General features: G+C 36.9%; 1 protein-coding gene and 3 pseudogenes across 1 annotated transcript; all 4 read right to left on the bottom strand.

The window, feature by feature from the left end:
* Nucleotides 1-15104: 15104 nt before the first annotated feature.
* LOC106847280 (olfactory receptor 2T27-like) lies at nucleotides 15105-16043 on the bottom strand (annotated as a pseudogene).
* A 16294-nt stretch (nucleotides 16044-32337) lies between these two features.
* LOC106847281 (olfactory receptor 2T1-like) lies at nucleotides 32338-33155 on the bottom strand (annotated as a pseudogene).
* A 9036-nt stretch (nucleotides 33156-42191) lies between these two features.
* Nucleotides 42192-43151, bottom strand: OR2T6 (olfactory receptor family 2 subfamily T member 6). Its single transcript, XM_014866488.3, has one exon. It carries the CDS (start codon nucleotides 43149-43151, stop codon nucleotides 42192-42194), a length of 960 nt encoding a protein of 319 aa, XP_014721974.1.
* Nucleotides 43152-70342: 27191 nt separating this feature from the next.
* LOC106847283 (olfactory receptor 2T4-like) lies at nucleotides 70343-71300 on the bottom strand (annotated as a pseudogene).
* Nucleotides 71301-72089: the final 789 nt, after the last annotated feature.

The raw sequence follows: 72089 nt of genomic DNA, 5'->3' as shown, positions 1-72089 counted from the left end.
ACTCAAGAACTCTATCCCATTCACAATCGCAACGAAAAGAATAAAATACCTTGGGATAAACTTAACCAAGGAAGTGAAGGATCTATACAATGAAAACTACAAGACTTTCTTGAAAGAAATGGGCGATGACATAAAGAGATGGAAAAACATTCCTTGCACATGGATTGGAAGAATAAACATAGTTAAAATGTCCATACTACCTAAAGCAATATACAGATTCAATGCTATCCCAATCAGAATCCCAAGAACATTCTTCACAGAAATTGAACAAACAATCCTAAAATTCATATGGGGGAACAAAAGACCGTGAATTGCTAAAGCAATCCTGAGCAAGAAAAACAAAGCCGGCGGAATCACAATCCCCGATTTCAAAACATACTACAAAGCTACAGTGATCAAAACAGCATGGTACTGGTACAAAAACAGGTCCACAGATCAATGGAACAGAATTGAAAGCCCAGAGATAAAACCACACATCTATGGACAGCTAATCTTCGACAAAGGAGCAGAGGGCCTACAATGGAGAAAAGAAAGTCTCTTCAACAAATGGTGCTGGGAAAACTGGACAGCCACATGCAAAAGATTGAAAATTGACCATTCTTTTTCACCACACACCAAAATAAACTCAAAAGGGATCAAAGACCTAAAGATTAGGCCTGAGACAATAAGTCTTTTGGAAGAGAATATAGGCAGTACACTCTTTGACATCAGTTCCAAAAGAATCTTTTCGGACACTGTAACTCCTCAGTTGAGGGAAACAATAGAAAGAATAAACAAATGGGACTTCATCAGACTAAAGAGCTTCTTCAAGACAAGGGAAAACAGAATTGAAACAAAAAAACAGCTCACTAATTGGGAAAAAAATATTTACAAGCCACTTATCCGACAAAGGGTTAATCTCCATAATATACAAAGAACTCACACTGCTTAACAACAAAAAAACAATCAACCAGATCAAAAAATGGGCAGAGGACATGAACAGACATTTCTCAAAAGAAGATATGAATATGGCCAATAGACACATGAAAAGATGTTCATCATCACTAATCATCAGGGAAATGCAAATCAAAACTACACTAAGATATCACCTTACCCCCGTTAGATTGGCAAAAACATCCAAAACCAAGAACGACAAATGTCGGAGAGGTTGTGGAGAAAGAGGAACCCTCATACACTGTTGGTGGGAATGCAAACTGGTACAGCCACTATGGAAAACAGTATGGAGATTTCTCAAAAAGTTAAAAATAGAAATACCCTATGACCCAGCCATCCCATTACTGGGTATCTATCCTAAGAACCTGATATCAGATATCTCAAGAGTCCGTTGCACCCCTATGTTCATCGCAGCATTATTTACAATAGCCAAGACGTGGAACCAGCCTACATGCCCAGAAACTGATGATTGGATAAAGAAGATGTGGTATATATACACAATGGAATACTACTCAGCCAAAAAAAAGGACGAAATTGGCCCATTCACAACAACATGGATGGACCTCGAGGGCATTATGTTAAGCGAAATAAGTCAGTCAGAGAAAGACGAACTCTATATGACTCCACTCATAGGTGGAAATTAGTATATTGAGAAGGAGATCTGATTGGTGGTTACCAGGGAAAAGGGGGGGTGGGGGGAGGGTACGGAGGGGGAAGTGGTGTACCCACAACATGACTAACAAAAATGTACAACTGAAATTTCACAAGGTTGTAATCTATCATAACATTAATAAACAAAAAATAAAAAAATAAAGGGATGTGGCTAACTTTAAAAAAAAAAAAAAAGTTAAAATTTCTAAAAGGAGCCTTGTCAAACTAAAAGTTCCTCCCTTCCATGTCATTGGTCTATATTACTTGGGAAAATTATGTTAAAATATGCATTTGACACAGAAGTTAAATTTTTTTCAGAATTATTCATCTACTGAGTAGTATAGAAGGAATTAAGATTCAGGATGAAATAGAGGAGACATGATAAAGAGAGAAGAGAAAGCAGAAAAGGAGAGGAAAGAAAATAAGAAAGCAAGGATGGAGGGGGAAAGGGGATGAAAGGAAGAAAGAAATGAGTCATGAAATAAAGCAGAAGTCATGTATTCTCCAAAGATTATTTGCATAATATATTAAGATGTTTAAGCATGAGATAAATTGAACTTTCTAAAACTTGTTCCTTTTATTCCTCTAGAGAGGTAAAAAGAAAAGGAAATGGGCACATTTGGGGAGGTGAACAACTTAAATAATAATAGTAACAATGATGATAATAGTAATAAATACTATGAATGCTTCTCATGCACTAGGCATGGTGATGGGCACCATCACATTACTTACATGATTTCTAATCATCACAGATCCACTAAACATGGACCTTAGACTTCATACTCTCTATATTACAGATGAAAAGACACATTTTCAGCTGTTTAGGATGCTATTCAATAAATAATTCTTGAAGAATATGTTATGTATTTAATAAATATAAGATTTGTTCAAGTGGATATCAAATTGACTTGAATAGAATTTTCCCTCCATTGTGATGTGGCTCACTACAGAGCCATGAATGAGTTACAACTAGATACTGACCTTCTCAGCCCTTGATTGGTCTGTAGTGCCTGAGCTGACTACAGCCAGCACGCAGTTGATTTTGCTGTCAACAGCCATCTCAGTTTACCCCAGTGTACCATTTTGGTATCCACGTCATGAAAATTGGTTGAGAAGTGCTACTATAACAGTTCAGTCAAGCTTTTATTGTTATTATCAAGTTTGCTAAGGAAAATAGCACAGCCTGTGAGCAACACAATTTTTCATCTATTGTTGAAATGTATCATATAAAAATACAGGAGTCCAAATTATTTATACATAACAGATATTTTGTGACTTCTCAGTCTTTCTTTTCATGTGTCTTGCTCATATTTCTCTTTTAGCTCTTCTCCTCCTTCTATGGTGAAGCCCGTTCCGTTCTTTCCAGTAACATTCCTTAAGTAAAGGTGGAAATAGACATGGATCCTACATTCCACAACAATAATTCCCAAAATCTGGATGTTTACATTCCCAGTGCTTGCTTTGATTTCAAATAATTCTCTCTACCGACACCCTGCCCAAGTACTACCTGGCAATTAGAGTTAGTCTTCTTTGGGTAAAACCCTGATGTTTATCATCATAAGACCTAAATTAATTTTTTAAAATGTTCTTTCTAAATTTCTAAGGATTTTACTTCTCTGTTCATGTCCCTGGAAGACAGAGATGCATATCAGAGGTTTCCTAGCTGGAGATTCAGACATGGACAAATAAAGCATGGAGACAGTGGGAGAGCAGGGAGTAGGAAAATGTACAGCTGGCAGAATATTGGATCTAAACAGTGACTCAGAAATCATATAACTCTATCATGTTCTTTGACAAATGATTAAATTAAAAGACTCAGAGGAAATGCTAAAGATCCCTGGACTTGGGGTAAGGATACCTGGGCTGCAGCTACAGTTCTGCCACTTCCTGTGAGTTCTTGGGCAAGGAGTTCCATTCTTAGAGGTTATTTTTCCATCTTTTAAGTGAAAAGCTTTGATGCAATCATCTCCAAGTTTTCTCCAAGCTCCATTCTTCTATGATGCAGAATTTAAACAATATTTCATAATTTTCTGTTTTAATCCTTATTGCTTTATCATATTTAGTTCATCTCCAAGAAGCTTATCATTATTACCAAAGTGGGCTTAATATATTTATTCCATACAAATAACTAGGTGAAGAAAATTACATTTAGAGCATTTCTTTTGAGATTATTGAAGGTTCTCTGGGATATCTAGAAACAAAGACTGGGGATCAGTAAAATTAAAGTCTACATTCTAAGGCAAAAGATGTTGATATAAGCAACCAAGGAGAAGTCATAAGCAAATAACAGCACCTAACCAGAGCATGCATGAAGGACCAGTCACTCAAAGCAGAGAGAACGCATAGAATCATGTGTCTGCCCAGAGGAGGGAACACACTTCTCTATGCTTAATCAGCTCACTATGAAACAGTAGATTCTGAATTTTAGGAGAATTCCATCTATTTCAGGCCAAAAAATGTTTATATCAATACATCAGAACAGGGGCTGGCCTGGTGGTGCATCAGTTAAATTTGACATTCCGCTTCTCAGTGGCCCCAGGTTCGCCGCTTCAGATCCTGTGTGTGGACATGGCACCACTTGGCAAAAGCTATGCTGTGGTAGATGTCCCACGTATAAAAAAGAAGAGGAAGATGGGGATGGATGTGAGCTCAGGACCACTCTTCCTCAACAAAAAGAGGAGGTTTGGCAGTAGTTAGCTCAGGTCTAATCTTCCTAAAGAAAAGAAAAAGAAAATACATCAGAACCAAATAGGCAAGTCATATACACTATAAAAGGAGCTGATACAGATTTGCCTACATTTTCTATTATGCAAAGCCTTCTTCTTGCTACAGCTAATTCTATCTGACTGAGATAAACACATCTGTATTAAATGTTTCCATTACACGTCTCTCTTCATTAGCCACATCTCCTTCCCTGTCATATCACTGCCAATACACTTCAGAAACCCATTTGAAAACATTCTGAAATGCCCATGTACCTGCATATCTTGCTAATCTAGGATAATTAAAACCCTACGCACCACTGGGGAGTAGCTGCATCACTGCAGGTAGCAGTGGACGTTGGAGCAAAGTCAAAATAGCAGAAAATGATGGGAAGGGGCAAAGTGCAAGAGAAAGGGAGAGAAAAAAAGAGAAAAGGGTTTTGGAGGTAGGTATTGTTAGTCACGTATGGAAAAAGAAGGGGTACAAATTAGGGAAGAGAAAAAGGAGAGGTGGGAGGGGAAAAGGGCTTAAATTTGGGAAAGGCAGAGACCAATAATGGAAATAAGTCATAGATTTGATAACACTCCTCTAGAGGGGAGAGAATGAGCTGATGTTAAAAAGAAATGTATTATACAACATGTGACATTTATTTTATTTGTTCAGCTTATATTATTTGAGTGCCAACTATATGACTAAAACTGAGCTAGAAAATAAATAAGAAAGCAAATATATATGAGAAATGTGTCTGGAGGCATGTAGCCCCTTTTGATTCACTGGGATAGGAAACAACTGGTCAGCCCCATGCATTTGGCAAGGTAGTTTTCTTTTAAGAAGTTCTGTTTATGTTAAGGTATTTTTTGTCTGTTTTCTTTGGTTTCTGAAATTGGGTGGAAATCAGTGTGAAATGACCTTATGATATCCAGCCCCTCATGATACACAAGAGACAATGTCTATTATTTTATGACAAGGATGTGATAGGTCAGTCAGACTAACACTGGCCCTTGAAATATTTTATATATGTTTTATAAAATGTCTTTTGTTGAAATTAGAAGACGTTGATCACCTCTGTAGCCTCATCTGTGCAAGAAATAATTCTTCTTGAAGTGCAATGCCAAGACCACTCCCGAAAGAAGTGGATGAAAGAAGCAGGTTTCACTGGCCCTTCTCTGTGGTGATAAGTTAGTTTTAATACCTTATGGTATATAGCACCTTCCAAAGATAAAGTTGCTTTTTACCAGTTATCATATTCTCCTAAAATTATCCCTCCAAGGTAAGAAGTAGGCTAGAATATCCTAATTTAATACATTGATAAAGAAGAGTTAAAAACATTGAATTTTCTTTGTTGAACTAAAAAAATGTTTTTCTTCAACCTGACATAGTAAACTTATCAGCAAGAGTTATAATAGCAAAGCTTCTCTATAATGAGAATGCACTTTTCCTAATCTCATTATTTCTTTCTGATCCAGAATCCATTTATAAAACATATTCACTGTTTATAAATCAGAAAATGGACAAAACTTCTAATCCTGGTCTAAGTAATTCTCATGATGACACAGATGTCAGAAAATAAATTTCAAAGAGAATAAAGGGCTAGGAAGATGGCTGCATGAAGGGACTCTGACCTCATCTCCTCCCATAGACACCACAGACTTACAGACACTCTTTGAAAAATTATCCCTGAGAGAGAACTGGAAACTGGATAAAAAGAACCCCCACAACCAGGGACAGTGCTGACTGAGGTAGAAGACTCAGAAACTCCTTTCTCAAGAGGAGCAAGCCGTATTTTAGCCATGGCTCTTTGGCTTGCAGACGTCTTAAGGTCTGAAGCTTTTCCTGGAGGAGTGCGGGATCTGAGCAGGAGAGTCTTGCCACAATAAGCAGCTGTTGTACTCAGCACAACTGAGACGAATGTCATAATATCTGGTTTCCCTGGCTGTTAACAACAGTGAGGAATACCCCTACAAAAGCTGTCAGACATAAGAGGAAAGAAAAGCCTACTATTAAAGGGCCCATGCACAAATTCACCTATTTCAGAAAGCAATTTTAAATAACCAGAAAGAAGGATGCACAGTCCTCTGGTGAGAAAAGACTTGATAGGCTCTGGGCACATCTTGGCAAGAATTGAGACCTCCACACACTGGGTCCCCCCACCCAGGTCTGAGACATTGGTAGCAGCTATTATTGTGACCGAGGGCAGATGTGCTGACACAGATGCTGGCAGATGCCATTGGAGTTCTTCTTCTGACCTGTTAGCACAGGAGGCAGCCCCATACACTAGAACACTGATTTAATCCAGCTCAGCCATGGAAGGCAGCCCACTCTAGGGACTGGCCCCACTCAACAGAAAGCCCTTGGGTAACTTGTGGGCCTGCATAAGTGTGGTGGGCGGGAACTCTGAAGGGGTGTGAGTGGATTATTCACCTCTATGAGGAAGGGAATGTGTACGAGGTAGGCCTGCATTGGCGGAATGTGTGAGGCCTCTGCAATGGGGAAAATGGGTCCACTTCAGTGAGTTGGGGGGTATACATGGGGCAGACTGTGTTGATGGTGTGGGTGGCCCTGTGGGAGGTGGAGCTTGTGAGCTACAGCAGACTTGTGCTTCTCAAACGGCCACGTAGGGGGTGAGCCCAAACTTACAACCTCTGGAACAAGTGTGTGCTACCCTGATTGGGGCAGGCCCCACCCAGCTTTAGTCCTGGAAGAGCTGACAACAGCTTAACAGGCTGGAGGCCTTTGGCAATTTTAAGCTCTTAAGCCTAGCAATCAGCCATGATGGGGACCTACTCACTTAACAGAAAAACTGCAGCAGGAATGTGCTATTATACCTTGCAGTCAATTGTGCTGGGGCTCCTGACATCCAGTAAAGTGACTGAAGGGACCATAGCAGCTGTACACAGCTGAGCGTTACAACCAGCCTGCCAGGGGGAAAGCTTAGCTTCCCCATGCACCTGCAGCAAGAGCAACCCTGCCACAACAGAAGGACACAGGTAGCCCACACAGGGGACACTCCTGGAACATTTGGAACTGATGATGAGAGGGAAGCACACTGCTGGGCCTCATAAGGCGTCTCTTACAAAAGGTCACTTTTCCAAGATCAGGAGGTATAACTGATCTACCTAATACATAGTTATAAGTACAGAGAAAAGAGGCAAAATGAGGAGATAAAGAAATGCTTTACAAATAAGGAAACAGGACAAATCCTCAGAAAAAAAAAAACTAAATGAAGCAGAGATAAACATTCTACCTCATAAAGGGTACAAACTAATAGACATAATGATGCTCAATGATCTTGGGAGAAGGATGGATGAACTCAGTGAGAACATCAACAAATAATTAAAAAATATAAAAAAAGACTGAATTAGAAATGAAGAATACAGTACTGGAAATGAAAAATTCACTAGAGGGACTCAATAACAGAGTTGATAATACAGAAGAATGGACCAATGAGCTGGACAAAAGAATATAGGGAATCACATATGGCTGAACAGATAAAGGGAAAAAGAATTAAAAAGAATAAGAACAGACTAAGGGACCTCTCTGACAACATCAAGCACACTAATGTCCATATTATAGGAGTCCCAGAAAGAGATGACAGAACCAAAGAGGCAGAGAATCTATTTGGAGAAATAATAGCTGAAAACTTTCTTAACCAATGCAAAGAAAGAGACCGCCAAGTACAGAAGCGCAGAAGAAAACCACACAAGATTAACCCAAAAAGGCCCACAACATGACACATTATAATTAAACTCTCAAGAGTTCAAGATAAAGAGAGAATCCTAAAAAGTGCAAGAGAAGGGAAATGAGTGACACACAAAGGAAACCTCATAAGGCTATCAGCTGATTTCTCAGCAGAAACCTTACAGCTAGGGGTGGTGGCACAATGTATTTAAAGTGCTGAAAGGAAAAGACCTACAGTGAAGAATACTCTCCCCAGCAAGGTTAACATTCAGAATGGAAGGAAAGATAAAGAGTTTTCGGGACAAGCAAAAACTAAAGGAGTTTATCACCAATAAACCAGCCTTATGAGAAATGCTAAAGGGATTTTTGTAAGTGTAAAAGAGAAGACCACAAATAGGAATAAGAAAATTACCCCAAAACAGTAATAAAATCACTGGTAAAGGCAAATACACCGTAAAGGTAGCAGATCAAATACCTATGAAGCTAATACGAAGGTCAAAAGACAAAAGTACTACAATTATCTATTCCCATGATAAGAGGGTAACCGATACACGTGCACAAAAAAGAGGTTAAGTATGATATAAAAAACATAAAATGTGTGGCAAGAGGAATAAAAGAATAGAGCTTTTAGCAAAAGGTCAAGTTTAAGAGACCATCAACTTAATATAGATTGCTACATATGTAGGTTATTATATATGAACCTCATTATAATCACAAATCAGAAACCTATAATAAATACACAAAACTTAAGAGAAAGGAACCAAAACATAATACTAAAGAAAGCCATCGACACACAAGGGAAGAAAGTAAGAGAAGAAGAAAGGAACAGAGAAGAGCTACTGAAACATCCAAACAAAAATGTAAAAAAATGATGATAAGTGCATATGTATTGATATCTACTTTAAATGACAATGGACTAAATGCTCCAATCAAAAGATATAGGTGGAGGGCTGGACCCATGGCCTAGTGGTAAAGTTGGGTGCACTCTGCTTCAGTGGCCTGCATTCAGTTCCCAGGAATGGACATACACCACTCATCAGCCATGCTGTGGTGGCAACCCACATACAAAATAGAGGAAGATTGGCAGAGATGTCAGCTCATGGTGAGTCTTCCTCAAGCAAAATGAGGAGGATTGTCAACAGATGTTATGTCATGGCAAATCTTCCTCAGCAAAAAAAAATAAATAAATAAAATAAAAGATAAAGACATAGAGTGGCTGATTGGATAAAAAACCATATTTACTACATAGAAGATACACACTTCAGACCTACAGACACAAACTGAACATGAAAGGATGGAAAAAGGTACTCCATGCAAATAAAAATTAAAAGAAAGCTATGGTAGCAATATTTATATCAGGCAAAAAAACTTTAAAACTAAAAACTGTATCAAAAGACAAAGAAGGGCTCTACATAATGATAAAGGGAAGAATCCAACATGAGGTTATAACCCTTATAGATGTCTGTGCACCCAACATAGGAGCACCTAAATATGCAAATTAATTATTAACACCCATAAAAGGAAAAATAGACAGTAACACAGTAATAGTAGGGGACTTTAACACTCCACTTACACCAATAGATAGGTCATCCAAACAGAAGATCATAAAGGAAACATTGTCCTTGCACAACACTTTAGACCAGATGGACTTAGTAGATACATACAGAACAATTCCATCCAAAATTGCAGAATACACATTATATTCAAATGCACATGGAACATTATCCAGGATTGATAACATATTAGGCCACAAAACAAGTCTCAATAAATTTAAGAAGGTTGAAATACTACCAAGCATCTTTTCTGATCAACACTGTTTGAAAATAGAAACCAGCTAAAGGAAGAAAATTGGAAAACCTACAAATATGCGGAAATTAAACAAGACAATACAGAACAATGATTGGGTCAGTGAAGAAATCAAAGAATGAATTCAAAAATACCTGGAGACAAATGAAAATGAAAATATGACATGCCGAAATTTATGGAATGCAGCAAAAGTGGCTCTAAGAGGGATGTTTATAGCAATACAGGTCTACCTAAATTAACAAGAAAAATCTCAAGTAAACAATCTAACAGTGCACCTAAAGGAGCTAGGAAAAGAAGAACAAACAAAGCCCAAAGTCAGCAGAAGGAAGGAAATAAAAATCATCACAGAAACAGATGAAACAGACTAAAAGAACAAAATAAAAAATCAGTGAAAGGAAGAGCCCTTTGTTTGGGAAGATAAACAAAATTGGTAAACCTTCAGCTTAGATTCATCCAGAAAAAAAGAGAAAAGGCTCAAATAAATAAAGCCAGAAATGAAAGTAGAGAAATTACAACGGAAATCTCAGAAATACAAAGATTATGAGATACTACTATGAAAAGCTGTACACCAAAACTTGGATACTCTAGAAGAAATGGATAAATTCATAGAATCATACAACCTTCCAATAAACTGAATCAAGAAGAAATAGAGAATTTGATTAGACTAATCACCAGTAAGGAGATTGAAACAGCAATCAAAAGCATCCCCAAAAGTGAAAGTCCAGGACTAGACAGCTTTCTGGTGAATTCTACGGAACATTCAAGGATGATTAACAGATATCTTTCTCAAAATCTTCCAAAAATTCAAGAGGAGGAGAAGCTTTGTAACTCATCCTATGAGGCCAACATTACCCTGATAACAAAACCAGATGAGGACAATAAAAAAAAAAAAGTAAAATACAGGCCAATATTACTGATGAACATCGATGCAAAAATTCTCAAGAAAATGCTAGCAAATCAAAGACAACAATACGTTAAAAATATCTTATATCATGATCCACTGGGATTTATTCCAGGGGTGCAGGTATGGTTGAATATATACAAATTAATCAGTGTGATACACCACATTAACAAAATGAAGAATAAAAATCACATGATCAGGTCGGCCTGGTGGTGCAGTGGTTAAGTGTGCACATTCCGCCTCGGCAGCCTGGGGTTCACCAGTTTGGATCCCAGGTGTGGACATGGCACTGCTTGGTAAGCCATGATGTGGTAGTTGTCCTACATAGAAAGTAGAGGAAGAATGGCATCAATGTTAGCTCAACGCCAGTCTTCCTCAGCAAAAAGAGGAGGATTGCAGCAGTTAGCTCAGTGCTAATCTTCCTCAAAAAAAAATCACATGATCATCTAAATAGATGCAGAGAAAGCATTTAACAGACATAGCATCCATTCATGATAAAAATTCTGAGTAAAATGGGTAAAGAAGGAATATACCTCAAAATAATGAAGTCCAAATATGACAAACCCACAGCTAATATAATACTCATTGGAGAAAAACTGAAAGCTATCCCTCTAAAAACAGGAAACACACAAGTATGTCCACCTTCACTACTCTCATTTAACATATTATTGGAAGTCCTGACCAGAGCAACTGGGCACAAAAAAAGAAACAAAAGGGGTCCAAATTGGAAAGGAAGAAGTGAGATTGTTGTTATTTCAGATGATTTTATAAAGATAGCTCTAAGGAATCCTCAAAAAACTTTTAGAAATAGTTAATGAATACAGTAAAGTTTCCTGATTCAAAATCAACATACAAAAATCAGTTGTGTTTCTATACACTATTAACGAAGTAGCAGAAAGAGAAATTAAAAGTACAATCTCACTTACAATTGCAAAAAAAAATACCTCGGATTAATCTTAACCAAAGAGGTGAAAGAACAGTACACTGAAAATTACAAAACATTGTTCAAAGACATTGAAAAACAGACACAAACAAATGGAAACATTTCCTGTGTTCTTGGATTGGAAGAATTAACATAGTTAAAATGTGACAATTCATAAAGCTACCTACAGATTCAATACAATCCCTATCAAATATCCAATGACCTTTTTCACAGAGATAGAAAAAGGAACCTAAAATTTATATGGAATAAAAAGGTCCTGAATAGCCAATGGAATCTCAAGCAAAAAGAACAAAGCTGGATGTATCACACTCCCTGATTTCAAAATATATTACAAAGCTTTCGCAACCAAAACAGCATGGTACTGGCACAAATATAGATACACATATCAGCAGAACAAAATCGAATCCAGAAATACGCCCACACATCTATGGACAGCTACTTTTCCACAGCAGAACGAACAACATACAATGGAGAAACGAAAATCTCTTCAATAAATAATGTTCAGCAAACTGGACAGCCACATGTAAAAGAATGGAAATAGACCATTATCTTACATATTACACAAAAATAAACTCAAAATGGATTAAAGACTTGAATGTAAATCCCAGAACAATTAAACCTGTAGAAGAAGACATAGACAGTATGTTCTTGGACATTGCTTTTAGCAGCATATTTTCAAGTACCATGACTGATCAGGCAAGGGAAACAATAGAAAAAATAAACAAATGAGACTGTATCAAACTAAAAAGCTTCTGCACAGCAATGGAAACCATCAACAAAATGAAAAGAGAATCTAATAATTGGGAGAAGATATTTGCAAACCATATATCTGATAAGGAGTGAATGTCTGAAATATATAAAGAACTCATACATCTCAACAACAAAATAATTAACAACTCAAATAAAAAATGGGCAAAAGATCTGAACATTTCTCCAAAGACAATATACAGATGGCCAGCAGGCACATGAAAAGATGATCAACATCACTAATTATTAGGGAAATGCAAATCAAAACTACAATGAAATATCACCCCACTCCCTTCAGAATGACTATACTTTTAACAAGACAGGAAACAATAAGTGTTGGAGAGGATGTGGAGAAAAGGGAACTCTCATACACTGTGGGTGGGAATGCAAACTACTGCAGCCACTATGGAAAACAGTACAGAGACTCCTCAAAATTGTGAGCATAGAATCCAGCTTTTCCACTGCTCAATATTTATCCAAAGGACATGAAAACATGAATGCACAAAGATACATGCACCCCTATGTCCATTGTGGCATTATTCACAATAGCCAAGACTTGGAAGCAAACTAGGTGCCCATCAAGAGATGAATGGATAAAGAAGATATGGTATGTATACACAGAGGAATACTATTCGGCCATTAAAAAGATGAAATCTTGCCATTTATGACAACATGGATGGACCCTGATAGTATTATGGTCAGTGAGATAAGTCAGAGGGAGAAACTCAAATACCATATGATCTCACTCATAACTAGAAGGTAAAAACAACAACAAATGCACACCTAGAGACAGAAATCAGATTTCTGGTAACCAGAGGGAAAGGGAGGAGGGAGGAGGACAAAAGGGGTGATTACACATGTATGTACAGTGATGCATGATAATTAGTCTTTGGGTTGTGAACATGATGTCATCTACACAGAAATTCAAATATAATGATGTAAACCTGAAATTTATATGATGTCATAAGCCCATTTTACCTCAATAAACAACAACAAAGAAACAAAGAGAGTAAAGGACTGAGTTGAGGAATCCTAGGAGTTCACAACCCAGTGGTGAAGTCTAAAAGTTGACTCCAAATTTGATTCCACTATGAGTTTAACTGAGGTGCCTACATTTAGAGACAAAAGTTTCACCCATCTCTCCTCTTTGAAAATGCAAGACATTAAAATATGGTGCCTTTGAAAGCTTTGTAATGAGATGTTTCTACTTTTCTTTTCCAGAGTATGGAAACATTTGATTTTCTAAAACACATGTCAAATGCCAGCTGACTTGTCTATATGTATTTAAACCACCATCATACTTTATAATTTAAAAATGCTTATGTTGGGTCAGGCCCCGTGGTGTAGTGGTTAAGTTTGGTGTGTTCTGCTTTGGCATCCTGGGTTTAAGGGTTTGAATCCTGGGCAGAGACCTATACCACTCATCAGCCACAATGTGGTGGTGACCCACACGTAAAGTAGAGGGAGACTTGCACAGATGTTAGCTCAGGGTTAATCTTCATCAGAAAAAAAAAAAAGTTTATACAAATTACACTTTGTTCTTTGTAATGAAAAATATTTCCTTCTTGGATAATGAAATACAAGATAAGTAAACTCCAAGATATAAAAGGAGGAAGATAGAAAGGCTGAGGATTTAAAATAGAATGAGTTTAGCCAAGTGGGGAAAAGCATGGAAAAAAGGAGATAAAAATAATTTTTTCTATCTCAGAAAAATAGTTATTATACAAGTATTCAAATGATTAAATAAATTAAGCTAAATTAAAGTACTATTTTAAAAAGTAGAACAAATTCAAGAGCTTCTATTGAATTCCAAAAGAATAAAAGAAGATTTAACTCTCAAAAAAGTGCCATTCTTTTGCATGAGAATCTTTGAAATGAAATATACAATGCCATCAGACAATTTAAATACAGTGAAAAAGATGTGATTTAAAACTGGCCTGATTGCTTCTATTGAAGTATATCATTAGGAGGTTCCAACAATGAGAAGTAGAAAAGTAAGGAGCCATCCATGTTTACCAATACCTCAGAGCCGCATATTTTTAAATTGAATGCATCCTTCTGGAATGATTTTAGCAAAACCCAACAGGGCAAAAATGAATGTGCTGGTCTCCTTCAAAATTTGATGTACATTCTTGTGTCTAAAAGCCATGTTGATAGAATTCAGTTGAGACTAATTACTTAGAGTCAAGCCAATTTTCTTCAAATAATTATGATGCTAATACTGGCTTGATTGAATTAAACACTTTGGAAGGCCAAAAACAACATTTGAAGGAAAAAATAATTAGATATTAAAATGACATTTGAAATAAAGTCAAAATAATATTTGACAAGTTGATGTCGTTGAAGTGATCATTTTTTAGAGTGTCTAAAGACAGTGCTGAAAAGTTGGAGGGGTAGCTGGAGATGATCATTTATTTGTCATGACACCTTAGCAAGAAACCGGCAATGGCATAGTCTCCAGTAGAATGCATGCTTTGTAGAAAGCAGGCAGGTGACTACTGAACCTCCAACTTTACACCCACTCCATCCAAAATCATCCATTGTTCAGAACTCTCATAGCTTTCAAAAAAGGATCATATCCTCAAAGTCCTACAGTCAGCTTTCAAAAATCCCAAAAATGCCTCACAGTAGCTGGCATATGGGTGACATATTAATTTTCCAGGTGGAGAATATTTAAGTCCAAAAGTGATGACAAAGTCCTGTATCTTTTTCATCAAGTCTCCAGCAGCAAATGCAGTCTGTTTAGAAGGTCATTACGCTTCCTGAGCAAAAGCACGTCCCGAGAGCCTTCTGTAGGGCCCCTGTGACATCCTTGTTCCCAAGGCTGTAAATGAGTGGGTTGAGCAAGGAAATGAGGATAGTGTAAAAGGCAGACACAGCTTTGTCCTGCTCTGTGGTATAGTAAGAGTGAGGCAGCACCTAGATGTACATGGTGGCCCCGTAGAAGAGACTGACAACCACCATGTGTGAGGAACAAGTGGCCCCTGCCTTTTGCCTTTCCTCTGCCTCAGTCATCCTACACAGTGATGAGAATCCTTGTGTAAGAGGCTGAGATAATAGAGAAAGTCATGGGGATCATCATGACTCAGCACATACATGGCTGTCTCATATGCTGATGTGTCCATACAGCAGAGCTTCAGAAGGGCAGGGACCTCCCAGAAGTGGTTGATTTACTGAGAGGCACAGAGGGGGAACTACATGTGACTTGAGTGAGTGGAAAGCCATCCATGGACCCTGCTAGCCTAGCTGCCATCATAAGCAACAGACTTTGCTTCTCATGAGGACAGGACAGCACAGTGGGTTGCAGGTGGCAATGTACTGGTCATAGGACATGAGTCCTGGAAGGAAAAAATCAGCTCCTGCCAAGGTCAAGTAGAGGAAGTGCTGGGCAGTGCATCCTGAAAAGGAAATGGCCCTCTGGCCACCATCTGGTCAACCAGCATCTTGGGCACCATGGTGGAAATGTACAGGGTGTCCTTAAGAGAGCTGGCTGAGCAGGATGTACATGGTCATGTTGAAGCTGGGGTCCATGTGGATGCCAATGATCATGATAGTGTTGCTGGCTTTGGAGATGTCAAAGACCAGGAGGATGAGGGCAAGGAGAAGCCAGCAGAAATAGATGTTGCTGAGCAAGCCAAGGAGGACAAAGTCTGTATATGTGGAATAATTGCCCCACTGCATAGCTCTGTAGGTTACACAAAAGAGAGATGGATATGATGGGTGAAGCTGAGCACAAAAGGGAAATATTTGGTATGATTAAAACCTTATGATGTGGCCAACCACAAATCAATGCAAATTAATCACATCTCATTGTGTAATTTCCTCCTCTTTTCTTATAATTCCTGGGGTTGATTCCAGTTAATGAGTTGCTTTGAGAAATTAGCCCTTACCTTTGGGTTCTAAGTATGACTGACAGCCATTCATGAATCTCAGAACTTTTAATTTGCCTGAACAGTCTAAGCAGGACTGTATTGAGTCAAACCATTCATCCAAGGATGATATGCTTGATTTGCTATTACTTGTTAACTTAGAGGTCATGATGAAACAACTTTATGTCCTTTTGATCAAGAACACTAATTAATTACTTTTTTTTATTTTTCTCAAACACAATCTTATACTGAGAGAGATACACATAAAACAGATAAAACTGGAATCTGTCTGACTGAATAGGGATAGATGGATGGGTCAGGAAGACAGGGAATCCTCACCATATTCTTCTCTCCTTACACTGGGCTCTAGTTCTCACAATTGAAATTAAGTTTGAAAACCATTATCAGGGTACACATTTTGCCTAAGAAAAGATAACAACCTTGACTGATTTTACCTAATGCACAATATTCTAGATTCATTTGTACATTGTAAACTTGGAGTGCTTAGCTTATATTTATTAGGTATCGGATATTTGAAAATAGTGATTTCATGTTGAAGAATAAAACACAAAAACTGTGATCTCTGAGAAGCAATCCAAGAATTAGGAGAAAGAAGAAAATCAAGGGAAAAATATTTCTGGTCAAATGGTGGTTATTTTCCTTCTTTTATCAGAAAACCACTGATTGATAACATATACCTTATTAATATGATTAGTGAGTTGCAATCAATAATTAATAAATAACAATTTTATTGAGGTTGTAATAGTTTATAGCATTGTGAAATTTCAATTGTACATCATTATTTGTCAGGCACCATATAACTGTGTCCCTTCACCGTTTGTGCCCAACTCCCTTTCTCCTTCCCCCTGGTAACCACAAAACTGTTCTCTTTGTCCTTGTGTTTATCTTCCACAAATAAGCAAAATCATATGGTGATCATCTTTCTCTGTCTGGCTTATTTCACTTAACATAATACCCTCAAGGTCCAGCCATGCTGTGTGAATACCATTATTTTGCCATTTTCTATGGCTGAGTGGTATTCCATCGTGTATATATATGTGTGTGTGTGTGTGTGTGTGCGTGTGTGTATATATATATATTCCCAGCAGCAACGTATGAGGTTTCCGTTTTCTACACAACCTCTCCAACATTTGCTACTTTTGGCCTTGGTGATTACAGACATTCTAATGGGTATAAGGTGAGAGTTTAACGTAGTTTTGATTTTCATTTCCCTGATTATTAGTGATGTTGCCTATTGGGCATCTGTGTATCTTCTTTGGAAAAATGTTCATATTCTCTGCCCCTTTTTTCATTGGGTTGTTTTTTTGTTGTTTACTTGTGTGAGTTCTCTATATATTATGGAGATTAACTGTTTGTCAGATATATGATTTTGCAAATATTTTCTCCCAGTTGGTGGGTTGTCTTTTCATTTGGATCCTAGATTCCTTTCCTTTGCAGAAGCTCTTTGGTTGATTAAGTCCCACTTTTTTATTTTTCCTTTGTTTCCCTTGCCCGAGGAGACATAGTATATGAAAAGATCCTTCTAAGACCTGTGTCAAAGTGTGTATTGCCTATATTTTGTTCTGGGAGTTTTAAGGTTTCAGGTCTTACCTTCCAGTCTTTGATCCATGTTGAGTTATTTTTCTGGGTGTGAGAAAAATAATGGTCTACTTCCATTCTTTTCCATGTGGCTGTCCAGTTTTCCCAACATCATTTATTGAAGAAACTTTCCTTTCTCCATTGTGTGTTCTTGGCACTTTCCTTTAAGATTAACTGTCCATAGATGTGTGGTTTTAATTCTGGTCTTTCAGTTCTGTTCCATTGATCTGTGTGTCTGTTTTCAAGCCAGTACTAATGCTGTTTTGATTATTGTAGCTTTGTAGTATGTTTTGAAGTCAGGGATTGTGGTGGCTCCAGCTTTGTTCTTTTTTCTCTTGATTGCTTTAGCAATTTGGGGTCTTTTGTTGCCCCATATGAATTTTTAGGATTTTTTCTTCTATTTCTATGAAGAATGTCATTGGGATTCTGATTGTGATTGCATTGAATCTGTAGAATGCTTTAAGCAGTATGGACATTTTAACTATGATTATTCCTGAAACCCATGTGCATGCAATATGCTTGCATTTCTTTATGTCATCGTCGATTTCTTTCAGTAATGTTTTCATTGTATAGGTCTTTCACCTCCTTAGTTAAATTTATTCCTAGATATTTTATTCCTTTCATTGTGATTGTAAATGAGATTGTGTTCTTGAGTTGTCTTTCCATCAGTTTGTTACTAGAATATAGAAATATAACTCATTTTTGTAAGTTGATTTTGCACCCTGCAACTTTGCTGTAGTTGTTGATTATTTCTAATAGTTTTCCAATGCATTCTTTATGGATTTCTGTATTAGAAATCATGCCATCTTGCAAACACACAGAGTTTCAGTTCTTTTTTGCCAATTTGGATAACATTTGTTTGTTTTACTTGTTAATTGCTCTGGCCAAAACCTCCAGTATTATGTTGAATAAGAGGGGTGGGAGTGGGTACCCTTGCCTTGTTCCTGTTCTCAGTGGAATGACTTTGTTTTCCCACACTGAGTATGATGTTGGTTGTGGGTTTTTCATAAATGGACTTTATGATGCTTAGGTAATTTCCTTCTATATCCATTTTATTGAGGGTTTTTATCACAAATGGATGTTGGATCTTGTCAAATGTTTTCTTTGCCTCTATTAAGATGATGATGTGGGTTTTATTCCTCATTTTGTTAATTTGGTGTATCACATTGATTTATTTACATATGTTGAACCATCCCTGTGTCCCTGGTATAAATCCCACTTGATCATGGTATGATTTTCTTAATGTATTGCTGTATTTGGTTTATCAATATTCTGGTGACAATTTCTGCATCTATGTTAATCAGAGATATTGGCCTACAATTTTCCATCTTTGTCTTTTCCTTGTCTGGCTTTGGGATCAGAGTGATGTTGGCCTTGTAGAATATGTTAGGAAATATTTCATCTTCCTCAATTCTTTGGAAGAGTTTGAGAAGGATAGGTATTATGTCTTCTTTGAATGTTTGGCAGAATTCTCCACAGAAGCCAGCTGGTCATGAATTTTATTTTGGGGGAAGTTTTGGATTATTGTTTCAATCTCTTTACTTGTGATTGGTCTATTCAGATTCTCTATTTCTTCTTGATTCAGTTTTGGAAGGTTGTATGAGTCTAAGAATTTATCCATTTATTCTAGATTGCCCAATTTGTTGGCATATAGTTTTTCATAGTATTCTCTTATAATCTTTTGAATTTCTGAGGTATCGATTGTAATTTTCCTCTTTCATTTCTAATTTTATTTATTTGAGTCTTCTGTCTTTTTTTCTTAGTGAGATTGGCTAAGTGTATGTCAATTTTGTTTACTTCTCAAAGAACCAGCTCTTTGTTTCATTGATCCTTTCTACTGTATTTTTGGTTAAATTTCATTTAATTCTTCTCTAATTTTTATTATTTCCCTCCTTCTGCTGACTTTGGGATTTGTTTGTTCTTTTTCTAATTCTGGTAGAGTAGTTTTAGATTGAATATTTGAGATATTTCTTCTTCATTAAGATGGGCCTGTATTGCTATGATTTTACCTCTTAGGACTGCTTTTGCTGCATCCCATATTAGTTGGTATGCTGTCTTTTCCTTTGCATTTTTTTTCCAAATAATTTTTGGTATCTCTTTAATTTCTTCAATGATCCATTTGTTGTTCAGTAGCATATTGTTTAGTCTCCACATCTTTGTCCCTTTCCCAGCTTTTTTCTTGCAGTTGATATCCCGTTTCATGGCATCATGTTTGGAAAAGATGCTAGATGTGATTTCAATCTTAAATTTATTGAGGTTTGCCTTGTTTCCCAATACATAGTCTATCCTTGAGAACATTCCTTGTGCATTTGAGCAGAATGTGTATTCTGCTGTTTTTGGATAGAGTGCTCTCTCTATATATCTGTAAAACCCATCTGGTCTAGCTTTTCATTTAAATCCACTATTTCCTTGTGAACATTCTGTCTGGATCATCTGCCCATTGATGTACTTGGAGTATTGAGGTCCCCCATGATTATTGTTGTGTTGTTAATATTTCCTTTCAGGTTTGTTAATAGTTTCTTTATGTACCTTGGTGATCCTGTGTTGGGTGTATATATGTATATATATATATATATATATATCTGAGTGTATGTCTTCTTGGAGGATTGTCCCTATTATTATATACTGCACCTCTTTGTCTCTCAATACGTGTTTTATCTTGAAGCATACTTTGTCAGATATAAATGTGGCAATACCTGCTCTCTTTTGTTTGCCATTAGCTGGAAGTGTTGTCTTCCATTCCTTCTCTCTGAGCCTGTGTTTCTCTTTGAAGCTGAGGTGTGTTTCTGGGAGGCAGAATATTGTTGGGTCTTGTCTTTAAGTCATCCTGCCACTCTCTATCTTTCAATTGGAGAATTCAATCCATTTACATTTAAAGTGGCTATCGAGATATAAGGGTTTAATGATGCCATTTTATCTCTTGTTTCTCAGTTCTTCTGCATTTCCTTTGTTTCTCGTCCTATGTATTTTGGACTACAAATTCAGTTAGGTAGATTTCTATGATGACTTTGTTAGTTTTCTCTTTATTTATCATTTGTTTCTCTGTTCTGTTTATCTGTCTAGTAGTAACCATGAGGTTTGTGTAAAAAATATCATAGATGAGATAGTCCATTTTCTTTTAAAGATCTTATTTTTTTCCTTTTTCTCCCCAAAGCCCCCCAGTACATAGTTGTATATTCTTCATTGTGGGTCCTTCTAGTTGTGGCATGTGGGACGCAGCCTCAGCGTGGTTTGATGAACAGTGCCATGTCTGCACCCAGTATTTGAACCAACGAAACACTGGGCAGCCTGCAGCAGAGTGAGCGAACTTAACCACTAGGCCACTGGGCTAGCCCTGAGATAGTCCATTTTTGATACTTTCTTGTTTCCTTAGACTAAGTCAATTCCATCTCTTTCCTCTTCCTCTCCTAAGTTATTATGTCATGAATTATTCCATCTTGTGTTGTGAGTTTGTGATTAAAATGATGAGATTATATGTATTTTGAGTGTTTTCCCTCCTTTATCTTTAATGTTATAAGTAAGTTTTGCTAACCTGTTCAGGTAGAGAAATGCAATTTTCTGATTTTATCTACCAATTTATCTCCTTTCTTAAGGCTTTGTAACCCCTCCCTTTGTTTCAGGTATGAGTGCCTTCTTGAGCATTTCTTGTAGTGGGAGTCTTGTGGCCAGGAAGTTCCTTAGCTTTTGTTTATCTGGGAAATTTTTGTTTCTCTATCATATCTGAAGGAAATTTTTTACTGGATAGAGTGCTCTTGGGTGAAAGTTTTTGTCTTTCAGAATTTTAAATATATCATTCCACTCTCTCCTACCCTGTAAAGTTTCTACTAAGAAATCTGCTGAAACCTGATAGTAGTCCTTTTGTAAGTTACTTTCTTCTGTATTGTTGACCTTAATATTTTTTTATTTCTCATTTACGTATATCAGCTTTACTATTATATGCCTTTGATAAGATCTTTTTACATTCATATAGTTAGGAGATCTCTTAACTTCTTTCACTTGTATTTCCAGCTCCTTCCCCAGGTTTGGGAAGTTCTCAGCTTTATTTCTTTGAACAAGCTTTCTGCTAAATTCTCCTTCTCTTCTCCCTCTTCAATATCTATAATCCTTATGTTGGATTTCCTAATTGAGTCAGCAATTTCTCAGTTAACTTCTTCCTTTCTTTTTAGTCTTAGTTCTCTCTCTCCTCCTCCATCTGAAGCACTTCCATATTTCTCTCCTCAAGACTGCTCATTTGCTTCTCCATAATGTCAGCACTATTGTTTAGGGAGTCCAAATTTTTATCCCATTCATTCTTATTTTCATCTCCAACATTTTTTATTGGTTCTCCTTTATAGTTTAATCTCTTTCGTGAAGAAATTACTGATTTCATTGAACTGTGCATCTGTATTTTCTGGTAACTCATTGAGTATTTTATGATAGCTATTTTGAATTCTCTGTCAATTAGAATATAATTTTCTGTGACTTCAGGATTGATTTCTGGGCACTTGTTATTTTCCTTCTGGTCTGGAGATTTAATATATTTTTCATATGGCTTGAGGGTATGGATTTGTACCTCCACATAGTGATAGCATCTGGCTACAGCTTTCACCTGTGTCCACTGGGTGGGTATTAAGACCTCTGTATTCTGAACCTGCTGTTATTTGTGGCTTGTCCTCTCCAGCTGCTGACTGCTTTTCTATCTGTGTGGTGATCTGGATGACTGACTTAACTGGAGTGCCAGGTGAGGGCAGGAGTGCTTTCTTTCACCTGTGTGATCCTGAGGGTATTCTAACTGTGCCCTCACTATCTGTTCTCCTTGGGTGGTGGATTTATGAAGCCACCACAACAGCTTAGTCACCTCTGTGTGGGACTTTCTCACAGGCTGTGAAGAAAGTTGGAGAGTGAGGATGTTCCTGCACAGGGTTGTCCCTCCCACTTCTCTCAAAGCTACATGGTCTGGAGCCAAGGGTCACTGCATTTGGGGGAAGAAGAGGAGATCTCCTTACCTCATTCCCTTTCCTCTGATGATTTCCAGCATGTCCACCTTCCAATGTATGGCTGAGTGTGTCTCTCAGACATCATTTGTCTTGTGTGAATGTCTTCTGTTGGTATATGAATGTCCTTTTCATTGTATCTTAGAGGGGAGTGCTCATTCCACCATGATGCTGATGTCACTCCACTGAATAACTTTTTAATGGAAAAATGAGTGAGAAAACCTGATTTAAATAATACCTGAGGGGATCGTCTTCCAAACAAGGGATGTTTATGCTTAAACCTGAAGTTTAATTATGCATATGTAGCTCTTTAGTTAAATAATCTTTCACCACACTTATAAACTAGTAGGTTATTTGGGAAAAGAGACTATATCAGCATCATATAGTTCTGCACTGTCAGGTATGGTAGCCACAAGTCACATGAGGTTTTTGAGGCTCTGAAATATGCCTGTTCTGTAGGGAGATTTCCTGTAAGTACAAATTACATTAAGAATCAAAGACAGTGTAAATAAGGTATGCAATATATTTCATTATAATTTTATATTGACTACATGCTAAAATTATAATATTTTGTATATATTTGGTTAAATAACATAGATTACAATCACTTTTATCTTCTCCTTTTTACACATTTAATGTGGCTACTAGGGAATTTAAAATTACTTTTGTGGTGTCCATCAGATTTGTACTGCACATCAGTAGTCTTGAAGCTTCCCCTTTCCTGAATATGGTAGCTCCACAAAGTTCCATCTAACCAAGTCTCCTAGAATTTAATACAATCCAATTTACAAAGAACTGAGCAAAAAATTCAGGTGTAATAGCAAACTAGGAAAAATGACAGTGCTACCTCTATATGCATTCATTGGCAAATAGTAGTAAGAACACATGAATAACAGAGTGCTTAGTGGTACATAAATCTTAATTGATTTACTTTCCCCAACAACCTTATGAAACACTACGCAATTACTTTATCCATTCAACGGATAGAAAACGAGATTTAAACAGATCAAGAGACTGTCTCAGAGTCACATGACTCTAGTTAACAAGTGGCAGTGTAATCACTCTACACTGTTTTTAAAATAATCCTAAGTAGATATCAATTCATTCACTCCACATATATTTCCTGGGGAACACTATGTGAATCAATCTTTTCAGTTATGAAAGGACCTAAAGGAATGTATAAGATATGGTCTCTGCCTTCAGGGAACCTAGTATTGAGGCAAATAAGAGCACTTATAATACGTTTTGCCACAGGTGCACTTTGCAAGTGGATTTGATTAGAATCTCTGGAGTTTTCACCCAGCAAGTACATAATGGAGAATATGGAATTGGAATAACCAGCAGAGAAGAGTTCAGTGGAAGTGAGGGAACCTGAAGCCCTTTGGCTAGTTCACGAGAAATTCATCTATAACTATAAAAACATATTACCAGCCAGCTTTTTATTGATGAGACCCACATCACATCCTTATACACTTTTCAGCTTCTTCATTCTTGAAGTATTGCTAGTTTCACATCAGGGCTTTTATTAGCTGTTTTCCTGATGGATATCTGTGTTCTGTTTCTCTTCTTTTCCTCCTCACTGTGTTAAACCCCTGGGGAAATTAAAAGCAAGCATTCAGTAGCAGTCCCGCTAATGATGACAGAGGGAAATGGCCACTCAGCCCTTCCCATCAGAAGTGTACTAAGAGCAAGCTCCTTGGAGGGCGCTGTTCATTCTTTTCACTATAAATTCAGAGGATGCTATATGGTTACTGGAGTCCAAGCACAGTAACTGCCTTGGTCCACAGGGAATGGTAAAGCCCACAAGGCACAAATGGGCCCAAAAATCTCTCTTTCAGGGCACAAATAACCTTAGCTTTCATCTTCATGAATAGTCCTGGCACTGAAACTCACTAATGAGGTCCTAGCCATCTCCCAGCATTCTTCACAAAGGGAAAGGGAGATTTCAGCAGTTCCATAATTCCTCAGATTTTAAAAGCATTTTCCTCCCATTCTGTCAGTGTTGACTCATGCCCTGCATTTAAAAAATTAAAGGAGGGCCAGGCTGGTGACATAGTGGTTAAGTTCGTATAGACTGCTTTGGTGGCCTGGGGTTTGCTGGTTCAGTTCATGGGAGCAGACATATGCACCACTTATCAAGCCATGCTGTGACAGATGTCCCATATACAAGTAGAAGAAGATGGGCACAGATGTTAGCTCAGGGCCAATCTTCCTAAGCAAAAAGAGGAGTATTGACAGTGGATGTTAGCTCAGGGCTAATCTTCCTCAGAAAACATAAATGAATAAAAAAATAAAAAGTTACAAAGCAGTATAGCAACATCAAAGAATATTTGGAAAATAAGAAAATAGAAAGGAATCAACTTGAATATTCCATGCCCTAATGTAATAACTCTTTCTATGTCTATACATTATTCTGTATATAAGTATGCTTTCAAATTTTTAATATATATACTATGAAATACCATTAAGTATATCTTTTTCATGTAGGTATGCCGTCTTTACAAAGAATATTGTTAAGGTTAAGTGATTTAACATGCACTTACTTATTCCTCAATTGGTTGACATTCAAGTTGCTTCCAAGTTTTCTTATAATGTAAAATAGGGTGCGGTTAATTTTATGGGATAGGTCATGGAAGATGGATTATTCAGTCTGAAATCTGATGTGCATCACCAAATTTTTACACAAAATCCTTGGTGACCAGTGATACTGAAAGAACAATACAGCCTACTTGTGGCGTGATGCTCACTCCAGTGCTTAGCAATAATACCCAAACTGACTTTAAAATGACTTTCTTTGATTATTGAGAAATTTAAACATATTATTACATGTATGTTTTGTCTTTCTATTACATACTGTGGGATTTCATTTTTCTTGACCCTTGCTCTTTTCTATATTGAGGATTTCTCAAAATTAGCATTCTTCTTTATACAATAAGGACATTCTTTGTGTATAATGTTTATTGCAACAATTTTACTGAAACTACTACTTGCAATTACAACATTTTTTTATTTTTAGGCCAAAAATGTTTTAAATATTTACTTAATTGAGACATTTATTTTCCCTTTTGAACTATGAGTTTGGTGTGGAAAGTTACTCCTCATACAGGTCTGTGATTAATATGTAATTCTACTTTAATCTAGTTATCAAAATTTTTAAAATCTCTAATATTTTAATAAATATAGAATCTATTTTGCTCTTTGTTGAAAATTTTAGGATCATAGTTTTCTCTATAAGGCCAAACATATAATAAATTTGTCCTTTCAGATCATGCCATGGTGTTCTCTTTCTATTTACTCAAATAAGCAAAAGAGTTCAGGTGCAAGTGAAAAACAGCCTCAATGAGGTCTGCCACTTCTCTGTGTTGATAAGGGCAACACATTATCACAGATGAAGTCAATTTTCACCTATCTTGCATGTGTAAATGCTGGCATAAAATATGGATACTAAAAATAGATGGGCCTTAAGTTAGTCTTACTCAAAATTGTAAAAGCAACATTTAAATTTTGGAATCTTGACCTGTGCTTTCCAAATCTTTCTCTCCAATAATGGAAGATCCAATAGCAGATAGCTAGTTTTCTTTTTCTTTTTCCTTTTTCACATTGTCACTGTCCTGTCAATCTCTGCTCTGTGTCAAAGATTGGCAGGATCCTAACTAACCTTCTAATTCAGATCACATTTCAGAGTGCTAAAAGTCTAAACCAGACAAGATATGATGACAATAGGCATAAATGGGGGCTGACTTAGGCAAATGAGGATAAAAGGTGACATTTACTAGAAGACGTTTAGTCTTACATATAATCTAATCCATTTTGTTTCCTCCCCAGTAGTGTTTTCATATGAAGCTTCACCTCTAATTGTGAAATAAAAAAATCTTTTTTTAAAGTAAAGTTATTTGGGGAATCTTCAGAACAGTAGAGAAAGTTTCACTAAAGCAAAGGAACATCCTTCATTCTGAAAGCAGACTAATGACCTAATAACTTTCTCAGCTAAATCTCAAGAAAAATTAAACCTAGGTCTGCCTCTGTCTATTTCCACCCATGAAACTTATTTTCCTTGGCACTTGGTATGTAGTATTGTAAGTGGTAAAGAATATTTGGGATCAGAAACCTATTTTCCCAGCCTATCTTTATCATTTATGAGTTCCATGATATCTGGCAAGCCATTTCTATGTTTTTATCTTATCTTCCTTCAGTAGTTTATAAGTATAAAATAAGAAAGTATGGTGATACATTCTAAGAGCAGCGTATTAAGATTTTTCTAACTAAATTGTCTTTCAAGAAATTAATAACTTATCTGAGGATATGGAATAGTGAAACTATATTAGAGAAACTCCTGTCCCTATAAATACTTCAAATTTATATAAGTGAATATACTTTTTCAACATGAGAACTTTCTTGAAGCTTGATGAATAAATGAAAAGCAAAAAGAAAAGTTAATATATTGTGGTATATGAGGAACTCATTTGCTTTAAAACTAATTTGGCCTGACATTCTTTTTCCAGAATGGACTGACTTAGCCTGCCAAGCATGAATTGCACATCTACTTTAAAACATTTACAATGTCCCAAATCCAAGAATGATGCTTTAAAAAAGGAGATGTATGCCTCCCCGACATCAGTATTTCTTTAAAGATAAGCATTTATTCCCAGAAACTAAGAATTAGTAACCACTTGTCCTAAAAGCAGCCAGGAGAAAAGAGAAGAAAAGAGAAGGAAGTGTATGTAGTAGGGAGTTGCCATGGATTGAAAAATGAATGAAAAGGTAAAGTGGCTTGAGCACTTATGTTGTTGGCATAAGGTTAAGACTCATTCCATAACCAGTGTAAGATGCTTTGAAATAGGCAAGGAGAGGCAAATAGATTGAGAAAGTAGAGATGGATAAGCCTGAGTCCTTAAATGCTGAACAAAGATGGTGCAAGGAAAATGGGTACCAGCTACATTATGTAGGCTGTTAAAAACAAAGAGAAAAGCAACTTAAATAAGAGTGGTTGAATCATCATGGTAGATGAGTACTCTCATTCGAAAGAGTAATTGACATCAGATCAGTCCCTGGGGCACTTTTTCCCTAGCCCACCATTATGCAGTTTATATAAGTGCAATGAGCTCTTTCACAGTAGTTTTTAAAATTAATAAAAATGTAGCCTTTCAAATTACAAAGAATTGCAATAATAAACTGCCCTCAAATGAGTCAGGCTGTGGGACTCTGCACTCAAGGTAAATTAATTACTTTTTTTTACTTTTTCCATGGCTTTATTTTGGAAAATTCTCTTTTTACATTTCTAATCTTTTTTCTTTTTGAGAAAGATTAGCCCTGAGCTAACATCTGCTACCAAACCTCCTCTTTGTGGCTGAGGAAGACTGGCCCTGAGCTAACATCCATGCCCATCTTCCTCTATATGTGGGACACTTACCACAGCATGGCCTGACAAGCAATGCCATGTCCGCACCCAGGGTCTGAACCGGCAAATTGTGTTAACCTAATGGCTGTGCCACCTGGCCGGGCCCTACATTTCTAATTTTTGTTCATTCGTCTCTTTAAAGGTTAATGAAAGATACAACCCTCCTAAGGAAGTATTGTCTTGCTGAAAATACTATGTTTTAGGCCCACTCTGTTACTAAAGTACTCTCTTGGTATGTAACCATCTTGCCTTTCTTATAAATTGCATTACTGAACCAGGACCGTTTTGTCCACTGCATAGTATGGCAATCACTGAGATGATGAGTCTCAGAGCAGAGAAAGGGTTTATTCACAAGGCAACCAGGAGAGGAGATAGGAGAACAAGTCTCAAATCTACCTCTCTGAAAATGGGAATTAGGGATATTTATGGGATAAAGAGACAGAGTGGTGATAAGTGTGGGGATAGATAATTGGAGGTAAGGAAAATTGAGGTAATTGATAATCCACACAAATGTAATCAAGCGCCATGGCTCTTCATAGGACACATCTTCACAAAATGGTGGTGTTAGCATGATCTGAGGATAGAGTTTCTGCCCCCCCCCCCCCCGATGTGATAGGGTCATGTATTGAACATTCACACAGGCCCTGTTGATGGGTCGGTGGTCTCAATCAGCCTGAACCGGATGAGTCGTCCATTCTCAGTTCCTGAAAAACAACATAAGCAACTGTTGCCGTGGTGACCCAAGCATCAGAGGCATTACCTATTAGGAGCCTAGTGGGAGTCTGGTAATACATTGCTTATCTACAGGACTTTTAAGAATAACCATTAACGTCTATCTGGCCACCAATTTCACTTGTAACAAGTTATAAGAAAACTTTCATCATTGCAAAGCATTCAAAATATAAAGCAAAACAACTAAAAGCAACAAAAAAAGGAAGTCTCTGAGTACTTAGAGAACAATAAGATCCCCTTTCCCCTCTTTTCCAATATTGTCAAATTTATAATTGGTGGGATTTAAAATTTTTAATGTGCATCTACTTAAATTAATCTCATAGACTAAACCAGTTTAAACAGTTAAATGAAATGGTCAATTATTTCAAACAAAAACTTAGCTCTAGTAGATAGCATCTGCACAACCACAGCAATCCATCTGTTAAGCATATGTTAAAACAATCAAGAAATAGTCAGGTGGCTTCAAAACAGTGAGGGATTAGGTGACAGAAATAATGAAAATGAGGCAACATATTTGAAGATATTCTATTTTCTTGTATCCCAACTTATTGCATTTATCCTTTATTTATTTTTCATGAGGAAGTGTTTCTGCTCCCCTCCAAAGTACAGACTTCCAATGGGATTCCATAACCCTTGCACCCGATTCATAGGTCTTCTTCTCGAAACATCCCTCTCTTTCTAGAATCACTGATTCCTCATTCAACATCAGACTTTTCTTGTTGAAATCCAAATAAGTGTTAATATTATCCATATTGAAAAAAATAAAAATCTTCCTTTAACCACACATAACTCTCCATATATGAGTTCATCTTTCTTCTGATATTCAGAGAAAATTCCTGTAGTTTTCTCCAATTCATAAAACTCTTTCTGTCTTTAATCTACTTCATAGGGTGTTCTTCTCCATCACTTCATTGAAACTCCTCTGTGGAGAACAAAATGGACTATTAGCATGCCTACTCAGGTGATCAACTTTCTGTTTCACAATATTTAACTATGCCCAGTATTTCACATTGTGGACACCTCTCTTGTGTTAGAAATACTGTTTTTTATAGATTTCTATTGCACCATCATCCTTTGAGTTTTCTAGATCTTTTCCATCCTTTTATTGCCATCTCTTAATTTCCCTTGACCCAGTTCTTCAGTTCTTTTCTTCTCTATCTACACAGTTCCTTCCTAGTTGATCTCTTTAATCTAATCCCCTGTATTTACATCCAGGTGCATCCCAATGACTCCTAAAACCTATCTTCACACCTAACAACTCAAAAGTTATCCAGACAAAAATATCTAGCTTCTTATCTGACATTTTCACTTAGATATTCAATAGACATTTCCAACTTAACATGCTCAAAAAAACCTTAATTCTGTGCACAAACCTTGCTTTACTATCGTTTAACAAAAATATCTACCATCCACTTAATTGCTTAGCCCCAACAAGTGGGGCCTCTTCTTGATTCTCCTATTTTTCTCACACCCCACATTCTACTCATCATCAACTTCTATTATCCATGCCTTAATAGTATATCCTCAGTTATAGTACTTCTTATCATTTTTACTCCTAAAACTCTAACATATGCCAGGAGCCTCTCTCCTCAGAACCCATGAAAAGCCTCCAAAGAGGTCTTCTTACTTTAATGCTTTTACCTACACTCCATTTGCTATAAAGCAGCCAGAGTAACATCCTCAGCAAATTAGTCATGATCTGGCTTTCCTTTACTTGAAATTCATCAATGGCTTTTTACTGCAATGTAAGTAAAGTACCAACTTTACTTTAGTCATTGCTGCTACACACATTGTAGTTGTAATATAAGTTTTTTGATTGCTTATTTGTTCTTTTTCTTTTCATTGTCATTGTCTTTCCCCCATTGGAATATAAACTTCTTACGTGCAGGTGGTTTGACTGTCTAGCTCACAGCTATGATGAATGAATGAGGAAGCTGTATCCGAAAGATGCAGTGCTCTTTTAAACACATTCCTTGAAATCCTGTGATCTAGGGCACTAATTAAAATGTTTACCTTACAGAAGTCCCTTATGTCCCTGACCTCCACTGTTCTCATCTGTATAAATTAAAACTCAGAATAAGTGCTTCATTTTTTTATGAGGTTGTTAGTGGATGATAAACCTGATAGGGCATGCAAATATTAAGTTTTAGACAGATTGATCTATATGATTATAATTATAATCATTAATAATTTAATAAAGTCACCCCTTTGGTCCTTGAGTGAACTCCTTATATAATCAAATAGGACATGAAACATTATTTACCACATCCTTTTTGTCAATTCCAGGATCACTGGGGATCATGGATTTGAACCATGAGCTAATTTCTATTACCCGGCATATATGCTTAACTTTGATGACTGTGATATATTTGAAAAGTAATTTTAGTATCCTCCCAACTCATATCCCTGTGTGTTTCTTGAACATCTGAGAAACCCTCTCAGGCATTCAGTGCTCTCCCGTTGTCTTGTCTGGGGCAACATCCTTCAGTCTCATCCATCAATTTTATCTTACCTGTAGATTTTTCACAAGTGTGTTACAAACAAACAAAAGTTAAATACTGCATTTCTTCATATTTAAAAAAAAAAAACACCTAATGATTCTAGTAAGTACAATGGCTTTTTGAGGAAATCATGTTCAGTGTCTCTGCCTACCACCAGACAAATTAGAACACATAGGTAGTTACCCAACCATCTTCCTAAAAGACTGTGTCAGAGTATTATTCTAACATATACAAAAGATGATCTATCTCTTATCCTTAGTGATAAGCCAGAGTTACACCATGGGATCACATACCCAAAAAGTAACATCTTCCCTCCTGCACTCCTCAACAAGATCCATGTCATTTAAAATTACATGCAGGGGCCAGCCTGGTGGTGCAGTAGTTAAGTTTGCTCCGCTTCGGTGGCCCAGGGTTCGCCAGTTCGGATCCCAGGTGCGGACATGGCATGACTTGGCACGCCATGATGTGGTAGGCATCCCACATATAAAGTAGAGGAAGATGGGCATGGATGTTAGCTCAGGGCCAGTCTTCCTCAGCAAAAAGAGGAGGATTGGCATAAGTTAGCTCAGGGATAATCTTCCTCAAAAAAAATTGCATGCAATTTATTTTACCTCTAAAAGATAAAATTGCAGAGCAAGAAATTTTAATTTGTGTTTCTGAAAACCGTTGGACATTTATTTTGAATACTTGTGAATAGGGGAGGAGAAAAGGAAGACATAAGAAAAGAAAGAAGAGATAAAAGAAATCAAGAGGATACATTTTTTATATTTTTTATCTGCACAGTTGAACACTACCCTCCCGTTTAATCCTTCATTGAGAGCATGGCCATACTGCTCAGAGAGGCTTCCATTTACCAGCTATGTGAGAAGAAGCCAACTGTCAAAATACATCCCCTGACACTCTTCATGTACCATTGATTCTGCCCAGTGCCATCTTGAGAGCACCTGTCACAACCTTGTTCCTCAGACTATAGATGAAGATGTTCAGTATGGGCATGAGGATGGTGTAGAACACAGAGAAGACTTTGTCCTGGCCTGGCCTGTGGTAAGAATGTGGCAGCATACATGGTGGCCCCATAGAACAAGGTCACTGATATCATGTGAGATGAGCAGGTGGTAAATGCTTTCTTCCTTTCTTTCATTGAGCTCATATGGTGAACTATGGTCAGAATTTGGACATAGGAGGAAATCACCACAGAGAAAGTAATCAGCAGCATCAAAACACAGCACACGTACATTACTGTCTCATAGAGAGCTGTGTCTTCACACACCAACTTCAGGACTGCAGAGGCCTCACAGAAGAAATAGTTAAGCTCCCGAGGATTGCAGAAGGGGAAGCTCATGGTGATGTGGGTTACGTGAAAGCCATCCAAAGACACCCCCCAAATCAGAAACCTGCTGGGATCATCCAACAGACCCATTGGCTGATGAGAACAGGATAGCAGAAAGGATGCAAGATGACCACATAGTGATCATAGGCCATGAGGCCCAGTGGGAAAAACTCAGTTCCCACAAGGGAGAGGTAGAGGAAATGCTGAGCTGTGCATCCCACAAAGGACATGGTCATTTGACCCAGCAGGTAGTCAACCAGCTTCTTGTGTAGCTTCTTGAGATGTACATCATGTCAATCAAGGAGAGGTTGCTAAGCAGGAAGTACATGGGGGTGTGGAGGCATGAGTCAGTACAGCTCAGGAAGATCAGGACCCTGTTGTTCATCAGCATGGTGAAAAAGATGATAGAGATTATGGCAAAAAAGACAGAGATATCCCTTCTGTTGAACAGACCAATGAAGGTGAAATATGTAGAGGTTGTAATACACCCTTGCGTTGAACCCCTGATGGTTCTACTGTGACCTAAAATTTTCCAAATAAAATGATTACATATTCACAATTAACATAACAATATATGGGTTGATTTTTAGACGGTGAACTTCTAAAAGTTGGAAGAAAACATTTAAAAATATTTTTCTTGTTACTTTGGCACTGATACCTAGCAACTAATCTATTCTAGAATGATTTTAAGTAAAATTGCTCATTTAAAATCCATAATTTCTTAAATACCTTAGACAAGATGATGCCAGCAGATGCTATTGTGCTACATGATACACATTACAACACCTAAGCGTGCGTATCATGCATGCTATGTGGCAGTTAAACATACCCGAGTCTGGTGTGTGTGAACATACTACCTGAGATATGTTTCAATTAGTATCTTTATTAAATAAATCTTTATTATAGTTGTCATCACCCCCATCTTCAAAATACCACAGTTCTGGTTGTGGGTAGTCTATGCCTACCATTTAGCCACAAATACTGCTGATCAATCATTTGGGCCATGAGTCCCTGTCTACATTATGAGTATTCTTTTGGTGTCACTTCATCCATGTTGCAACAAAAGTGCATGGGAAGACATAAAGTGGGAATGGAAACTACTCTTGCAAACTCAGACATGAACAAGTCATCTACTACAAAAGGCATTCACTGTTTTAGAATTATTTTGAACTTTTAGGAAATAAATTTCAATTTTAAAATGATGAATAATTAGCATTAGAATTATGATTAGCATTAACTTTAGCAATTAATGTTAACAGGATCCAGAGGAAATAGCACATGAACATACATACTGAATTATAACCCATGTATTATTTTTGGAAACTGGAATTATTTCATAGTGATTTATAATTTAAAGAAAAACTGAGTGACTGTGTTTTATATAATTTCAGGTGATGATAAAGGAAAAAATTATCTGCAGCAAACATTGTGAATGTTAAGGATGATTTTTATGTGTTTTAGGATTAAATATGAAAAGGTGAGATATATTTTATCAACATGTTTGGGACTTCAACTGATGAAACTAGTCTATTCTCCCAATATTCTAAAAATATGTGCACTTGAGTCAGTTGAACTGCAAAACTTTACTGTTAAGAATAATGACATTGTCAAGAGTTTACCTGTGCCTAGACCTTCATATCTATTGACTCATGATCTTCACAATAAAGCTAAGCAGCGATGAACTATAAAACCCCCATTTAGCCAATGGCAGTATTGAGAGTAATATTCCTGTGGTCAGACAGTCTGACAGTGGTGGGGGTGTTTGGACCAGGTAGTCTCAACTCTCTCTGTTTCCTTGCTTACAACCCAGAGAAACAGCTAGACCTTTACTGTAGTTATCAAATAAAATGTTCCAACAATGTGAATCTGTTAAAATTTTAACCATAGGTAATCATTAATGTGACTAGTGAAAATCAGACATTTAAGAGCACATGACATAAATTATTCTAATAAAGACTGTTTATTTTTGAGAGAGCAAACTCTTTTTCTCATGTTTAGCTTCTTTTTTTGCCTATTTCAGAATCTTTGATGCAAGGTTTCATAAATTTCCGTGACACATGTACCATTTCATCATCAATCTGCCTCATTTTTCTTTTACTTTTCTAGTTTCCATTAATGAAGCCCATTGAAACATGTATCTGAAGGAAAAATGCTCTCCAATTATTGGAATAGCATAAATATTAATGGTATTACAACTACCTCCACAAGGTCAAGTTCTAAATCGTCTGCTCATTTGATGTGCCATTATTTGAAGTTAGGAAAATGATCGCATTTACAATTGCATCAAAAAGAACAAAATACCTAGGAATATGTTTAACCAAAGAGTTGAAAGAACTATAGACTGAAAACCATGACATTACTGAGAGAAACTGAAGAAGACACAAATAAACACAAAAATAATCTGTGCTCATGAATTGGAAGAGAAAAAAATAATGTCCTTTCTACCCAAAGGAATATTATTGTTTAATTTATGCAACCTTTTCTTTCTTTCTTTCTTTCTTTATTTAAATTTTTAATTTTTCGGATGTACATCATATTTCAAATTCTGTATACATTACATCATGTTCACCACCCAAACACTAGTTATAGTGCATCCCCTCACATGTGACCCTAATCACCCCTTTTTTCCAACCCCCTTCCCCCTTCCCCAATGGTAACCACCAGTCCAATCTCCAATGCTATGTATTTTTTTTTGTCGTTTTTATCTTCTACATATGAGTGAGATCATATGGTATTTGACTTTCTCCCTCTGACTAATTTCACTCAGCATAATACACTCAAGTTCCATCCATGTTGTCACAAATGGCTGGATTTCATCATTTCTTATGGCTGAGTAGTAGTCCATCGTGTATATATACCACATCTTCTTTATCCATTCTTCCCTTGATGGGCACCTAGGTTGCTTCCAAGTCTTGGCTATTGTGTATCATGCCGCAAAGAACATAGGGGTGCAAGTATCTTTATGCCTTTGTGTTTTCACGTTCTTTGGATAAATACCCAGCAGTGGAATAGCTGGATCACATGGTAGATCTATCCTTAATTTTCTGAGGATACTCCATACTGCTTTCCATAGTGGCTGCACCATTTTGCACTGCCACCAGCAGTGAGCAAGGGTTCCCTTCTCTCCACACCCTCTCCGACATTTGTTGTTTCCTGTCTTGTTAATTATAGCCATTCTGACCGGAGTGAGGTGATACCTCATTGTAGTTTTGATTTGCATTTTCCTGATAGCTAATGATGTTGAGTATCAATATTAAAGTATGAATATGTCAGCCATGTATGTCTCAATTAGTGTTTGCATTTCTTATAGTTCTTCTGTATTTTATTTTGTTCATAGCTTTTTATATACATGAGTTTTTTTTAAAGCTACGGAACGTAAAACATCGATATTATTTCTGTAGTTTTTTCCACTGATTTCTTTTTTAGAAAATTCTCTAATAGCTTAAAACATAAAAAACAATTTACTTTTATTAGTTTTTATTTCTGTGTGTTTTGTTTTCATTTAACTTTTTAAAGTTTGGAATTTTGGAGTGTGATTGTGAACCAGTGATTTACTGTATTCTCTCTGAGTGATGATGCAGCTATCCTAACAGCAATTGTTAACAAATTATCCCTTTATCTATGAGTTTTGATAATACTTTTTTCATATATTAAATTTTTACATTTATCAGGAGTCTGCTAGTATTCTCTACTGATTCTTCTGATTCCTAAATCTGTGCCTCACCATTTGGATTATTTTAAGGTGTTATTTATGTATGTAAAACAAAATGGTCTTTTATCTTTCTTTTTTTCCAAACAATTTTATAAAGATTTTCCCATTTATTTAGGAAAGAAAAACATCTCTATAACCGCAAGGTCATGCTTCATAAACCTTTCATATTTCTTATTGAAAGAGCACTAGCCTTGTCATTTATTTGAAGATTACCGACCTCTGTACAAAATCACTCTTCTCATCTAGCAGTAAACTGGACCCTTTGATATAGACAGGTTTTCAGTTAACTTCCTTTGTTAAGAGTTGTGATTTGTGTGTGGTGTGTGAATATTCATTTGTGTGTGTGTTCCTTCTGTATATTTATGCAGATTTCATGTTAAATGTACTTCCCTATATTTCTCATTAAGTTTATTCCTATTTTATTTGCTATCGATTTTGAAATTTTCTGGTGTTTGTGAATCTTTATTTGTGGCAAATTGGAGGGCTTTTTTTTTTTTTTTGAGGAAAGTTAGCCCTGAGCTAACTACTGCCAGTCCTCCTCTTTTTGCTGAGGAATCCTGGCCCTGAGCTAACATCCATGCCCATCTTCCTCTACTTTATATATGGGACACCTACCACACCATGGCATGCCAAGTGGTGCCATGTCCGCACCTGGGATCCAAACTGGTGAACCCTGGGCTGCTAAGAAGCAGAACGTGCGAATTTAACTGCTGTGCCACAGGGCTGGCCCCGGAGTATTGGTTTTTAAATATTGATTTATTTTTTAATTTTCCTAATGCGTAGCCCCTAATTAGTAAAAGACTTTGCAAAAGATCACAGTCTTTACTTTGCACAGTCATCAAATGCACAAAATGAACATTTAATCTCCTTTATTCTAAAACATAGAGATTTGTTTTTCATCTTCATTATATTGTTTAGAATTTGCAAAACTACATCAATCAACATAGTGGAAATGGGTTTATTGTCTTGTTTTTGACTTAATAATAATACAAATATCACCTCTTTGTTGTGCCTGGATTTTTCCTTAGTTTGAAGCAGATATCGTTCATCATGCTAAGGAATTATCTTTCTATAGCTAGTATCACCTAAGATTTACTATAAATAATATTTACTAGATTTAATTACTTGGCAACCATTCTTTACAACTTCTGTGTGTATGTGTGTGTGTGTGTGTATCTGAGTGTGTGTGTGTCTGACTCTCAGAGACCACATTGCAAGTTTACTTTTTTCAATATTTTTTGAGAGTGCTTATCAGCAAGCAATGGGTCAGTAAATAAATGTGTGAAGTAGATGAAATCTGTGACAACATTTCTCTTGATGGCAAACTGTATAAGCTGCCACATCTCTCTGGGACTCTGTTTCCTTATCTTTGCAATGATCACTTTGAACAAGAACAGTAATCACGAATACATGACATTTGTGCCTGGCATATGCCATGGGACTCACCCCGAGGAACCAGCTTCAGAAAGTTCTCCACACAGCAATCCAGAAGTTTTTAAGTGTTGGTCTCTATTCTGATATTTAGAATGCCACGAACATGTGCTATGCTAAAAAAAAAAAAAAAAAAAAAGTGTAGTTACGTATAGCAGTCAGAGTGTAAACAGAGTCCCAGAGAGATGTAGCAGCTCATACAGTGCCATTGAAATTGGCACACACCATAAATTCACTGGGCAGCCATTGACAAGATATCCTTTAGGATCACTCACTCCCTTGAATTCCCTCGTCTGAAGGATTCCCCGCATCTCCTTTGAACACCATTTTCAGAGTGTCTGCTGCTTGTCAGGCCCTGGGGTAGGTCCTGGAATACCAGCAGTTCCCTGCTCCACCAAAGTCCTCAGTACACCTGCACTCCTTCCTAAGGATGGGCCCGTGCTTCTTAGATGGAACCACTGAATCTTAGGAACACCAGTTCTTGCCAAAAATCCCTCTGACTGCTATATGTAACTACATCTTTTATTTTTTTAGCTTAGCAAGTGTTCATGACATTCTAAATATCAGAATAGAGACCTACACTTAAAAACTTCCATCGTATTTTTCCTTAAGTTGGTGAGAGTGTCAGTACAAAACTCAAATTGTTGGCGAGTTTGTTTTTTCCTGAAGGAATCAGCAATTACATCAGTGGGTGTATTTCCCATTTCACCTACAGAGAAACTGAGGCTAATGCAGCAGAGTAGGCTACATGACAGAGCAACTGGCAGAACTAAGAGGCAAACTGATCATGCTTCTTATCATTACTACTTCCTCTGTGAACACAGTTTACTCATTTTGCTTGCTCATTTCTACCAGAGGAAGTGCAGGGTCCTAAGATGTTTTCAATGGGCTCTGGCACTGATAATCAATCTGATTTTCTTGCCGACATGACTGAATGACTCACAAGTGGAGGACTTGAGCTCGCATTCTGTCAAAGGCCCTCAAAATTTCTCCTATCACTGCACAGCAATGATTGTATGACCCACTTAACCCTTTTAGTGTATGAGACTTGTAATGAATGACAGAATATCCTCTGAGAAAAAAACCACTCCACTTATGCTGGTGAGGGCTTTCCCTGCAGTAGGAGCTTTCTTTTGAAAGATTGTTTACTCCTAGTGTTGGGAAGAATGCACAGCACACGGAAATTTAGACCATTTATTTCTCCTCCACACACAGATTGTACATTACCAGTACCTTATTATATATGCAGGAAGATAAACGACTGATGATTTGGAATGTAGAGTGCCAAGGAAATGCTACCTTATGCTCAAGTTGTGAAGCTAATTAACATTTGGTCTAAGTTCATCTAATTAACTTCCCCTTCCAAAAACATACTAGCCTCACTGCTTCCCCATCCCCAAAATACACACAGCCAAATCTCAAAAACAAGGCCAATGTGATTAACAACCTTTTATCATTTAATGCCCTGCCCCTACACTCCTCCTAGAAACTCCACAATTCTCTGTGATAGCTTCTATTGATTTCTTGAGTGAAACACAGTATCATAGGATTACATCGCTTTTGGAAAGATCTTTCTTTTTATCAATAAATAAGTTTATATTTTAGAACAGCTTTTGGTTTAAAGAAAATTTAGCAGACAATACAGAGTTATCATATACTCCTCTTTCTCTTATAGTTAACATTTTAAATTTATATCGTGCATTTGTTACAATTGATGAATGGAATTTCATACATTATTAGTAACTACAGTCCACAGTTTGCAGTGATTCACTGTTTCATAATTTTGACAAATGCATAATGTCATGTAATTTCCAGTGCAGCATCATACAGAATAGTTCCACTGCCATAAAAATCCTCTGTGTTCTGCCCATTCACCTCTTCCTCCTCCCAACCCCGGGGAACCATTGATCTTTTTATTGTCTCCACAGATTTGCCTTTTCCCAATGTCATATAGCTGGAATCATAAGTATATATCTTTTATAGTCTTCTTTCATTTGGTACTATACTTTGAAGATTTCTCCATTTGTTTTCAAGGCTTGATAGTTCAGTTATTTTCATTGCTGTATAATATTCCATTGTGTGAATATATCGCTGTTTATTTATCCATTTCCTTACTGAAAGATGTTGATTAATTCTAAGTTTTTGGTCATTTGGCTATAAACATTCTCATGCAGATCTTTGTGTAAACTTAAGCTTCCAAATCTTCTAGGGTAAATCCCAAGAACCACAATTGCCAGATCATATGTTAAGACTATGTTTAGTTTTGTATGAAACTGTCAAATTGTTTTCTGGTGTGGTTGTACAATTTTGTATTCCCATCAGCAATGAATAACAGTTCTTGTATTTCACCAGCATTTGTTACTGTTAGCATCTTGAATTGTAGCTACTCTAACAAGTGTGAAGTACTTATTTTTGTTTTAATTACATTTTTAAAGAATGTATTATTTATTCTTTTTCTAGTTTTACTAGTAAAATTTATTTTCAAATTCTATAGTTGGAATATATTTTACCTATTATCAATTCTCTATACTTAAGTATAATTAATGATAGAGCGTGTTTATGTGTGTGAGGGACAGAAAGAAAAAGGGAACTAAAAAATGGCATAAATATTATGAGAATGAAAAACAATTACATTTAATAGGAATAGCTAAAATAAAAAATAATGACCAGTATTTATTACTTTTATCATATTTGACATTTAAAATTTTATAAGAAAAACATGTATTAACTCAATTTCATAGAAGAAGAAATTGGGCCTCAGTCGTTTTATAAGATGGACAGAAGTTCTCTAAAAGTGGAGTTGAAATGGATGCCAAGTTCTCAGGGTCAGCCCTCTCCTTCTCTTCTCTTTTATTTATTATGTTTCTTGTGCCTCATCATCTTCTGAGTTGGAAATGCCCTCTGCAATCACCCTGTATGTGGTCCATTTCAAGCCTGTCTGACAAAGAGAACCTCAAAAAGGCTGAACCTGGTTTGCAACCGATAACTAGGTAGGAGCTGACCCAGGTCAACTTTCCTGAAATACTAGTCAGTTCAACTCACAGTGTTCCAAGGTGAATTGTTTCATTTGGTTAAAGATTTTTGTCTACCACCCAGCAGATTTTTCAGGGAATAGGAGGCATGGCTGTGTTTACCTCACCCACTGTTGCCAGTGTCCGTCAGCAGTAAAACATCACTGAACTCAGCTGGGATTTTGTTAAACTGGTGAGAAAACAAAGCCTCACATAACACCACACAGAGGTGGTCTAAGGGGCTTGGAATATGGTAGAGGTTTTTCCAACTAGGTCTATGATTTAGGTTACACACTTACATTCTCCGTGTATCAGCTTCCTAAAAAGAAATACTAAATCATTTCCAAAGAATTTTCTAGTTCCCACTCTCATATGAAAACCTAATTATTTCCTTTCCATTTTGTAATGTTATCCAGTTCAAAACTCAGTGCTCCAGAGACGGAAAAAACGTTCTGTCCACTATTTCTTTGGAAGAAAAAGATTAATAGAAATATCCATACCACCGCTAACATCTAGAGAAGGATTCCAGAAATCTAATAATCTTAATGAATTGGAGGAGAAGCTGAAAAGTGATTTCTGAATTTATGAGTTAATAGCACACTTTTTTCTCACCTACTTCTCATTGTATCTTCTGCTGCAAAGATTAGTTACCACATAACAAATGTAACATCGTAGAGTCCTTGCCCTGTAGAGGATTAGTATTTGCATTTCTTAAAACAAACACATGATTCATTTTTTCCAGTTCCAAATTTAGATAAAGGAGCAATGTTTTCAGGTACTACTTAAAGAAAGGATATCTAGATTTTCTAAATCCTGGTGTAAGTCTGTGTAAATACTCCCTTTGAAGTTTTATGACACTTTAGTCTCTTTCAAATTCTTTCAAATGTCAACACACCTAACCCTTCCATAAACTTCATCAATGGATCATTTAAACAACATAATCAAAATGACCAGGTCGTATGAGGCCACTGAAGGTGGGCAGAGCATATAATATTAAGCAGACATTTTGGGGCATTTATATACATGAATTACTATCAGAGAAGTGGTATGAGAGAAGAATTGGAATGGGTGCACGCAAAGAAGGACTAAACAGCAGTGGTGTTTACAGCATTATCCTTGTGTGAATGTTACAGTGGCTTCAGATTTTGACAAAAATGCTGCCGATACACCTTTTGAGATAGCTGGCATTGGCAGTTGCTGCAAGTATTACCCATGTTAATATATATATAACAGCACCCATACTCTCCTGAGTAGAGATGGAGGATTTAAACTGTCAGAATTCTTCCCTTGTCACACAATGGAGCCCTCGCCATCTCGCCAAAACCCTCTTCAAGGCCCCTGTTACATCTGTGTTTCTCAGGCTGTAGATGAGAGGGTTTAACAAGGGGGTGAGGATGGTGTAAAAGGCAGAGAAGACCTTGTCTTTGGTTGGAGTGTGGTAGGATTGGGGAAGCATATACGTGTAAAGGGCAGCCCCGTAAAACAAGGTCACCACCATTATGTGTGATGAGCAGGTGGCAAAGGCCTTCTTCTTGCCTTCTGCTGACTTCATCTGGTGCACTGTGATGAGAATCTGGGCATAGGAAGAAATCACCATGGAGAAAGGGATTAGCAGCATTATGACACAGCAAATGTACATCACCATTTCATAGGTGGCCTTGTCACCACAGGCCAGCCTGAGCATGGTGGGTGCCTCACAGAAGAAGTGGTCGATCTTGTGCGAAGCACAGAATGGGAGACTCATGGTGATGGGGGTGAGGAGGAAGCTGTCCAAAGCACCGCCGAACCAAGAGCTGGCCAAGATCATCCAACAGACTTGGTGACTCATGATGACAGGATAGCGGAGGGGGTTGCAGATGGCCACGTAGCGGTCATAGGCCATGAGTCCCAGCAGGAAGAATTCAGCCCCCACAAAGCCCATGTAGAGAAAGTACTGGGCTGTACAAGAGATAAAGGAGATGGTCCTCTTGCCCATGAGATAATCAACCAGTGTCTTGGGCACAATGGTGGAAATGTACATCATGTCAATGAAGGAGAGGTGGCTGAGCAGGAAGTACATAGGAGTGTGGAGGTGAGGGTCTATGTGGATCAGAAAGATCATGACCCCATTAGCTATCATGGTCATAAAGAAGATGGCACAAATGATGCTGAAAAGGAAGCCTGAGGCTTTACTCTGAGTAAAGAGTCCTGTGAGGGTGAAGTCACTGGGAAAGGTCTTATTGTCTCCATCCATGGTGTTGTTATACCTGAAGGCGTAAGAAGTGTGGAGTTAATGAAAATGGCAGTAGATAGAGTGAATTTTTAAAAAATGTCTTAACATTATTTATGTGACTAACATCAAGCAATTTTATGTCTGGTGGTAGATTTGCAGCTTCTTCTTTCTTTACTGTTGAAGAGCAATTCCAAAGTTGGGTCTCCATGACACGAAGAGGAATGGACATTTGGAAATGGATGCTTGGTTTAAGAGAGCTTGATTATTATTACAGAACATCTGGGTCCAAGAGAGTGGATTGTTCACTTAGAGCTAACTCCATTTTTAAAAAATGTTCATAAAACTGAAAAACAATTGATCCAATCATTTCAAATAACGAAACAATTCAGCAAGATGTTTTGTTGAATTGGGAATTTTTGTAACAACTTTGAAGCTATTCAGCCTTATCTAGGAATAATAATTAAGTTGTAGATACAGTTGAAAACTATAATGAACTGTAGTGAATTGGATCACAGCATCATTTATCTGATCATTGATCATCCTTATTTGTTCCTTCACTCATTTGTTGATTTCTCAGTCATAGTCATTCATAAAGCAGCTTTTATTTATAGGATGCTATCTGTACAGTGTTCTGAGCTCTAGGGATACTGTTGTAAACAAAAGAAGAGAAATCTCTTGTGACCTTCAGTTCCAGCTGTGGGAGAAAGAAAACAAATAAGTAAAGGGTGATGATGGTTCAGGACAATACTAGTAAATGCTATGAGGAAAAGATTAACATGAATAATGAAGGATGACAAAGAGCAGCCATGTGAAGATTTGGGAGAAGGGTGTTCCTCCAGAATGAATAGCAAATTTAGTATTCCTAAAGCAGAAATGAGCTTATGCTCAGGATGGTTCAGGCAGAGCATTGTGAATAAGGGGTATAGTGAGCTGTCAGACATCAGATTTTAAGGCATGCAGACCAAGGTAACAACGTCAAAATTATTTTCTAAATATTATCAGTAGAATTGAAGTGTGGTTGAAAACTTGTAACAGTTTGGTTAACATTTAAACATATGTTCATTCTGATTTTTTAGTTTCCCTTTTATTCATTTCAGCCAATGGTTCTTTTCCCTTGGTTCTGCATTGTTATGTGTTTTGAAGGCTTTACAAGAAGGAGCTTCCATCCAGGTTAGTCTGGGGAAGTCCAGGTTGCATCTTCTGTCCAGGATCCCATCTGGTTTAGCATGTCTTCCTCCTCCTTTCACTCTCAGTAGCGTACTTTTTTGGTTCATCATAACCTGAGACATGGTGCCTGAATAAAGTATCTGAAGGACATGCAGGTTAGAGTGTAACAGGAAACCCTGCAAGATCTTAGGCCATGTAGGGGTGTCCACACTGTGGGTGATGCATTAGCATCTGGAACAGACATGAAAATAAGAGAATATTTTTCAAAAATTCTTCAATAGTTTCACCATTCTTCAAAGGCCAAATATATATTTTGAATTATTAGACATAATATCAACTATTGCACATTGCATACACTGAAAGATGCACATGATGTGGCCATAAGTGCATGGAAGTGGCAGCCATTTTTCCAGTTTAGGAGCAGCGTTTTTGAGTGGGGGTGGGTCTCTATGATGCCAGTTGTCTTACATATAACTAAGGGTGTAACCACAGTGAATTGGAGATCTCATTTAGGAAAGTGGAAAATATGCAGATTAAGGGACAATGCAAGCTAACTAGAAATCTAATCTCTTTCATTCTAAGTTTATTCTGATCTTTCAAGGAAAGTCAGAACATAACTCAACGTTGTCGCTTGCCATTTTGGGAAAGGCTGAATGGATTGGGTAGTGAGGAAAGGGGGTTGTGGTTTATTTGGCCCTTTTCATCCTCTTCTGGAAAGGGGTGCGACCTGGTCTAATGAGTCCCTAATGATGATCTGCAGAATCAGAAGGCACCCACAGCAAAGCCAAGGAAAGCCCATGACGCTCGTGGACTCTTCAGGAGAGGATGAACACACTGCTAGGTCAGTGCACTGCTGCACAGAAGGGAAAGAGGGGCTTACTCATGACAATTAAAAACGTTGTACCAGGATGGAAAGCCACAGGAGAGGCAGGAAAAAACAGTGCTGATTATGTGAAATTGTATCACAAGTGTGGAGAATAAAACTTGAGTAGCTCTCCAGGAATGTAGAAGGACAGAGGTTATATGATAAGGAGGAAAGTGATAGATATGTGATAATAACAATACAAAAGCAAGCTATAAATAATTGGTGGCTTTTAAGATAGTGATTCCAATGTAAGACAATTATTAATAACAAATTGAAGAGAAGAAAACTTTTATGAAAAGAACAAAATGTCTTAATATATGGATGTTCCATTTAACAAATTGATACATACACTCATGTATGTCCTGGAAAATTTCTGAGGTAAAAGCAATATTAAAAAAGGGGGAAAGGAAAAGGAGAGAAGAAAGAAGGAAGGAAGGAAAGCAAGGAAAGTGAGTGAAGGAGTAAAGTGGAGAAAAACAGCTAGAAGTATGCAGACAGAACAAAAAGAAATAAAAAAAGTCCAACCTAAAACAGAATAAAACTTAGACTGGTCACAAACATCTTTTTGATATGTATAAAATCCAAATAAAAGCGAAGAACTGTCTAAACAGAAGACATATAATATTTGAGTTAAAAGTAAGGGCTGCAAAGCAAGAATTTTCTCGTGTACATATGTTTTCTAAAACACTGAAAATGTGGAAGAAAAAGAACTTAATATAACAGTGCAGGAGGTAAAAAAGAAAAAAGCATATAATGAGATTAGATAGAAAATAACTATGTTAATTTAGTAACAACATTAATTTAGTAACAACATTATCCCTTTTAAAGTATAGCTTCACCGTTTAAGAAAGCAAATCAGAAAAGGTACATAACAGAAAAGATAGACTTAAAAGATTCAAAAACAAGTGAGTGAATTCAGTATATATAGAACATAATTTAAGTCAAACAAATTCTGTAATATTGCCTTAAATCTAATTTAAATCTAATTTAAGACAATAGTATAAATAAAGCAAGGAAATAATTCTATCAGTCAAATTTTAGATGGAAGTGGTTTCTGTTCCTAAGACATTCAGTTATCTTCCAAAGACTAATCTTTTTTTAAATATAATATATTAGAACTCTAAAATGACAATAGCAGTTTTACATCTATTTCAGAGAATTTGAAATACTTAAACATATGCCTAAAACACAACTCAGGCCAAAAGGAAGCTCAAAATTGTACTTCAATCAAATATACCACATATGGAAACTTAGGGTACATAGCCAAAGAGATACTTAGACAAAGTTTTATACCACTCAAAAATATAATTTTTATTAAAAAACATCCGGTGTAAATAAATATTTAATCCATTAAGTTGGAAAAATATCAACAGAATAAATTTAAATAAGAGGAATAGAATGTAAAAGATATAAACAGATATTCATGGGTTCTGAAATAAGTAGACGGGATATATAAAGAAGTGATTCTTTGAAATTGAAACAAAATAGACCAACTTCTGTCTATGATTATGACACTTGGGGGAAAAAAAGACACAAAACATCATTAAGAATATAAACAACCATTAACTACAGATATGAGAAGAGTTGCAAAATGTTTACAGTATAACATTAATTTAACATTATATTACTATAGTTGGAAATTTACATGAAGAGGATTATTTCAAAATATATATTATATATGTATCTATATATACAATATGCATGTATAACTATAAATAAATACAATATATACATACGTATTTATATATGTACATATATATAGTCAAATTACTAAGAAAAAAATAATTAAGACTCCCAAAATCTGGAAAAATCTGAAGATTCTAATAGAGCTGTGTCTCTTCAAAATTCCTAGTTCAGAAAGCATTCTGTGAATATCTTCTAAGAACAGATAATTTCAAAATTCTTGTAGTGTGTAGATTAATCCTCATTTGTTTTATAAACCTGTATAGTTCCCAAAACACCTCTCATTAGTGTAAACCAATCTCATTTATAAATATAGATTATAATTGCCTAAATTCATAGTAGTTGTTAAACCTAGCAGTATTTAAGGATGACATATCTGCAGACCTGTTCAAGTAAACCCACTTCCTCTCCTTCTTCGCACTCTCCAAGGCTCTGCACTGGCTAAGATCTAAAGACAAAAGTCCTGTGTGTGATTTGTGTGGCCCTCAATGGCTTGGCTATTTGGCCATCTGCTCTCCAGTGTTCTCAATTCTTGGCACTTGGCTTCCAGAAAATAGCCTAACGCAGGAGCTCCCACTGCCTGGAGCACAATTCCCCGCTCTTCATCTGCTTTCTTTGGCCCCCGGTCTCAGCTTGCATATACTTCTCTCAGAGACAGACCCCTTTGGTGTTAATAGTGTAAAATGCCCTCACTACACGTTAGCATATTTATTCATATCAACAAAATATTTCTGAAGAATAGCAAAAAAATAATGAACTAACTCATAATGTACTAAACTTGGAGAAAAATGTAAAACTAATAAAATGCAATTCTGATTAAAATCCCAATAGAGATTTTTCTGGAGAAACTTGGCAAAGTGAATCTAAATTTGATCTGAAAGAATGAGCATGTGCTAATTGTCCAGAGGAGAAAAATTTTAAAAATTAACAGTGCACATTGAACTTTCCATGGGACCAGCGTAAAATACAGAGGCTGAATAAGTGGACAGAGGAGAGTGTTTAGAAATGAACACCACCCCCCCAAAAAAACACCCACAAAAATCGTAGCACACAAGTGCATGTTTTACATGAAAGTTCAAGGAAATGGAAGGTTGGGCTTCACAATGTCTATATGGAGATGAAGGAAAACATTATGGCAGCCCAAAATATGCGTCTTTGCCATAAAAGTTACTTTGAGCTGAAGGCAATTAAGAAGCAGCAGACTCAGGAAAGTTTCCCTTTTCCGCCTAAAGGAGGATCCAACTTCTCCTTTTACTGGAGACAGACTCTAATCAGCCCAGAGACAGCACTGGAGGAAGCTGCAAAGTAACATGACTGCACCACCTCCCTCCCATGTATTTACCTTCCCACAGTTTGCCACTCGTGGAAGATTAGAACTGCATCCTTTTGTCCTGCCATTTCTTTATAAATGCATGTTTTTGTTTTTGCTTTTGGTGAAGATGTTATATAAGCCACAGTTCTAAGCCACCGCTTTGAGTTACTTTTTTGTTGAGGTTTCTCCTGCATGTTGTATGCTGCGTGCACTGCATGCATTAATAAACTGATTTCCTTGTGCTAACCTGACTTTTTGTTAAAGAGTCACAGCTGAAAGCTAACATTCATAGAGGTAAATTTTTGCCTCCCCTATGGAGACAAATTTCCAATTTAGAGGTAAAGAATAAGACTTTTCTTTCAAATTCACGATCTTTACAGCAGGTGGCTCAAAAACTTAAATCAAAGAAATAAATGCATTTATAAAATAAATACATATATAGTGCTTGAATATTTTTAACAAAGAAATGTCATATTGTATTCAGAAAAAATATGTTTAAAGGATGACAGTAATATTTAGGATTTTCAACGTGAGGAAGTGGGCTCAGGCATTCTCCAGAGCTGCTGGCGTGAGTGCAACTTAAAACAAATTTTCTGGAAGTGTTTGGCAATATTTATCAAATGTCTTTAAGAAACATCTACACTTTCTCCACTTTTATGGATTTAAGAAAATACATAGTATGAAGATGCGAGCAAACGTCAAGTGAAGATGTTAAATGGATCACTGCTTTTGATAATAAGAATAAACTGGGAACAATCTAAATGATCAACATTACTAGATTGATGAAATTAAACATTATGCAGCTGACCTTACCCCATTGATAATACTGATGTAAGTTAGGTGTCTTGTTATGTAAATATGTGAATAATATATTTGAAGTAAAAAATATATTACTATCCTTTTAAAGAAATATATGTGCAGAAAAATTATAATCTCTTATAGTTGACTTAGCAGGTTTTGCATTGAGATGGAGAAGAATGAAACCAAGAGTAGAAATCAGGCTTATGGTGCAGCAACTAAGAGGATGTGCTGAACTGAATGGAGATTGAAGAATTTGGCAGACAGTGCACCAGAGCATTCTAGAATCCAGTTTAATTTATTTACCACATACTATGAACTTTGTACTTTATGGCTTTCCAAATAACATAAACTAGACTCTGATGGTCAAAGTTCCCCGAGGATGACTTCTATCTCTCTGTGATGCTCTTAAGTTTCTGATAGGGAGAGCACTGCTCCCTCCTTGCCCTCTGACGTGTCCTAGACTTATTTCCACAACTCACGACAGTCTGCGTGGTGTTTTCATCTGCCACACATTTCTGTCTCCCTAACTACAATATATTTGAGAGGAGAGTCATCCTCTAAATAGTCTTTTATTCACAATCATTAGTACAATATTGCATATATTAGGAGGTTTATATATCAATAGATTACTTCAAGAATTTGATGACTTCTACACTTAATATTTTCCCATTTTAAACTTGTATATATGGGCAAAGAAAATATAAATATTTGCTTTGATATCCTCTATGACATCACACTGAGCCAAAGGGCTAGCTTTGAGGACCTTTTGAGTCAGGGAAAAATGGTCTTTGTAAAAGAAAGAAAGACACCAAGCAGAAAGGTGGTGACGTTGACTATTTGTTCCATTCTAATATCAAAGTGTGCATGATGCCCGCACTTTCAGTACAGCCTGACTAGCAACATCTGTCCAGCCAACATCCACAACCATCAGTGAGGAGTGTTCCCATCTTCTGGACACTGCTTCTTGGTCTCTCCAAAATGGGTCATAAATGCAATAAATATAATCAGTTGACAAAATAGTGGTTGGTACCATCACAATGCTAGCAGGACAATTTATCATTTGATTACCTGTAGTCTAAACACATGTGCAAGAAAGTGATGTTTCTTTTAAATGAGCGAATGGACATCTTATAGTTGAAGCAAGATAAAATGTCAAGTCCTTCCCAAATGTTTCTATGGTTATGCCTAGCTACTAACCCCACTTAACTGTAAATATTCCATTTTTACCTGAAAAATAATTACCTGAAAAATGTGTGCTAAATGAAGACTTCAGAAATATTCAGAGATAGCTCAAACAGTAGCCTATGTTTTTACATTTGACAACAGGTTTTTGTCCACAATTTTGGCTTTATTCAGTTCACTCCCCAAATTATTTGCCTCCGGACTCATGGATTGTGCTTCATCCATTTCTAATCCAAACTTCTTAAGATAAAGCATCCTAATTCCTCACAGATCCATCAGAATTTCTACTTTCCAATCCTATTCATTTTAATTATTTTCTCATCATCTAAATCTCTATGCTTTAAGCTTATAAAATAGCAAGTTTGTGGGAAATATCTGCACAAATATTCAGATAATTCAGATATTGCATAAAATATCTGAATTATCTCAAATCAGTGAACTTTCTGCCCCCATACACATTATCTACGAGAGCCAAGTGGCTTTCTTACCTTGAGAAGGGAAGTAAAAGCTGATGACAGAAGATCACTTATAGGTATAGTATATCTAGAGAGAGGAAAATTAGTTAAAGGCAAAATTGGTTACAGACATCTTCCCAAGAGATAAGATCTTAGAAACTAAAGAGATAAAATAGAACCTCCTTGATTTTCTTTCTCCATATTGGCTTCTTTCTTTCCTTGAAGAGATGACAGAAGATCCAGGTTGAAAGGCACAGAGCATCAAAAAGGAGATTATTAGCGAGAAGTATTTAAAAAATGACCACTTAACTGGAGCTATGGATTTCACACTTCAGTGCCGCAAACACTTAGGGGCACAAAGCACCAAGGAACCAAAGAGGGGAGAGTTTAAATAACCTAGAAAATGACATCATAACCATCCTGAGATTTCTTCTGGAGAGCTCTCTTTCTAATAATCCTGGGAGGATATCAATTAAACTGGTTCTAGTTGATACTGAAAATTTTACTAAAATATCTAAATGGCAATCAAAGATTATGCCTTAAAACTGACGTGGTTGGACTGACTTCTCTCTAGCTTTTTTTTTTTATTATTTAATTAACAGCTTGACAGCAACTGTTTTCTGAATGTTTCTTCAGCAGATTTTGTATGCATTTTATTTCAACAGAGAACAAATTAGTAATAGCAGGAAAATTGCCAAAGTAAGGAAAATTAAGTTTTTCATTTGGTTATTTAATTTCTCCCTTCAACAAAAATCATGAGCTATAATGCTTTCATTTTTCTCTTTCATGAAGCAAGTTCCAAATAGGTATCATTCATTAATTAAATGACATCGAAACAACTTGTGCAATCACCAATAAAAGCAGCAGCAAATTCTTAAGAAAATATATCATGAAGTTTTTGATGAACATATTGAAAGTGTAATTAATCTAAAAATCCAATTTAAGGAAATGATTGTTATTAAACCCTCTTGAACACACGGCCAGAAATCAAGTTGATGAAAAGCTCTTATCTTAGATTGGAAGTTATGAATTCATGAAGAACAGCGCACTTTGTTTCAAATAAGCTTTTGCTTTATTTTTCATAGCAACAATTGATTTGAAAAATGTGAAAAATACTTCATCACTTTATTGCGTAAAGCAAAATTGTGCTAGTCAATCCAAAATCTTTGATATGCTCAATATTTTTTTCTAAGAACATCAGAATCTGAGGTCTGGGATGAATACATCCTATGACTACCTACAATGTGAAAAGCAATAAGTGAAATTAAGAAAAAACATATTAACAGCATATGCCATTCTTCCGATCAAAGAACCAGTGCTACATGCTTATGAAATGATGGAAGTTAGAGAGCTAGGTTATAATACTGAGTATATTTACTTAATTTTTTCACTTCATTATATGTCATAACTAGTTTCACAATTCTGCACTCTTATTTTAATGATCTCGGGGCAAATTAATATAAAGAGAAACAACTGTAACTGATTTCTTCAGTTGATCCAGATTCTGGCCATTATGAATAACAGTGCAATGGATACCTGTACGGAAATATACATGCTCAACTCTACTTCTTTTTTTTTTTTTTTAAAGATTTTTAATTTTTTTTTCCTTTTTCTCCCCAAAGACCCCCGCCATTACATAGTCGTATATTCTTCGTTGTGGGTCCACCTAGTCGTGGCATATGGGATGCTGCCTCAGCATGGTTTGATGAGCAGTGCCACGTCCGCGCCCAGGATTCGAACCAACGAAACACTGGGCCGCCTGCAGCGGAGCGCGCGAACTCAACCACTCAGCCACGGGGCCAGCCCCCCTCAACTCTACTTCTTTAGAATAGTTTTCTAGAAGTGAAATTACTAAGTCAAGGGACAGAAATCCACATTGCCAAATGAACCACAAGATGAATTTTAGAACATTTAATAGCAATGTATGGCAGGGCGTCTATTTCCCCATCATTGTGAAAGTCTTTGCTTCTGCTTTTGATATGTATGTATGCATATGTCCACCATATATTTGTACTTTAGAATTTATGTAAAACAACTAAAATATCAGTGTCAACTCCACCACCACCATCACTTCCATCATCACAATCTGAACTGTGCCTCATTTGTTTGTGTGTGTACTTGTAAGTAATTAGAATAAGGGACTACAGTTGGGTAATTGAAGATAATAAGCTGCCATAGCTTGTTTTCTTTTTTGAGGAAGATTAACCCTGAGCTAACTGCTTTCATATACATACAAAATGATAATAATGAACTATTACAGAACTTTAGAAATAGAATCTATGAGTTACTAGAGATAGTTTAAAAATATAATATCAATGTAATTCTAAGAAATTTCTATAAGATATTTTGAAGATACAGACAATCTTACATTAAAAAAGAACTAACATATTTAATAAAAAGTTGACATAGGAAATATAAGTAAAAAAATAAAGTTGAAGGAATAGCATTGCCTGATTGTAAGACTTGTAAAGCTACAGTAATCAAGACAGCATGTATTGATGGATGGATAGGAATTTAGTTTGATCGCATAGAGTAGAGAACTCAGAAATAAATCCACTCAAAGACACCCAAGTGATTTTTGTCAGGTGGAGAAGAAAATTACATGCAGTAAGGAGAGTCATTTTGACAAACATTGCTGTAGCAATTGAATATCAATACACAAATAAATGAATCTTGATGTAAGTCTGACATCCCATACAAAATTAATCAAAATAAACCATAAATCTAAATGTAAAGCATGAAAATATAAAAGTGTTAGAAGAGAACATAGGAAAAAATCTTCATTACCTTGGGTTATGGGAAAATATCTTAGACATGACACCAAAACTACAATCCATAAAAGGAAAAATGATAAATTGGACTTCAATCAAATTAAAAACTCTTGGCTCTGTGAAAGACTATTGAGATAATAAAACATGCAGTAACTGAATTAAATGTTCATAAATCACATCTGACAAAACACCCATATCTTAAATTTATAAATGCAGAAGAAAATGTAAAAAAATAACATTAGGAAATAGGCAAAAACTTCAACAGACACTTTATCAAAGAAGATATACAGATGATAAAGAAATACATAAAATGATGTTCAATTGGTAGCCACTGGGGAAGTGCAAACTGAAACCACAATGACATACCATTGCACCCCTATTACAACAGATAAAGTAAAAATACTGCAGTATTGAATACTCCAGAGGATGCAGAACACCTGGGCTTCTCCTACCTCACTGGTAGGGTAGAAAATGGCATTCCCACTACAGAACATAGTTCGGCAGGTTCTTAAAAACCTAATCGTGCACTTACTATATGACTCAGCATTTTCACTCTTGGCCATTTACCTCGGAGAAATTCAAAATTATGTCTGTACAGAAACTTATATGCAAATGACAATAGTAACTTTATCTTTAATGAGTGAAAACTGGACACTACCAAATATCCCTCAATGAGTGAATGGTTTAACAAGCTGTGCTGTAGCCATGTTGTAGAATATGATTCAGGAATGAACTATTTATATGCATAATCCTTTGATTGACTTTATGCCATTATACTGAGGGGAAGGCAATCTCAGATAGTGATATACTGCAAGATTCCACTTATATATCTTCCTCAAAATGGCAGTAGAATATATATCAGTATTTACCAAAAATTAGGGATGGGAGAGTGTGACTATACAAAGGAACAAGTTCCTTTTTGGTGACAGAACAGTTATGTGTCTTGATCATGGTGATGATTACACAAATCTATACATGTGATAGAATGTCATAGAACTCTGCAAAAGACAACAAAAAGAACTGCATGCAAAAACCAGTGAAATCTGAGTAAGCTCTGGATTACTGAAATCTAGTTAATTGTATTGTGCCTATACTAATTTTCTGGTTTTGATCATCTACTATACTTACGTCAGGTGTGGGAAGATAGACAATGCATATATAGGATTTCTCTGTTATTTTTGTAACTTCTTGTGAGTCTACAATTATTCCAAATGGGAGGGCAGGGGGGCAGGGTTAGAGTAGAAAAACATGATGCAAATGCATAGGTATTGGTGGTCCCTCTGTGAACGACAAGACAAAATCCTGCTGCCCAAAGTTTGCTCTGATTCTGGACCTTTCTGTGCACAGCCTGGGTGGACTTAGGCAAGTAACTTCAACTTTCTGAGTCTCAACTTTGTCTCCTTCAAGGAGAGAGACAGAGAGAAAACAAGAGAGAGAGAAAAAGAATAATAATGTGGAATTAAAACAAATGATAGAGGACCTCTAAAAGAGAAAGATAAAATGGACTCTGTGTGGCTAACTGGCACCTAAAAGAAAACAGAATTGAATAGGCATGCCAGAGCTGAGGTGAAGTGAAGTACTCTGTTCTCTGAAAAAACACAATGTGTACCTGAAACTGAGTGTTCCTGTCTGATGGTTGCCTAGAAGCCTTATACAACAGATTTTAGAACACTGGTATCTGTAGGGGAACTGATGAATCAGAGAGGTTTTAGAGAAATCTCTGTGGTCTATGATTTTGTCTTCATAAGCTCTGCCCTCCCACACACTGTTCAGTAGCAGACTTTTGATTTCTTCTGGTGGCTGCATGTCCCAGGTCTCCAAACTCTATGAGCAATAAAGCTTTCCTAACTAAATTTTTTTTATTCCAGATACTTTTTGTTGACATCCTCTGGCATCAGAAGTGGAGTCCAAAACAATCCCCAGACTTTTCCTTGCACTGTCTGCAACCAATGCTTTGGTGCCTGCAAGAGCCCTTGAGCTCACTTGTTCCTTGATGGAGTTGAGATACGTTCAGGTAAGTCCTCTCAGATCTATGACCTCCCATGCCTTCAGGTAGAGGTCTCAGAGAGCATTTTTGCCAAGAATTCCCTCCATAAAGGTTCAGGGAAAGGAGAGAAGGGTGTCCAATACAGTTTTCTGGACTACTGTTCCTCTTCCTTGTCACCCCAAGATAAGGTTATTCAGTGGGAAGTTCCCATTCAGAAAAATAAAGTTTGCTTGAGCTCAAGATGGCAAATCCATGTTAAATGACAGCCTCTGTGTATAAGCTGCCCTCCATTACCCGTGCTGGGTTTATGTTTAGGAATTATGACTCTGGGTCCTGTAAATATCTTGTTCTAAAGACTACAATCACTAGGGATAATTTAAAATTACATTGATCATTAGAAAGAATGTTCCAATAAGATAAGATCATTTAAGAAGTGCCCTTAAAGACAAAGGCTTCAAAATTCCAAAATAGCCTTATTGAAAGATTTGCTGCAAAAAGCTAATGAAAAATTAAGAAGAAAGAGGTAGCTAAAAGAAAAAGCTATACAAAATTCTGTTAAGTTAATGTTTTTACAGACACTCCCAAACCTACCTTCCAAAAGGGCCTCAGTATGGGCTTCTTCCAGAGTTGATGAAATTCTGAGATATTTTCTGGTAAACTGCTACATTCCATCTGCCAGAAAGAAAACTTGGATTCAAATATTCTTCCATAAATAATGTGCTTTGTATTGCTGTGCTTGATTCATGATGACAATTTTAAAACAATACCTATGGGATCTCTATGTATGTGTATTTATGTATGTATGCTGCATACGTGATATTTTTCTACTTCTGGATGGTATAATTTCTAAAGAAGCTCTATTTAATTGGCTTAAAGTAAGTACTTACATAAGTTACTTCTAAATATAATAAAAATGGACACAAATGAATGTCAAGATCATGTGATCTAGAAAAATATTCAATATTAAAGCTAATTTAAGTTTGTCGTATTTAGCATTATAAGTATCAAATATAAAACTTTTGTTCTACCCACATTTACCAAAAGCCAAATATCCTTTAAAGCCTTATCTCTGTTTCAAAATTTGGCAGAAAAAATTGATGGCTGACTTTGTCTAATGTCTCGTGAAATTTTTGTACCTTATCTAAATATAAGTATTGGCATAAGTAAACTAAGTAAATATAAATGATATCAAAAGGTTTTTAGGTGAACTTTTTAACAATAATTGTGTATTATAGTGTTATGGTATATGTATTTAAAATAACTTCAAAATCTTTTGGTAACTTGAACCTTAGAGTTTAGCTAAATTAAATTAAGTGATAGAAATTTATTGAATATCAAAATAATTTCCAAATAAGATAAAATATTAGACATTAACTACTAAATATCAGTTTATTTACTTTTGGCTTCTTATTACAGAAAAAGTTAAAATATTTGAGCTTATTAATAAAGATGTTTTTTTCCATGCTGAGAAATTTTATACAAGAAAATGTTTTACAAGTCTGCCAAGCCACACAATGCTAATGTAAAAGATAGTTCATAATAGCTGACTTCTTCGTTTTGACTAAAAATTAAGGTTTAATTCTAAGGGGTTAATAATTCTAATTATTATATATGATTAATGCTACTAAATTTAATAAATGAAACATATCTAGATCAATGAAAATGAGTTGCATGTTTTCAATAAAGAAGGTATAGGGAATGGAGATATTTTTGTTTGTGTTTTGGTTTCAAAAAGTACATTTGTCCTAAAATTCTAGGAGGGAAGGAAGATATGGGACAAATTCTGATTGTTAAAGTTATAAAAAGTTTGTGGAATAAAATTTCTGAGAAAATAGTTTTATGGAGGTCAAATTGGCTAAGATTAAAATAAATAGGTTTTAATACCACAAGTAAGGTGGTACAAAACTAGAATTTGGGTTTTTCTCTCTCAAAAGAATAATTTATTAAACATTTAGTCTGCTCTTGATGAAGAGATTATGAAATGTTTTTGTTTGTTTCTTTTTTTACCTTTGAACAGTCTCCCAAAAAGGGACGGGTTTTATGTTCCATCAAAATAAATTTTCCATATTGTTTTTATTAGGTCTTTAATCACAAGAGCTAAGGATTTTTTCTTACACCTATTTAAAACTTTACAGTTGCCTGAAAACCTTTGTCATCTGTGATTAAATGGATGATAGGCATTGTTTCAAAATGACCTATGATCCTATTTGACCACGTGTTCTAAACCATTTGATATTATTGAAACGCTTATCAAAATTCAAATTCAAAATAAAGTCTTTCTTTTGACCTGAAAGTTCCTTTGAGAATTTCCAGTAGGCCCCTGGGACTGCTTAAAGAATATTGCTCTCTTCCCATAAAAAGGGAAATATTAAAAGAATCAGGTTTCTGTGGTATGCAAAACTACATGGGAAGGATTGTCAAATAAGTCATGCTAAGCCTAATTTATAGATATCTTTGCATGCATATATATTATTAATATAAATATTTTAAAAATTGTATGAAACTTTTAAAATTTCTAATATGTCCTGGTACAATGTCATCACTTCTAATTTTAGGTATTATCTTAAAATGTTATATGCCACAGAAAGAACCAAATTTCCTTGTCAATTATGTCATAATGTTAAGTTTTTTGTCATTTACAGATAGTTATTGTTTTACTCTGATGCCTTTGCAAATATGTTTTATCTTCAGAAAGATTCATAGAAGGCACTATGCCATTTACTCTAGAATACAGGTTTCTGATAAACTTTCAGATCATAATACTGATCTGGGTAAGAAATTACAGAATTCTAAGAGCGAAACTGATAGGTTCAAGGAAACAAAAACTGGTAATAAAAGGTCAAGAACAAACATTAATTACATAGGAACACATGGACAAAGGTGGATGCTCTAATGTTTTGTTTTCCCAGATTAAAAAAACAATATTTTCTTGTAAGCTATCAACAATATAGTAAGGTATACCTTTTTTTTTTTTTAAAGATTTTATTTTTTTCCTTTTTCTCCCCAAAGCCCCCCAGTACATAGTTGTATATTCTTCGTTGTGGGTCCTTCTAGTTGTGGCATGTGGGACGCTGCCTCAGCGTGGCCTGATGAGCAGTGCCATGTCCGCGCCCAGGATTCGAACCAACGAAACACTGGGCAGCCTGCAGCAGAGTGCTCGAACTTAACCACTTGGCCACGGGACCAGCCCAGAGTAAGGTATACCTTTTTGAACAAAGATAAAACAGTTACATTTTTCTCTGCCTGATACCTCCAGAATTCAGAAACTCTCAGTGAGCATTCTTATTTTCACTTACATAAATGATCAAGCCAAATTTTTAATGTAACAAACTCGCTGTTCCGTAATTATCTTTTTTCAAAAATGATGAGAGTACTGTGTGGAGAAAAAATTATTTTTCACCTTTGTGGATATTGGATTCTAGTCCTGTTAACTGTCTTGGAGGTTTTGTTATCTAGTTACAGACTGGACTCCCCTGGCCTAAGGTATTGCCTTTGGTCTTGCTGACTGTTCACAATGCCCACTTTGGACAAAATGAACCAACCACACATGGGATGGTCACTGGCAGATAAATGTCTGTCAGTACAAAACCTTCTGCTGACTTTTGTTATCTTATGCTATTATAAACTGCTACTCTACATCTTATGCTTCAGCCTATCACGAACAGCTTCAAAAAGCTATCCCAGATTGCAATTCAAAGGATCCTGCTGATCACAGTCTAGAGTCTGGTGACTAGGTGTCTGGAAATATCATCAGAATAACACAGCCCTTGAGCCCCATCGGGAAAGGCCTTACCAACTCCTTCAGATGACTGGAAATATGCTCAGTCCTCAGAAACCAAACTAAAACTGACTCATGATAACAACTTCTAGGAAGAGAAGTAGCTGCCATCTGTTGTAGACAGCTGTCCCAAGATACCAGGCCATGCTTGTATATCCACTTCCATCACTACTTAATATTACCGTTGTCATATTTTTCAAGCATCATTTAAAATTTTTCTGATACTGTGTTTGCTTTTCCAATCCACATATGAATGGGCCCCTAATAGCAATGTAATTTTACAATGGTCTAATTTTTAGAAAATCAGGAAGAGACATAGAACTAGAAAAATGCCCTTGCCAGAAGAATTTTCCTGGGGAGAAATGGGCTGCATCCCAAAAGGTTCCAGAGGCAGGGCTGTGCCTGGAGCAGCAGCAGCAGTTGCCCCTGCAGGCATAAGATGGCCACATTGGCCAGTCCTCACTGGTGCCCTCAGGGATGGAGGTGGCTCCTCTTCCAGCCTCAGTGGGCCTGGGATCTGCTTTCACTCTGTGCAGCAGGAAGGGTGGTTGGCGATGAGGACAAACACATCCTATGAGATGTGGGACAGTCTTGCCTTGTGCAGATGCTCAGGATGCTCATGTTTCTGTATTTGCATCAGAGCTCAGAGTCCTTTTCTGGATTGGCTGGTGACCTCTGCACATTCAGTAAGCATAGGGTCTGGAGGGGGTTTTTCCATAAGGACTTGGAGGACTAGAGAAGAGGAGGGACTCAAGGACAGGAAGCATCCACACCTAGTTAACTGAGAAGTCGTTCTCCAGGTGGAGGGTTTCCTTAAGGTCATTGGGGGACTCCAGTGCAGAGGACAGGAACAGGGCAGGAGAGAGACACGAATAAGGCCAGGATTTTTCTACAGTGTGAGCTTACAACCACTCTGAAAACAGACCCAGAGCCAGAGGATGCATTCTGTCCCTGCCCAGTGAGTAGCTGCACAGCCTGGACAGTTAGTCTCAAGTTCTCCACCAGCAACAAGAAGGTCATAGACAGCTGTTCTTAGATGTTCCCATCTCTGTGACTATTTTACTCTCAGAATAGCAAGTCTGATGTGTACTTAACAGTATCTTCACAGCAGTGAGGAAGTGCCTTTTAATAGAACCAGTGAGCATGACAGAGAGCAATTCTTCCATTCATTCAATGAACTTTGAAGTTGAGGAACAGGCAAGAGACTGAGGTCAAAGTGGAAAAAATGACCCAAATGACCTCTGCCCTCTGAGCTCTGCTGGTAGACAAGAAGATGCACAAAGAGTTGGTCAAGAACCCTGGAATGGTAGACTTTTAGATTCTGGCTCTGGCCAGAGAGCACTCTGTGGATGGGAGAGCTTTCTGGGGAGGAGTGTGAAGCTGACACTGAGGCACAGGTGGCATCTGTGACAGGTATATATGTGAATGGGAGAATAGTCAGGGATGGGCACTCTAGGGACAGAAAGCACGCACAAGAAAGAGAGAAAGATGTGGGTGTTCCAGAAATTTAGGGGAGACTGAAGTTGGAACTGGAGGAGGTGGGAGATGGGGCAATGTGACTTTGAAGAGAAGTAGAAGAGGAGGCTCCAGGAGAATATAATCTACTAGTCAGTGGATTTAGGATCCTATTTGTTACAGCACCCAAACTTTTCTCCTGAATAAAACTCTCCACAGGCCCTAACCAAACCTGTGAAAACAGCTAAATGTCACTTTTATCTCAATGGGGCCCATATCTGGTCCATGACTGAAAAATCCTTGATTTCAATAAACTCTTTGAATGAGGCCATTGCCTTTCCAATTTCTCTCCTCCTGTTTTCTCTTGAATCCATTTCAATCAGACTGTTGTCTCCATCTGTCACAGGAAAATTCTCTGCCAAAAGCCACAATGACATCGGCATTTCCAAATATAATGCTTCATTTTCAGTCTTCCTCTTCCTCAATCAATAATGAGAGGTGGGTATCATGGATGCCGCTACCATACTTAGAACACTAGCTTCCTTTAATTTATGAGATACTACTTTCATTTTTCTCCTTCATCAATAGCTGTTCTTTTGGTTACCTTTGTGGAAAATCTTAATCACCTTGACCTCTTCTCTTTGTCCACATCTCTATGCTTGGATCTCTCCTCTTCAAAATTCTCATTCCATGGGGACTTTATCCAGGTCCATGACTGTAAATGTCAAGTACATGATGAAAAACACCAAATGGCTCCCTCCATCCTTCTCCTCTGCCCTGTACTCTGGACTCAGACATTGACTTACTTCCTCAATAAATCCTCTTGACTAACAGACATCTCAAACTTCCATATTCTAAACTGAACACTTGATTTCTCCCCTCCTATGTGCTTTCCTCAGCCTTCCCCATCTCAGAAACTCCACTTTTTTTACTCTTTTGGTCCAATTAAACATGAAGTCATACTTCATTTTTTTCATAATTCAAATTTAAAGACATTAGCAAATCCTGTTGCCTTTCTAGTAAAAAATATTTTCAAAAATCAATCAGTTTTTCACCTCATTACCCTTGTAACCCACATCACTTCTCCTATTCTTTCACTTCTTCATTCTCCACACAGACAGGTGAGTAACTCTTTATAAATACAAATATTTCTAAAAACCCTCTTATTACCTCTCATGTCACTGAGAGTACAACTCCTTATCTGGTGCCACAAATAGTCCAGTCCCGTTGAGCTCTCTGACTGTATTTCTAACTTATCTCTCATCTCTCACTCCACACCAGGCTCACAGAACACTTGGATCATTCTCAACACTAACCCTGCCTTGTAGTTGTCATATGTACAGTCAACCTCTGACCAGAATATTTCTCTAATATGAGAGAAATTAACCTAGTCACTATTATGAACTAACTTTAAATCTTAAGGGTTTAGCATAGTAAAAATACATTCCTCTCTCAGGCAGAATATCATGTGGCTGTTCCTGGTGAATTAGCTCTTTTTGTGGTACTGATTCAAGTAGTAACACAGAGATGCAGCGTCCTCCCATAAAATGCTTCTTTGGAGCTCTCCACATCTAGCCAGATGTGTTCTTTATAGCCGTGCTTCAGCCAAGGAAATATGGAGAAAGTGAGAATGGAGGATCATAGCCCAGACTTAAACAGCAACACTTTTACTGATGGTCTACAGGATATCCTACCTATGTGGAATGTATTTCTATGGACACTCCGTGGGTTGGCCTGTCCAGAGAAGAGGAACCTTCACTGATATTCCACAAAATGTCCATTTCACATATGATGCATTCTAACTGGCATCCCAAGGGTTGTCATATCTGCATGGTCTCATCTAGTCTGAAGCAGATGGGGGCATGTAGACCTAACTGGGCAAACACTTCCAGGCGTGTCTCTACATGAAGGTAGGAGAGCAAGCCATCACTAGTAGAACACTGCCCATCTCTGCCCTAATTAGCCACTCTTGTCACCAAATATTTCTGTGTGGCCCTCTTCCCACATATAGAATACACTTTCCTCATAAAAGAAAGCCAAAATATGTCCATTGATGGCATCCATCTCAAGATCTAAGATTCCTAGGTGACTCAAGATCTCTCCATCAGGACCAAATGTGGGTCCTCTTGGTACAATCACTTATTAAGTGAAAATTAAAATGATCTCCCTCATCTACCCGCCCCTAGGAGCTCATACGAGATACAGTGTTCATGTACTGTAGAAACAGAAACAAGTTTATTTGAAGAAATGCTTCCATTCAGAAAGGAGAGGCAAGGTAGTCACGTAGCAGATAGAGGGCCATAGTAGTTCTGCCGTGTAGATACACAAACATAGTGGGGAGGGGGAGGCTCCTTCAAAAGGTCAGTTCTGATCTCCAGGAGAAAAATCCTCATCCTTCTCTGTAGCTCCCTGGCTCCATCTTGTCAGAGCTGCTACCTTATCCATGTCCATCCTTAACTATGTTTGAACTGAACATGGGGGCTATGTCTTCTTTGAGGGCTGTGCTGTTTGCAAACATACCTGTGCTCCAATGGCCACTGGGTAGCCCATGCAATCAATATGGATTTTTTGTGTGTTTTCAAATATGTTTTAGTTTATTTATTTTTAGTGTTCTGGATGCTTTGATAATAAAGAAAAATATTCTTACTTATCTGCTTCCAGTAAATTTTGAGAGCCAGTAGACTTTTTTTCTAAAGAACAAACACTGAAGCTTGATTTATTTATTCATCACCTGTGCTTCTCACCACATAAACAGTTGCTTAGAAACCATCTTAGATAAAAGACCTAAAAGCCACATGCTTAAACTGATCTTCACCTCAGAAGTTTTACTGCAACCTTTTCACTTGAATGAAAGTTTTACTAGAACATTATAGATAAAAGTGTTTTTAAGATTCCTTTTCTTACTATTTGGAGTACAGTAGTAATCATAGGTTTTTCAAACCCTAAAAGGCCTTGAATTTCTGTCTCTATCTGCTCTGTTTCATGTCTGTTGCATGCTGGCCAATTCTCTCATGAGACCCTTTTTGTTCTAACCCTTTGCCAAATGAAACCAGCAGCAATAAACAGATACCCTCATCATTTTGCTCTCTACCCAGCTCTCCTAGAGCCACCAACTCAGAAGCCATGAGACCTCTCTTCAAATTATCATAAGTAACCATTTTACAAAATGTTTAGGTACAATGTAATATTGATAGCTCTCATTCTAGCTCTTGAAATCCATGCTATCACCCTCTACCTTCTGACTATCTAGCCAAATATATGGTTTTTATGCTTTTGTAAAGTTAGTACACACTCAAGCTACAACCTCCACTATTAGATTGCATTATTAGTTCTAGCCTCTGTAACACACATCTCTGAAATTTCGGTGGCTTTATGCAAAGAGTTTATTTTATCCTAGGAAAGGCCCATTGTTGACATTCCTAATTGAATAAGTCTTGTTTGTCCCTGCCTCCATGGAAAGACTCATGGTCCTAGCTCCTTTCCTCTAATGGGATGCCTCTACTGGTTCTTCTACATTTGTACAGAAGACAAAATTACACAGGAGTGGAAGGCCACTCACCTCTTTATAAACCACTTTAGAACAGAAATGGCACACAGCTCACACTCCACTGGTGTCAACTGATAACATACCTCCTGCCATCATGTATAAAGGGGACCTGGAAATGCAGTACCTGGTGGAGCTACCACTTTCTAGCCATAAGTCTACATTATAGACACATATAGCCTCTTATTCTTTATTCAGATCTCTGACCAAGTGCCTTTTAACAGAGATATTTTTGAGTATTGAATCTCTAATATAGCAACTATCAGTCACTCTTTTTTATGATTTTTCTTTATTCATTTGACATATCACCACTTGACATAATATAGAAACATTTAAAAATATAGTATATATGGAGAAAAAATATATATATATACACCCCCTCCATATTGTCCTCAAAATCTTGAGGGTAGTAACTTTTACCCAGTGTTTAGCTCCCAGATCTAAAACAGTGCATCACGCTTCTAATACTTTGTATATATTTCTGCAATGAATGAATAGTAAAAAAAGTCAAATTATAAAACAATTAAGTAAAATTTAGTAAAAGTGAGACATCTACTGCCAACAACAAAGTGCACTTATAAGTACATCCCAAGATAAGAATATAATTGGCCATATTCATATAGATACAGAGATTAACAGTGATATATATTTTCTAACATTTTGTTATAGCAAAAATTAGGAGACATAAACTTTTAAGAAAGAAATGACTAAATAGAATTAAAAGTCATACAATTAAATTATGAAATTTATTTATTATTAAACTATAAAATTAAATGATAGAGAAAATTGAAGTATACATTTCTGGAAAGATCAAAATGTCAAAAACTAATCGTGCTAATTTAAAATAGGCTTAGAACAATCTGTGAAGAGTGGTGGCATGGATGTAAATCTAAAGAAGTTTGATGGAGACTGTCCTGCTCTCCACTGACCTTCTCCCTCTTCTCCCCTGGAACTCAGCTCTGCTTCATTTCCCAGCCTCCTTTACAGTTTGGTGTGGCCATATGACTTATTTCTGATCAGTGGTCTGTGAATGGAATTGTGAACCCACACCGGGCTTGACACATGAGAATCTCTCAGGTACTCTCTTCCATTCCCTTTTCCCTTCTACCATCTTGGTGCAGAAAGGTCATGACACATTGGAAGCTACAGAACCACATGATAGAGGGAGCATGCATGCCTGAATTACCATGTGGAAGAGGGCCCCCTACTATAACAAAGCCCTGATTCAGAATTTTTGTTAACTAGAGATGACCTGCCACTGTGTTTGGAGCATTATGTATGCAGTGGTTTGCTGCAGTAGCTAGCACTCCCTTATCTAGAGAATATACATCAAATAAATACTTGTTATTTGGATACATGTACACATGCAAATTATCCACATGGGTTATACATTTCTCAAGACAGATGTGGCTTCTGCAAAAAAGGAGAAAGGATTGAGACATAGAGTGATAGACTGATTGATATTTTACTTTAATGAATCTTTTTCTTCTTGAATGTCCTCACTCTGCTGCATACTGTAAGGCTGGGAATGGAGAAAATTAATTTTAAAATTACCTGATAATGGACTCTTAGACTTTATTGGTGTAAGTATCCCCTTTCTGATGACTGAGGTCCATTCTGGGATGGGTTCAGTATTTCAGAATCCTAGTCCTCACTTACTGTCCTCCATGTATGTTCATGGAATTTTATATGTCCTGTGGTATCAGGTAGAAAATGGCCTTAGTTGAATAAGAACCCACTGGATCTTGGCCATCAGGGATGGTCTGGACTGTCCCTGACTTGGTTTCTGCTGAGGCAGGACAGCTACTATTTGAAATTTTCAGATACCATGTCAGTATTGTCATGTTCTTCGCAATGTACCCTTGACTTCACAGCCAGGGGTACATTGGGAAGATGTAAAATATCTTTCTAAAAAAAATAGGAAATTCTAAACCAGAAAGAAAATGATCGACATATTTGACACCATAAAAAAATATGCACCATACAGAAAACTATAGGCTTATGTTGAAATCTCACTTTTGGAAAATGCATACATATATAACAGGGGATTAATATTGATAATATATAAGAGGAAACAATTCAGAGGGAAAACTATGGAGTCAAAAATAATTTAATCTTATAATTGGCTAGTTAGGAGCTTAAGAAATACTGTAGAACAATGAATATATGGAAAGGTGCTAAATCAAAATTAGTCAGACAAAAGTAAATCCAAACATGTAATCTAGATGGAAATGATAACTTTGGCAAATCTGCAAAGTGTACCCAATATTGATGAGTGAATACATCAGGATCAAGGTAGAAAAGAGGTGGGTGGGGTAATGATTTTCATCAAGGTATGGAGAATCACCTAAAGACACCAACAAAAGGAAGCTCTCTCAAGCCTTGGTCCTCAGGGACAGTAGGAAAAGCAGCACTTTCCAGGATCCACAGCAGCCGAAGCTTCAAGGAGGATGACAACTGCGAGATTGGTGTCCCAGGTAGAGGAATTGGACTTTGACAGTCTCAACCTGGCAGAGATGGTGTTGAGAGAATAAATACCCAGACCTCAGTCTGTTCCTCCCCTCTAGTCTTCTGATGAAATCCCTCATTGGCCAAACCATCCACAAAGCAGAGGGACAAGTAGCCTCCTTTGGTCACAGAGCAGCCTTGGAAGAGCAGATGTCTATGATGGGGAGGATAGAGACTCTTCAGCACAATGGGAATGTTAAAAACTTGTCCTCTTTCTGCATGGATGGTGGTGGCTAAATTAATCTAGAATTGTTTAGCATAAAAATCAGCATTTTGTATCAAAATGCAAAAATCATTTATCATTTGGATAAAAATTCCTTCCTGGGAATCTGTCCTATAAAAGTAAGCAAATATGTGAAGAAAGATATTTGTACAAGGCACACCTTTTTTTAAATAGTTATCAAGATTCAACAATGGTACTGTTAAGCTCACAGGTAATTTACTGTAAAATTGATGACATATCCAGCCTATGGAATAAGACCCATTCTCCATGCACTGAATGGGTAAGATTCTTAAGATAGCTTACTGAGACAAAAATGCACTTTGTGTGTCAATACTTGATTTTCTCATTAAAAAAGTTGTTTGAATTACAGAACTCCAGATTTCCTAACTATAACATTAGAGGTTTACATTTGCTGAACTTGGTGTCAAACAAGTACAGATTCCATTTCTTAACAAATAATAACCTAAGGTAGAAAAAAGGCAGTCAAAACCATGTTAAAGGCCAATTTTACTGTATATAATCCATTTAATAAGCCTAATTTTTTATCCATCCCAAGAAAATAGTTTTATTCATTCTATTTCTTAAAATTTTATCTTTTGAAAACATTTAAGAAAGCACGAGACCAGCCCTGGTGTCTAGTGGTTAAGATTTGGTGCTCATACCTATTTGGTCCAGGTTTGTTTCCCAGTTAGGGAATCATCTGTCACACTGTGGGGGCTGTATGTTGTGGTGATGCTGAAAGCTATGCTACTGGTATTTCAAATACCAGCAGGGTCACCCATGGTGGACAGGTTTCAGTGGAGCTTCCAGACTAATGCAGACTTGGGAGAAGGACCGGGCCACCCACTTCTGAAAAGATTGGCCATGAAAACCCTGTGACTAGCAGTGGAGCATTGTCTGATATTTCACCAGAAGGTGAGAGGAAGGCATAGAAAGACTGGGGAAGGGTTCCACTCTGCTGGACAAAGAGTTGCTAGGAGTCAGAATTGGCTCGATGGCACTAACAACACAAAAAGGCAGAAAATTTATGAAAAAATGATGCAAGCTTTTCTACTTGATTCTCAAGTTGGTTAATTCCTAAACTTGAATGAAGTATTCCAATCACAGTCCTTAATGTACTTTGAAGGATGTAGAAAACCGAGGCCTTCATACCATGGGATGGAATTGATTTATTTGGCCAAATGTTGGTGGGATCACTATCATAAACAGAGGAATAAATAAGACATTTGAAAATTTTAAATGTTTTCAGAGCATGGCTACATATTTAGCACTATGAGAACATGCATTTAAGTGCCTGGAGCTCTTCCATTTCTGTGTTTAAGTCTAGATACAAGGAATTTTGAGCAGTGATTGTTCCTGCATATCTAGGAATTCTAAATATTAGATATCATATATAATTTAACAAATAATTTTCCCAACTGCATAGTTTTTGTAAGTTCTTATTAGTAGAGGTTATGGAAAATGGTATTTTGAAAACATTATCTAACAAGATAATTAATTCTAAAATGTGTTTAAAGAAATCTTTTTAGTTTGAGATAGAATAATTAAAAACAACTCTTTGGAAGAATATGATCCGCACCACGTTTTGTTTTATTTTGTTCCATTTTGTTCTCCACGTCTAGGGTGTTGCAAATGGAGCAATCAAATGTGTGGATTGTTATGGTTCAGCAAATTGAGGGGTGATATATAGTCTTCTCAGTTACTTTAAATGTAGAGTGTGCGTATTTTATTCATTCAGTTTTACTGCAACACAATATTAAAAATTGGTTTTCCAATATTGTTTCCCAAAACACTACAAGATCTTTATTTTATAGTTATGAACTAATCAAGTCTATCAAGAGGAAAAGAACCTCTGTACTTTTGAAATCATCTGATCATCTGATTCTTCACAAGTTGGACACAGCCCACTGGAAATGGTAGACATGCCACCATGTCTGTGGATTTATGGAACAAGTTCAACAAGGCACAATATACTGCAAATATCCCTCCCTGCATCCAAACCCCCCACCTCACAGTGGGGTGTTTCTGGTGTTAAGATATGGCCCATTCCACTTAAATCAACACCATTCTGCTCACAATCCTCATTCACCTGGTCTCCCTACCTCCAGTGTTGCACTTCCCCAATCGATTTTTGCCAATTTAACATTTCTAAAATGCAAGTCTGACCATTTCACTACTTTTTGTAAAACTGTGGGTACACAGAAGGGCAAGAAATGAGTTTATATAGTAAAGCAGGAAAGGAGTCGTCTTTGGAACATTTACTTCTCCTGTTTGCTCAACCTCCCTACCTTTGCTCGTGCTGTGCTTTTTCTGTGACATCATGTCCTTGAGCATGTGTCCCTTGCCCCAGCCTCTATACTCATCTGAGGGTAACATCTAGTCACAATTTAGCACTAAAATTCTAGGGTCTGCTGTCAGCAACTTTGTATGATCAAACACACATGTCACAGGTAGAACCAATGTGTCCTTACAAGATTTGTACCCTTTCCACATGAGAATGAAGGCATAGCATACATTTTATAGCACCTGTTTGCATATAAAACTACAAATAAAGTTTCAATTACTTCAGGACTCCAGCTGTGTAGTATTCAGATTTTTATTTTATTTAGCTATTTTGTATTGTAATATGCATAAGAAATACTTATTTCATAATTGAATAAATAAATCGGTTTGAATATTTGATATCCTCTCTCTCTTTCTTTGTATGATAAATTAGCATACATCAAATTCAACTCAGATATTACCTCATACAATAAACCTTTCTTAAATTTTCCTTCCACTCCAAGTTTATGTTTTTCCCACAGTCCCAAATACAATTCTGGATCTTAAACCTACTGTTTGGTGGGGACTATTCACCACCACTGGAAGCCTTCAGGGGTGGATAATGTGGAACAATGTAGCACTAACAAGGTGGGCACATGACAGATTGTCTCTGTAATAACTAGTCATGTTGAAATGATCATATTTTCCAAGATGTTATGGCACTTCCATTGTGACCAAACAAAATACAAGCTAAAAAAGGAGGGAGGATTGATATTTTAATAATTTTATAGAATAATTTTACATTTACAGAAAAGTGGCATGACTAATAAAGGTACAAACTACAGCCACATACCCTTTACCCAGACTCGCTAATTGTTAACATTGTACCTCTTTTGTTTCATCACTTGCCTCTCTCTTTCCATGTCTCTCTCTTAAGTCAATTTTATAGTATCTTGTGACCTTTTTGTTCTACATACTTTTATTATGTATTTCTCTCAACTTCAGTAAATGAAACATCAGTACAATATGATTGTACAATACATTTTGGACAGAGAAGGATTAGAAAATTGAAAAGTTTTCCAGTATAGGGAAGAAATTGTTAATAGTATGAAAATGAGGTGATACATCAAGGTAAGAAAGTCTAAGGAATAGTCTTGACATAAAATTCTAAACTTATGATGTGTAGAGAGAAGGAAAAACACATTAACATCAAAGTTTTTTAGTTTATAGTTTTTTGAAAGACAAGTTCACGTAACATTTTCTTCAGATGCAGTATGACATCTTTATTCCTTAGACTAACAAATTAAAGGGTTTAGCACAGGAATTGAGTAGGGTGTAAAAGACAGATACCATCATATCATTATCAGGGGTGTGGTAAGAATTGGGGAACATGTAAGTGTAAACAGCAGCCCCATAGAGGAAGATGACCATGGACATACAGGAGGAAAAACCAGCAAACACCTTCTTCTAGCCCTCTGCTGAGTTCATCCTGTGGATGGTAAGGAGGATAAAGTAGTAACAGCCTGAAATGACTGTCACCAGAATGAGGAGCATAGAGTCACAGCACAGGTACATGAAAATCTCATATAGAGAAGTGTCCAGGCAGGAGAGCTTCAATACAGCAGAGACTTTACAGAAGAAATGATGGATCTCTCAGGATCTGCAGGAGGGGAAAATCAAGGCGATGGTAGTGAACAAGAAGCCAACCACTGAGCCCAGAAACCAGCAGCCAGATACCAGGAGGAGAAACACCTTATGGTTCATGAAGACAGGGTAAAAGAGGGGATGCTAGATGGGCATGTAGCAGTCATAAACCATGGAGGCTAGAAGTAAAAATTCTGAATCTGCTAGTGTTTCATAGAGGAACACCTACATCTCAGATTCACGGGCTGAGATCTCATTCACACCCATGACCTGGTTGATGAGCGTCTTGTGCACAGTGACAGAAATGTACATCATTTCCATGAAAGACAATTGGCTGCTGAAAAAGTGCATGGGGTGTGCAGGTAGGCATCAGAGTTTGTCAGAAGGATAAGAACTGTCTCCAGACAAGATCATCAGGAAAACCAAGAAAATGACCATACAGATGAGAGTTGGCTTTTGGATTGACTGAAGATTCCCACCAGGATGAAATCCGAGTGTCCAGTGTCATTGACCACCCATGTTGTGTTTTCCATGAGGTTTCCCCCATGCCACCAAAGACAGCTTTGGGGTTAATGGGTCACTCATGGGATTTAAACACCTGAAATCGATAAATGAATGTTTACTGAGAAAGTGTGTGTGAGTGTTTGTGTGCTTGTGTACACCAAGTTTATTTTGCTAACCAGAGGAAGTCCCATAGGCCTGTGTATTTGTGGATTGCAAATTACTTATTATTTAATGAATTTAATAAAAAAACTAATAATTCACAATTGTGAGTCAAAATAAAGAGTAAATTAGGCTGAAGTTGACACAGTTCAGGTCATGATGGTTGCTAATGTTAGATAGGGTCAAGTGTAAACATACACTTGGAATTTACAGAGGTGCTGCCTTAAGAAAACAGAGAAAGTGAATCACTGGGAAAAGAGGAATCAAAATTGTATTTCTGGAGTGTTTGTTATATAAGTCTAAAGTTAATTAACCTCTCTAGTTTGAGGATCCAACTGCAATCTTAAAGACTCTTGGAGGTATATTCCGAGTAAGAAAGAATTAGAAAATAAGTGAAACATAGTTTGGGAAAATCCATACCAAATGTTTGAATCCCCTTTCCCATAGAATCTTCTTTGCCACACAGCCTTCCCTAGGAATCTTTATGGTTGTGTGTAGGGAAGCGTGCACCCCCAGAAGCAGATCAGGGACCTGGAACTTGGCTGACCACTAGAGATTCAGGGGCATGGGATGGGGATCCCAGAATCTCAGCCCCACCGTGCCCATGGACCAAAGTTCACCTCCACTTGCCATTCCTTTCTTCAATCTACATAAAAAAA

This window comes from Equus asinus, chromosome 10 (genome assembly GCF_041296235.1).
Source record: "Equus asinus isolate D_3611 breed Donkey chromosome 10, EquAss-T2T_v2, whole genome shotgun sequence".
Classification (NCBI taxonomy): domain Eukaryota; kingdom Metazoa; phylum Chordata; class Mammalia; order Perissodactyla; family Equidae; genus Equus; species Equus asinus.
Note: the sequence above shows the minus strand (reverse complement) of the source record. Positions and strands in the feature narration are given on the sequence as shown.

Coding starts and splice junctions, on each gene's coding strand:
- OR2T6 (XM_014866488.3), bottom strand. CDS start 43,151: ATGGATGGAGACAATAAGACCTTTCCCAGTGACTTCACCCTCACAGGA.